This window comes from Tachypleus tridentatus, chromosome 13 (assembly GCF_004210375.1).
Source record: "Tachypleus tridentatus isolate NWPU-2018 chromosome 13, ASM421037v1, whole genome shotgun sequence".
NCBI lineage: Eukaryota > Metazoa > Arthropoda > Merostomata > Xiphosura > Limulidae > Tachypleus > Tachypleus tridentatus.
In genome coordinates, this window is record NC_134837.1 from 16,684,652 (window position 1) to 16,756,740 (window position 72,089).

The 72,089-nt window shown below is 34.9% G+C and overlaps 1 protein-coding gene across 1 annotated transcript; it reads right to left on the reverse strand.

The window, feature by feature from the left end:
- Nucleotides 1–541: 541 nt before the first annotated feature.
- Nucleotides 542–29,141, reverse strand: LOC143238881 (uncharacterized). The gene is made up of 8 exons (XM_076479501.1): nt 28,627–29,141; nt 23,674–23,962; nt 21,798–21,943; nt 21,510–21,633; nt 17,253–17,422; nt 12,462–12,627; nt 2,442–2,525; nt 542–1,516 (listed from the first exon to the last, which is right to left on the reverse strand). The coding sequence occupies exons 1-8, from the start codon at nt 28,831–28,833 to the stop codon at nt 1,281–1,283; spliced, it is 1,422 nt and encodes a 473-aa protein (XP_076335616.1). The 5' UTR covers nt 28,834–29,141; the 3' UTR covers nt 542–1,280.
- Between the last annotated feature and the right edge of the window lie 42,948 nt (nt 29,142–72,089).

Consider the following 72,089-nt stretch of genomic DNA (forward strand, 5'->3'; position numbering starts at 1 on the left):
AAACATATTCGATACCCTCGTAAAATAAAACATTTTCTTTGAGTTTACTTCAAACGTTATCACTGAAACTGGCTTTCTCCGGATTTACTGAATATCTTCTTTTAGTGTAATTATAAGGAAAGACGTAATATTGTTCCTTTCATATAAAAACACGTAATCTAAACAGAGACCGTCATCAGCAGAAATATTACATAACATGAGCAGGAAATATATATTTGATAGATTTCCATTGAACAGTTACTTTGTGAATAACAAAATCTTCAATTTTTCTAGTCTTTAAGGAAAATCATTCAAAGAACTAAACCAATAAGAAAAGTTTAATTCGAACAGTGTTAAATAATGTTTGAATTTTCAAAACCGTTATACATTCCACTTCAGAGAATACGTTCTTTTTTCACAATATACGCTTTCCTTGAACGTGAAATAATGAATAAGAAAAATACATTAAAAAAACAACATCTGATGATTCTAAACATTTATTATTTTACTTTAGACGCAAGAAGTTTTTAATCGGAGATGGAAGAAGTAGAATAGACAAAAGTGTCATAGAAAAATAATATTCACATTCCGTATTGTAGAAGTCCGGCATGGCCAGGTGTTTAAGGCACTTGACTCGTTATCTAAGGGTCGCGGGTTCGAATCCCCGTTACACCAAACATGCTCGCTCTTTCAGCCGTGGGAGCGTTATAATGTGATGGTCAATTCCACTATTCGTTGGCAAGAGAGTAGCCCAAGAGTTGACGGTGGGTTGTGATAACTAGCTACCTTCGCTCTAGTCTTACACTGCTAAATTAGGGACAGCTTGTGTAGCTTTGCGCGAAATTCAAAATAAACCAAACAAACAGTATTGGATAACAAAGACACAGCAGTCATTTAAAACCTTAGAAAACACTATAAAAGCAGGTATCACTAAAACAGTAGTTAAATAAGACACGTTTAAAGTATCGAAGAACAGCTCTTTAAGAAACTCCAACAACGTCAAATAACTCTTCTATAAGAATCATCCAGAGAAAAGAATGACCAAAGATTCCTGACTCTGTTGGAGATCATTATTTAAAAAGCCATCCAATACTAAGGGAAAAATAATACTGCAAGACAACATCACCCAAAATGGAGGTCATAACTACAAGAATACTGGTTATTTTGTTTATTTACAAGAGCTCAGTGAAACAAAGTCATTATTCAAATATTGGTCAGTTACGATTTAACGCTTAGGAAATTGTTCACTTTTAACAGTTTGAAAGGTGAGAGCTAAGCCTTTGCTTCATGGTACTTTAACATCATCTGATCCAAAATCCAATACAGAAGGGGACATTGAGGTTGTTTGACAGTGCATTGTAAGTGGTAAGATCAGTAGGTAGCGAAGGCTTGGTCTCAATATCTTCTTCCACTTGTTTCTTCACCATGGCAATTTCATTGTTTTTCCGATAACAGTTATGACAAAATCCAAGATTAAACACAGTGGTAGAGAGATTAAAGTTTTTGCCACACTGGTAGCAATGTTTCTGGAGACCACCTAGAAACAAAATATAACAATGAAATTTTATAAAAAAACTTGGCAAACAATAAACAGCGTTACAATTGTCATTGTTCCTGGATTTTTATATTAGTGTTTGAATTTCATAAATAAAGCTATTTTGTGAAGAATAATCCAGTAAATGTAGAAATTTATTATACGTAAAGAATATATTTTTATCTTGAGAAACAAATTAATTTCAACTAATTTTTTCTGCCCTTTCCTGAGCTTGTATAAGTCACAAAATAGAGGTTACATATTTAATAATATTGTCGTTTGGGGTAAATAAAATGATAAACTATCAATCAATATGTCGGTTAATAACTACACAATCCATCCAAAAGCTTATTTGTTAACACTTACTTTAGTAGTGACATTACAAGCCTTTGTAACTATTTAACTCTTCTTACCTTAGTATAGATACTACAAACTTTTGTAAGTATAGAGCACACTGTTTAACTCTTACTTTAGTGGAGACAGAACAAACTTTTGTAAGTATAGAGTACACTGTTTAACTCTTACTTTAGTAGAGACAGTACAAACTTTTGTAGGTATAGAGCACACTGTTTAACTCTTACTTTACTAGAGACAGTACAAACTTTTGTAGGTATAGAGCACACTGTTTGACTCTTACTTTAGTGGAGACAGAACAAACTTTTGTAAGTATAGAGTACACTGTTTGACTCTTACTTTAGTAGAGACAGTACAAACTTTTGTAAGTATAGAGCACACTGTTTAACTCTTACTTCAGTAGAGACAGTGCAAACTTTTGTAAGTATAAAGCTCACTGCTTTACTCTTATTTTGATAGAGACAATACAAATTTTCATGGGCACACAGCTCACTATTAAAGTCTATTAGAGACAGAGCAAACTTGTGTTAGGTAACACATTGTCCATTTATGATTTAATGTTTACGTTACATACATTCATGAGTTTTGGTATGAGCTCGAAGATTACAAGCAAGAGCAAACTTCTTGTCACAGAACTCGCAGGCATGAGGCTTGTTACCTGGAAAGATTCAGTATTTCTATATATAATAAGAGTAATAAAAACACAAAACATGATTTTAAAATTCACATGTGCAAGTGGGAAAACGCGTCGAAGAAATAAGCAAAAACATCAGTCTAAAACTAATCAAAGTGTCCACAAATACGAAACATACGGAAGTAAAAAGAAATGTTAGAAAAAAAAACTATAAAATGATGAGTAGATATACATGTGCGTCTGTCTGTGAATGTGGTTTGTTTTAAATTTTGCGCAAAGCTATACAAGAGCTATTATCTCAAGCTGTCCCTGAGTTTGCAGTGTAAGACTGTAGGGAAGGTAACTAGTCATCACCAGCCACTGCCAACTCTTAGCCTACTCTTTTACCAACAAATAGTGGAATTGAGCGTCACATTATAACGCTACCACGGCTGAAAGGGCGAGCATGTTCGGTGTGACGAGAATTCGAACCCGTGACCCTCGGACTTGGAGTCGACTACATTAACCACCTGGCCATGTCGGGCCGTATTATAGAACTAAACGGAATGAATCTCTAAAAATAACTTCGCGTACAATACCGTAAAACATAAATTCACATACAAACGTATACAATATTTTTTTATTCTTCTCCACCAAACAATTAAATAAACATGTCAGAGAAAAATTATTTTTAATCACCGATCTCACACCTAAGTTAAGGTATTGAGTATCATTAGACATCTGGAGCAGTGTTTCTAAACCAGCGGTTCATCCAAACTATATTGACGGTCCACGAGATTTTGTGAACAAAATCAAGTGAATAAAAACTGATTGGATATTCAAATCTAACAAGTATTCGTCTTTCGTTACACTTGTATTTTTTAAAAGTTGAGACAATTTAAATGGCAGATATCAAAAAGGTTAAAAAATACTGATGTAGATTATCTGTTCACCACAGCTAAGTTAGTTATTCTTTAACACTTTAACAGACAAGACTCTTCCACAGTACAGCTTGTTATTAGTTATTCTTTAACACTTTAACAGACAAGATTTCTTTCACAGTACAGCGTGTTATTAGTTATTCTTTAACATTTTAACAGACAAGATTTCTTTCACAGTACAGCGTGTTATTAGTTATTCTTTAACACTTTAACAGACAAGACTCTTCCACAGTACAGCGTGTTATTAGTTATTCTTTAACACTTTAACAGACAAGACTTCTTCCACAGTACAGCTTGTTATTAATTATTCTTTAACACTTTAACAGACAAGACTCTTCCACAGCACAGCGTGTTATTAGTTATTCTTTAACACCTTAACAGATAAGACTTCTTTCACAGTACAGCTTGTTATTAATTATTCTTTAACACTTTAACAGACAAGACTCTTCCACAGCACAGCGTGTTATTAGTTATTCTTTAACACTTTAACAGACAAGACTCTTCCACAGCACAGCGTGTTATTAGTTATTCTTTAACACCTTAACAGATAAGACTTCTTTCACAGTACAGCTTGTTATTAATTATTCTTTAACACTTTAACAGACAAGACTCTTCCACAGCACAGCGTGTTATTAGTTATTCTTTAACACTTTAACAGACAAGATTTCTTTCACAGTACAGCTTGTTATTAATTATTCTTTAACACTTTAACAGACAAGACTCTTCCACAGCACAGCGTGTTATTAGTTATTCTTTAACATTTTAACAGACAAGATTTCTTTCACAGTACAGCGTGTTATTAGTTATTCTTTAACACTTTAACAGACAAGACTTCTTTCACAGTACAGCGTGTTATTAGTTATTCTTTAACACCTTAACAAACAAGACTTCTTCCACAGTACAGCTTGTTATTAGTTATTCTTTAACACCTTAACAGATAAGACTTCTTTCACAGTACAGCGTGTTATTAGTTATTCTTTAACACCTTAACAGATAAGACTTCTTTCACAGTACAGCGTGTTATTAGTTATTCTTTAACACCTTAACAGATAAGACTTCTTCCACACTACAGCTTGTTATTAGTTATTCTTTAACACTTTAACAGACAAGACTTCTTTCACAGTACAGCGTGTTATTAGTTATTCTTTAACACCTTAACAAACAAGACTTCTTTCACAGTACAGCGTGTTATTAGTTATTCTTTAACATTTTAACAGACAAGACTTCTTTCACAGTACAGCGTGTTATTAGTTATTCTTTAACACCTTAACAGATAAGACTTCTTTCATAGTACAGCGTGTTATTAGTTATTCTTTAACACCTTAACAGATAAGACTTCTTCCACACTACAGCTTGTTATTAGTTGTTCTTTAACACCTTAACAGATAAGACTTCTTCCACAGTACAGCTTCTTATTAGTTATTCTTTAACACCTTAACAGATAAGACTTCTTTCACAGTACAGCTTGTTATTAATGTTGTTCTTTAACACCTTAACAAACGAGACTTTTTCCACAGTACAGCTTGTCATTAGTTATTATTTAACACCTTAACAGACAAGACTTCTTTGACAGTGTCGTTTTTTTATTCGTTATAATTCATCATTTTAACAATTTCATTATATAGGGAAACAGTGATACATCACAATCTAGGTAAAATAGCAACATATACTCTTCAAAAAAAGAAACGCAAAAAGCAAAATTTGAGACAAATTGTTAACAAGTTTATTCCGGGTAGTTCTGTATGACATGTGTGAAACTTTGCACATTCACTGCTGAACATCCAAAGTCTGGAAAGGCGAAGTCCACACTCACTAGTTGACGTTTAACGTCACTCAACGTCAATAACGAGTATGCCCCCCGTGAGCATCAATAACTGCCTGGCATCTCCTGCCCATGGAAGCGATGAGATGACGAATCACATCCTGTGGAATGGCTGTCCACTCAGCCTGCAAAGCTGCTACAAGCTGAGGTAGAGTCTGTGGTTGAGGTTGTCGCCGTCGCAGATGTCGTTCCAACTCGTCCCAAAGACGTTCGATGGGGTTTAAATCTGGTGATCTGGAGGGCCAGGGAAGAACGTTGATGATGTGGTGTCTCAAGAAGACAGTGGTGAGTCGGGCTGTGTGAGGACGGGCGTTGTCGTGTTGAAAAACGTCGTTGACGCTCACCATGATGGGTTGCACATGGGGCCTAAGAATCTCGTCGACGTATCGTTGAGCCGTAAGATTCCTTCGAATGTGCAAAAGGTCTCTTCTGGCATTATAGGCGATGGCAGCCCACATCATGACGCTGCCACCACCAAATCTGTCAACATCCTGCACACGAGGTCTGCCAGATCGTGGACGATCACGAGTTGATCCATGTTGTTGGTGACGATTCCATAGCCTTGTGATGGTGCTTGGATGGACATTCACAGCTCTGGCAACATCTGATCGAGATTCGCCTGCTTTCAAACGACCAATGGCGTTGTTGCGTTGTGCTTCAGTCAGTCTTGGCGTAACTGTATTGCATGTCGGTGGCTTAACATTGAGCTATGGAAACCGAGAACCCGTCACTTTTATAGGGATTTTGCACATGTTGCACTTGCAGAACATGCAGACCTCTCAAACAAATTATTTGGACACGAATGCGTTTTGGCGAAAAATCTGATGTTTTCCTCCGTTTTTAAAGTTCACAAATTTTATTGTCATTTTGGTCTGACAATCAGTGCCTTAACACGTGTATCCTCACATACTCTGAGCTTGTAACGTTATTACATATATTTCTCTTTAAAATAACAAAAATATCCCTTTTGCGTTTCTTTTTTTGAAGAGTATATTTTTGTCAAAAAGTAATATAATACATACAGTCTAATTAAAACAATAGTAAGAAGTGAGTTGAGTAAAACAGTGGTACATATCGAGCTGCTGTCCGAAATTTCCCCTAAGTTAATGTAAATGTCACTATGACAGCCGTTGTTCATGTAATTTGATAATATACATAGTATCTCGTCAACTTTGCTATGTGTCCAACATCAACTGATCTGACCAGCGCTGGTGGTTCGACAGGTCTCGTCGGCATTGGAATGAATAGATACAATGTGGTTAACAGGTAACATACATTATTATTAATTAAGTGATAAGTTCTTAGGACTACTGATTTAGTTTTCACTTCTTGATGCTGTTTTTTTTTTTCCGTGACAGTAATTCTATCATATTGATTCGTCAGTTCTTCTGAATAGTAAACAAACTTAACTGAATTAAAATAAATAATATTAATAAACAATTGGTGCTTGAACAGATAAGCACTGTTGTGCTGATAACCCTTACATTTATTATGACTCGTAAACGACGCATATAAAAGTAGTTAAAACTACACCAACTTAGCCAGCTAACGCCGTAATAATTAGTTTTTATGTAGTTTTCAAATATGAATAGAAAGAAATTCAGCTGCTTAATTTTGGGCGAAATAGATCATTCACACTGGATACAGATATAATTAACTATTATCAATTTTTCCTTAGTTTCATTCATTGTAAATTCTCACTTTAATTGTAGGGTCTAAGTTTTTAAGTGCTTTAATAGTTTCCACGGTAAACTTTAGATAAAGCTTAGCCTGAAAATGAATAGTTTTTTGTAACACGTGTTGAGTTTGTTTGTGTAGCAGGAAATGTGATCCCAACAACAGTAAACATTTTGTCATCAGTAACGCTCACGTAAACATTTTACGAGTCACAAAGATCACACTGTCCCAGATTTCAGGTATTTTGTTCTTTTGTCAAGGAAGGGAACAATCACCCTGATCTCGATCTTTGGATCTTTCTAGCTCACTCAGCACACACCAGGCTTGTTTGGAATTGTTTGCCCTTACTTTGTAGTTGAGACAGTTAGCACTTTCCAACTAGTACTCTCTCAGTAACTGTGTTACTACGAAATGAGAACTGTACTTGAAATATGGTTAAAATGTAGACGCCCTCAATGGCACAGCGGCATGTCTGAGGACCAAAAACGCTAGGAATCGGGTTTCGATACTCGTGGTGGGAAGAGCACACACGGCTCATTGCTTAGTTTTTAGCTTAATTACGCCAGAAATGCAGGTATTCTTGTATTTCTTTTGGAACAAAGACGTGGAACATTAGTTTTTGCAACTCAATACAACAAAGGTACCCAGAATACATAGGTATACAAATGATATGGTAAATATTTCGTTGACGAACTCGTAATGAATCGATTGTTGTTATTTTTTATTTCAATGTTCTTTAGATTTACTCTTCAGTACATAACGAAAATATAGAATTTATAGAAATGTTTTTTATTGTTTCAAAACTTCTTATCGTAGACCTAAAGAACTTAAGGTTTAATTTTAAAGTTTCGTGAGTGATACGTTTCTTTCATTAACGTCATAAACATGATTCAAATATATAAGTTTGATAATTCTCTTATTCGATATGCTTGATAAAGTTTGTTCGTTTAGGGTTTTAGCGCAGAGTTACATGAAGGCTATCTGCGTTAGTCGTTCTTACTTTTGAGCTGGTGGACAAGGGTTAAGGCAAATAATCAACATAACCAACTATTGGGCTATTCAATTCAAATAAAGGTATTTGACTGGCACTCTAATAATTTACCCACGAATCTAATGTGCGGAACGGAACTCAGATCATAGGAGGTTGGAGTCACGGCTCGGTACCTTAAGCCAACCCAATGGTCACGCCCATCCCTTAAGAAATACTCTATGTTATGATTTCTCCATTAACCCTATGATTTACATATATTCACATGCCATTCAAGAATAAAATCCCTTATGATCTAAGCCTAACCTGATGGGAAAATAACTTATTACTGTTTTGTCGTCAGCGTTAGTCTAAAAATGATCGAGTCACTTTTCATAGCGCCTTCAGCTACTTGCACAAAAGCCAGGGGATAAAAATGGTCTAACTGTATCACATGGACAGCATTATTTATTCCAATGTTATGTTATCTATTTCACTTGCTAATATTGAGAAGTTCCTAGGTTTGATTTGTTTTAAATTTCGCGCAAAGCTACACGAGGTCGATCTGATCTTGTCCCTAAGTAATATACAAAGCTGATCAATACATAACATCTCATCATTCATACCAACTGTCTGATAGAATTGTAGAGAGAATCTAAAGCCGTGTATTAATTTGCTAGTCTTCACTAACAGCAAATTGAAATCGAAAAATGTTGTCTTTCTTTAGTAATGTTCCAGCCTTTCTGGTCAGTCGTCACAAGGAATTGTAGCAAAGCTACATTGGGCTATCTGCTGAGTCCACGGAGAGGAATCGAATCCCCACAAGGAACTCCACTCTCCAGTTGGATTGTTGTATATCATATTTTATAATGTAAACAATTCAGGAACGTTAACGAAATCGCTAATTGTTTATCAGCAGAGTGTTTACTTTGTCAGTAACAGGTTTTGTAAATGCAGCGGTACAAAATCATGACCAGTTTTTATCAACTACCTTCCTCCAGGATATTGAAAGTCATACTAGGATCAGATTACAGCATCTGTCAAGTTGATCATTTACGTTCAGGCTTTTCTGATTGAAAGTAACAACCCGTGTCGACAGCTAAATCGAAAACACCCCTCTTCAAGTGTCTGATCCCACTTGACTTCATTACTGCACGGAGTAATCTACGTGTCAGCTTACAGCGTTGTCTTGCTAAGGAGAAACGTAGCCTCGAGCAGAATTCACGAAATATTAACGGCGTTTTGAAGTTGTACAGGGTGGCCCGTACGTCTCTACCCATCCATTTGTCTTATGCATCCAGTGTATCTGTGTGCTGTCCCTCATTCTCGCTACATAATATTATACAACGCCATGTTCTTTGAGACATTTTTAAGTGTAAATGGGCTTAAATCGGCTATATTTCTCTGAAAAAAAAAAAAATATATGCGTAATTGAATATAACATAATAACCTATGGATGGGTAGAGACTTACGAGCCACTCTGAAGAAAAATGTTTTTATTTATTAACTATTTCAATGTTAATATTGTTTACCTATCTTTTTTATTTAATACGTTCATATATACTATCTCTTTCTTTTTAGTAATTGACGTAACGCTTAGAATGTATTATGACTGACAACCAGAAGAGGAACCTAAACGTGAATATAGAAGACGAATTCCATACATTTTTGAAAGTACTGATCACTTGCTCTCAGTATTTTTAAGTTCATTAGCGGATAATAAAAAGGTAAAGAGGGTTTTTGTTCATTTGTATTTCATGCAAAGCTACACGAGAGCTATCTGTGCTAGCCGTCCCTAATTTAGCAGTGTAAGACTAGAGGGAAAGCAGCTAGTCATCACCATCCACCACCAACTCTTGGGCTACTATTTTGCCAATGAATAGTGGGATTGACCGTCACATTATAACGCCGCCACGGCTGAAAGGGCGAGCATGTTTGGTGCGACGGGGAATCGAACCCGCATCCCTCGGATTATGACTCGAGCGCCTTAATCACCTAATCATACCGAGTGTTTTGTATAACTTACAATGTCTGCGAGCCATCCAAGCTGTTTGTGTATGAAAGAAAATACAAGCTGCGAAATTAGCCCAAAGGTTGTAAACCCCACGAAGCAAGCTGTTAAATTGCTTTTTAAAGTATGGCCGCTGAAAGTTTAGAAAGGGTAAATGTGGCGGTGATTTTGAGTTCCCTCTGGTCTGTCAGTTTTAAATTAGGAACAGCTAGTGTAAGTGGTCTTTGAGTAGCTTTGCGCGAGAATTATTATACACGTGTACGAACCTTAGAGAAATATATTATAAAATCAAATTTCAACATATTATAAACCCCACGGGCCCGGCATGGCCAAGCGTGTTAAGGCGTCCGACTCGTAATCCTAGGGTCGTAGGTTTGCATCCCTGTCGCGCCAACCATGCTCGCCCTTTCACCCGTCGGGGCGTTGTAATGTGACGGTCAATCCCACTATTCGTTGGTAAAAGAGTAGCCCAAGAGCTGGCGGTGGGTGGTGATAACTAGCTACCTTCCCTCTCGTCTTACACTGCTAAATTGGAGACGGCTAGCATAGATAGCCCTCAAGTAGCTTTGTGTGAAATTAAAACAAACAAACAAACAAACAAACATAAACTCCACAAAGTCGTTACACATTGAAGTACATATTATAATATGACTTTTTCTCAACATTTTCCTTGAAGGAAGAAATTGTTCATAATAATTTTAAAAGTTTGGATGAACTGCTGAATTCACTTTACTGTGTCAACTCAATGTTCTATCACAAATATTGTATTTATCATTAGCACACAGTAAAGGCAAGCGTAACGTTAAGTCAGAAAGAAGAGATAAAGAAACAACAAGATATAAATAAATAAATACAGAACGTGTAACGTCCATTGGAGATCAAAATAAACTATTATGTTATTCTTGGGATTAGAAGGATGAATATTAAGCAAATATATCGCAACAAAAAACTGAGAATCGTTAAAGCTTCAGTTAGCATTAATGAAAATACCTACATTAACCTGCTTTGGGCTTATCTAAAAAGTGAAATCGGTTTCTTAAATTCCACTACCTCAACGAAAGAGCGAAAAAGCTCATAACCAAATGAAGCTTTCTATCGTATACATGTGGAAGATAGAACCTTTCTATCGTATACATGTGGAAGATAGAACCTTTATATCGTATACATGTGGAAGATAGAACCTTTATATCGTATACATGTGGAATAAAGAACCTTTATATCGTATACATGTGGAAGATAGAACCTTTATATCGTATACATGTGGAATAAAGAACCTTTATATCGTATACATGTGGAATAAAGATGTATTCCACATCTTTATATCCTTTAAATATGGTAATAGAAAGCTGAATATCTTTTAAATATAGTAGTAGAAAGCTTTATATCCTTTAAATATGGTAATAGAAAGCTTTATATCTTTTAAATATAGTAGTAGAAAGCTTTATATCCTTTAAATATGGTACTGAAAAGCTTTATATCCTTTAAATATAGTACTGGAAAGCTTTATATCTTTCAAATATGGTAGAAGAAAGCTTTATATTATTAGACGTGAAAGATGGAAGCCTTATAACGTTCACCTGCGGAAGACAGATTTGTCTAATTTTATAAACATAAACGCTCGTCTTTTAGATTTCCCTCGTGCGGAAGGTTCGAGATTGTTTACCTTTTTAAAAGTTAGCAACAGTTTATGAGTTTTATAAAACATATAGCTTTCTGCAACAGGTCATGTAATCAAGTGTTGAATTACGTCCTTTGATTTTTTCTTTCATTTTAATCTAGAAGAAGAGGTCTATTTTTACAAATATGTCATTCAAGGTTTCATAATATCCTTAGATTGTTTTTATAATGTACTGTACTTATACATGTGGCCTGGAGTTTAGGGTGTTCGACTCGTAATCTGCGAACATAATTACCGCACCTACTCGACTTTTCGGTTGTGGGGGACATTATAACGTGGCGGTTTCTCCCACTATTTGTTGATAAAAGTTTAGCTCAATAGTTAGCAGTAGGTTTGCCTTCCCTCTAGTCTATCATTGCTAAATTAGGGACGCCAGATAGCCGATGAGTAACCTGGCGCGAAAGTCAAAACAAACCAACTTCCGGCAAATCTCTTTACAGTAAATTTCACGTTTATTTGTTGGTAACACAAAGCTACAACGTAAGCTATTTGTCGTCTGCGTAAAGCAGGTATCGAAACCCAATTTTAGTGTTACGAACCCCTACCTTTACCGATGACACACCAGAGGATGTTAATAAAATAAAAACACCAGTAATTACTTCACATTTGTTTTGTCTCAATCTTCCAAAACAAAGAATAACAATAATATGCATCCACACAATGTGATGATTTAGTGTTTGCTAATCAGTTTATGGTTTAGTATCATTAAGTATCAACTACGAGTTAACATCAGTTTGAGTGCAAGAACAATAATTAGAAATTGTTTAACGTTTATCATACAGTTTTAGCATATTCGTTTACTGTTCTGACACAAAGATTAGGTTTCTAATCAGTTTACGTTCTGCTTAGCACTGAGATAAAAAGAAAACACAAGTAATCACTGACCGGTATGTAGGAAAAGGTGATTTTTTAGGTTCGTTTGCTTGCTGAACCCTCGGTTACAGATGTGACACTTGAAAGGCCACGAACCGTTGTGGACGTACATGTGGCTCTTAAGGTCCCCTGGTGTTGGAAAGGATTTCGCACACAATGTACACTTGTGGGGCTTCTCCTTGAAGAAAAAAAATACACATAATGATAGATATGTCATTTTTATTGTAAAAAACGTGTAAGCTACTGTACCACAAATTATTAATTGTGTTATTGAAACAGTAGAACTTGTGACTTGTTTCGTAGATTCTTGACTAAATGAAACGTTAGGACTTTCGGTTTTTTTACACAGATACTTGGTTAGATGAAACAGTAGGACCAATGGCTTATTATACAAATAGTTAATTAGACTACACTCAGATATTTGACCAGATGAAAGAGTAGAGTTTACAACTTATTACAAGAAGAGTTGACCAAGCTTTAAAAATAAAAGTCTAACAAAAATTTTCCACGCGTTTTCAGAAGTTATGTGATTGGTTTCCAAAGTAAATAAAATATGAACTGCCAAAAGCAGTCGCTTGAGAGATCCGTAATACGTTAATTAGAATCATTAAACTTCGCTGGTGAGATTCCAATGTTGATAACAAAATATACGTTTCTTTTCGTTATATTGAACTATACAGTAACCAGATAAAACATTACTGTATGTCAGTGAGCGTGTGCTAATAAGTTTAACATTACGAATAAAAATAACGGGTCAAATAGTTAGGTGTAAATATATGTATTGTCACAAATCAATTGATTATCAGTTGTTGTTGTTGTTTTTTGTGACTCAATACCAACGTTCTACCTCTTCCTAAAGGTGATACACATTTATATGTTTTTATTCGGGCATTAATAACGATTTGATGGAATAATAATCACAAACTGCACGAGCACTTTTGTAATTTTTTATTAATTGTACAATTAATGTTATGAAAGTTTATATGGCATTTCTATACAGCAAAAGTTTTAATATTAGGGATACATCTCAATAGATACAGAACTACAAATTTAGTTGTTGGACACCCTTTCTTAACTTCTGTTCACATAGCATTCCATCTATGTTCAAAAAGATTAGAACACCAGTGTGCAAAAAGTATGGTAAGTATCAGTGTGCAAAAGGTATGGTAAGTATCAGTGTGCAAATAATATGGTAAGTATCAGTGTGCAAAAAGTATGGTAAGTATCAGTGTGCAAATAATATGGTAAGTATCAGTGTGCAAATGGTATGGTAAGTATCAGTGTGCAAAAAGTATGGTAAGTATGAGTGTGCAAATAATATGGTAAGTATCAGTGTGCAAAAGTATGGTAAGTATCAGTGTGCAAATGGTATGGTAAGTATCAGTGTGCAAAAGGTATGGTAAGTATCAGAAGCAAGAAACCATTTTGGTAACTCAATGACAAGAACCATTCTACTCGAGTTAGGCTTAAGAGAAACACAGTTGCTAAGAAAGTCTTATATGTTCGGGAGATTAGTTTGTTATCACAGTCGTGAGCTTGATAGCAACATTAACATAATAATAATAAGCAATTGTGGTTTTACCCCCGACAGAATCGTATACATTTAAAAAGATCCTATAAAAAACTTCTAAAGAGTTAATGGACAAATACATTTAAATCAGTGCTTGCACTAAAAGTCTAAGGCTAATAACAAGTGACGTTCAAGAAATGGTTGATGGATTCATCAAACAAAGAAAGAGTTACCAAGAACGATAAGCACTCTCTTATAATATTCATAATTGCACTTCTGAGGTGCTTACTGAGAATAATAAACGAGGAGCAAAGCTTCAAAAACTTTACAATGTCAAAATTAGCAGGAAAATAACCTATTTATTGGATGTAACACCTAATGGAAATTTGTATGAACTATTTTTATTTTTAGAGGCCGACAGCTTACATCCACCAATGGCAACGGAGATAGTCGATATAATAGTGGTATCTGTTACGAGCTCTTGTCTTCTGGACAATTCTAATCTGCCAAAAATAGTTACATCCATTGCTTGCAAATGGTGATGTTATCAGCTTAAAGCATATGGAAAGATATAATAATCAAAAATAAGAGAAAATATAGAGATATTGGATTGTTAAAGTCTTTAGAGAGCAGTAAGAAAAACAGAAGAGTTTATATTAAATGTTTTGTAACAACAGTTTATTTGTTTTTTTTCCATTTTGTTCGATGTATTATAACAATCAAATGAGCAAATGAAATGATTTTAGGTCTTGGGTCTCTAGATCAGTTCAAATTATACATGAAGAACGATTGCATGATTATTTTCAACAGTTACTAATTTCAGGAATAAGAGTGGTACTGACTTCATTGTGCAGTCATCCGTGTTGAAATCTAAATTTACGCACGAGTTAGAGATTTCTAGACCTTAAGAAGTGGTAGAACATTTATATTGAGCCAAAATCAAAGAGTGAAATCAATAATCGATTTTTTATCCAAAAGTACGTATGTTTAGCTGCCGATAATATTCATTGGACATAAAAATGCACAATGCATCTGCCCAATAATATACCTCTAGGGCACGGAGCCTAAGTCACAAATCAGTTTGTTTGTTTGGTTTGTTTAGGAATTTCGCACTAAGCTACTAGAGGGCTATCTGTGCAAGCCGTCCCTAATTTAGCAGTGTAAGACTAGAGGGAAGGCAGCTAGTCATCACCACCCACCGCCAACTCTTGGGCTACTCTTTTACCAACGAATAGTGGGATTTACCGTCACATTATAACGCCCCCACGGCTGAAAGGGCGAGCATGTTTGGCGCGAACGGGATGCGAACCCGCGACTCTCAGATTACGAGTCGCACGCCTTAACACGCTTGGCCATGCCGGGCCGCACACAAGTCAGTTAATACCAAAAATGTTCTTTAATGAACAGTATAGAGTTAAAGTAGAATTACTTTAGGAACTTTTCAGAGTATACGTCTCACTTTAACCCATTGATTTATATATTAGTTCCTTCGAAAATATTTCATCTAGTGTGAATATTTGAATAGCATCTACGAGTTGTACAAAAATTTATGGTATAAATCACAAAGCACGTGCGATGTGTTTACTACACCTCAGACTGTGAAATAATGGTAAAAACAAGATTACCACCAAGACAGTACAGTAACTTTTGTTTCATACAGTTCAAGTAGGTAGTTTTATTACTTGCGCGGTGATTCAACATTTCACAAGTTTCTGTTTTGTAAACCAACTTTGCCCTAAGCACTGATACCGTGTATCAGTGGTCTGTTTCATAGGAGTAATTGAGAAGGAAAACATGACTGAACTTTATACAGCGAGTGTATCTTCCAAATAGAATAGATACCCTATTCCTTTAATAATTCTATCAGAAATTACAATGCTAGTCTTGTTTCTCGGTATAACGCCTTTTTCTTTATTCTATAAAATGTCTTTTTTATATTTTTTGGTAGCCAATTTTTAAGTCCGCGAAATTATGAGATATATAATTTGGTTTGTTTGTTTTGAATTTCGCGCAAAGCTACTCGAGGACTAACTGCGCTGGCCGTCCCTAATTTATCAGTGTAAGACTAGAGGGAAGGTAGCTAGTCATCACCACCCACCGCCAACTCTTGGGCTACTCTTTTACCAACGAATAGTGGGATTAGCCGTTACATTATAATGCCTCCACGGCTGAAAGAGCGAGCATGTTTGGTGTCACCGGGATTCGAACCCGCGACCCTCTGATTACGAGTCGAACGCCTTAACACGCTTGGCCATGCCCTGTGGTCCTAATATACTCTGTTTAAGACTTTAAAAACTGGGAATCTGATAGAAGTTGTATTGGAATACGGTTTAAATTACAAACAATTTTGTACAAATTAATGCAAATATTTGTCGTACTGGTATCCCCGTGTACAATACTGCTGTTAGCCTTAAGACTGGGAAAAACACTGCCAGTATGTGAACAGTTATTTAGCAGTACATAGACCTATAGAGAGTTTGTTGACACATAAATCCTCAAAAGTAACACGTTTACACAAACATGATAATGAAATATTTAGATGGAGGAAACTTTGATCATTCGACAAGAAGGTTTAATTCACAATGTTTAGTTCAGAGTTACTTTGTGCCTGATGAGAAGATATAAGATATTTATCTTTAAAAGACAATTCACAACTAAATATCTGAACAATTTTAGTAAATCTTTATTACTATTTAAATCTTAATCGTAAAATATTGAAAAGTGGTCTTTAAAATGATCAATTCTGCATCTTATAAGCCTACTTGTCATAGGTTTTGCTGACATAAAATGGGATTGAACAATACTGAAAATAAATGAACAAATTTTCTGTGAATCGTGAATCACAATAAAGGCTGGACTGTTTTATAACATAGCAGAAAAATTCCTTACTTTGCTGTGGGTAATGTTGTCGTTATAAACGTTAGAACTTACTGTGAACATAGTACAAAAATCCGTGATGACGAGAAAAAACACTTGTAGAAAAAATATATATGTAAAAACGGCTGGTATGGATAGTGAAAACTCTATGTAGAGGAGCGAACAACGTTTCGACCTTCTTCGTCATGACCGAAGAAGATCGTGTGTGTGTGTTTTCTTATAGCAAAGCCACATCGGGCTATCTGCTGAGCCCCCCGAGGGGAATTGAACCCTTGATTTTAGCGTTGTAACTCCGTAGACTTACCGCTGTACTAGCGGGGGACGAAGAAGGTCGAAACGTTGTTCGCTCCTCTACATAGAATTTTCTCTATCCATACCAGCCGTTTTTACATATATACAGTACAAAAATACCTTACCTTGCTGTGGGTCATCTTGTGGTAGTAAAGGTTGGAGCTGGCTGTAAAGCGTTTTCCACAAATTTGACATTGGTGTGGTTTCTCACCAGAGTGAATTCTTCGATGGGTATTGAGCGAACTGGATGTACTGAAGCCTTTTCCACACACATCACAAATATGCGGCTTTTCCCCTAACAGAAAAAGTGCAACTGAGCATCGGAACGTTAATTGTAAAGTAACAATTGAATTCGGACCCCGTATCACCAGTCTACTACTAATTCGTAAAATGACCATGATTATTGTCGTAACCTCACGAGCTAGAAGCAAAGTAACCTTTCAGTAGATAGAGATATATTCGTAGCATCATTCTTTGGAAGTATAGCTGTAACATTACAAGCTGGAGTACTAATTGTAACATTACCAGCTGGCTGTATAGTGGTAGTAGTGGCATTGCTAGATGACAGTAATACTAGTACCATTACATGATATATATAGTAATAGCGTTACTAGTTGGAGGTATAGTAGTCGTAGTACCATTACATGATAGATAGATATATAGTAATAGTATTACTAGTTGGAAGTATAATAGTAGGATTCATTACCTAGAAGGAAGTATAAAAATAAAATTTCTAGTAAAAGTCTGTAAAATTCTTAGAGTTGAAGAAACCTTTTCAATATAAAGTACAATTTGATTTGTTTCAGTTCTCCAATGTTTTCAAAATGTTCGTTCTTTTTTTTTGTGAACGTTACATGTTACATACGTTTAATGTAGAATACTTCGAAATTTACACATTACTGATGTAGTGAATCAAAAATATCTCCAATTATAAACCTAAATAAGACTTAAACAGTTATTGTTTCTGTATGTTTCATTGTTGTTGTCGTGTTAACCAGAATCTCGGTTAACACTTCGAAACCTGATGCAAAGTGATACCTAAGCTTGAGAACATTCGTTAAGATGGATTTTTAAATAAGTAAAACAAAATAATCCTTTTAATGTTTGATAAATATATTTTTAATTGTGTGAGAAGATGCTGCAATTTATGGTTACACACTGTTCCCCAGTATACAGAAAATCAAGTCAGAGATATGTTTCTTGGGCGCGAACCCGCGACCCTCAGATTACGAGTCGCACGCCTTAACGCGCTTGGCCAAAGGGTTCGCATCCCCGTCGCGCCAAACATGCTCGCCCTTTCAGCCGTGGGGGTGGTTATAATGTGACGGTCAATCCCACTATTCGTTGGTAAAAGAGTAGCCCAAGAGTTGGCGGTGGGTGGTAATGACTAACTGCCTTCCCTCTAGTCTTACACTGCTAAATTCGGGACGGCTAGCACAGATAGCCCTCGAGTAGCTTTGTGCGAAATTTAGAAAAACAAAAACAAGAAACCAGTGCTTGTTTGTTGTTAAACACAAAGTTACACAATGGGCTCTGTGTACTGTGTTCCCCACGAATATCGAAACTCGGTTTAACGTTATAAGTTACTCGACTTCTCATTGAATAGTTACATTAATGCTATAATTTTTTATGCTTATATTGATTTCTAGTTTAGACTAGTATTTCTGTTTGTTTGGTTCTCAGTAGTTTCTGTTTAAAATCAATGCTGTGATTTCGTTACAACTTTATTTTGTCTTAGTGTTATATTGTGGTTTAAAACTTCTATAATTTCTTAGAAACCTAGGATTTTTTATCTTTATTTACATAAAAAATTTAATATTTGAATATGCAAGTAAACAGCTGTTTCTGTTGTGATGTTTTATATTTATGTTGAAGTGCATTTTCTAATGTTGCCTACAGTCATACTTCATGTACTCTGTACTGTAAACTATGCCTAATAATGGTGTGCCTCTTATAAAGACATAAACATGAAAGTAATATTTTGTCGTTTATGTTTTGACCTTGAAGTTTCCACGAATTTGTATTGTTGCTTAGCTACAAGGTGATGGTCGTGGCCTTAACAATTAGAATTTGTTTTGAAAATTTAGGAAATATTTTGACCAATTTGTGAAAAGCGAGTTAGACTAGGGTGGATTGTTAGTCACTTAATTAATAACACTATGTAGTAAAATGTTTACTTTTTCTTGTTCCGGGACAGAAAGTGTTATTTCCCAATTGTTTTTGCCTAAAGTAAATGGAAAAGACCTATTTTTCTCTTAAAACTTTGCTTTTGTGACCTGGATAATGAAATTTTCAAATTTACCTATTTTTCAGAATATTCCAGATAGATTCAGTGCTGATTAGCTGATGGAGAATTTTCTCGAACTTACAGGAATTTTCAAGAACTTTCTAGAATGTTGTAGAATTTACAATAATTTTTAGAATGTTGTAGACCTTACGAGAAGTTTCAAGAACCTTTTAGAATTTTCTAGAACTTTCCATACTGATATATATACAGGGGCTCACCACTCACCACTTCAGTTTAGTTCTAGCTGTCTAAGTGAACGTATAGACCTATCTGATTTTATCACATATGGCATCGAGAAGCTGCAAGCATTCTCCAGACGCATTCTGCTATGTATGTGGTCAATTTATCAAGACAAGAGCGAAAAAGTACTCTGTGACAGCATCTGCTAAAATGTGTCAAGCCTACAAAGCATACTTCGGCATGTCTGTCGGGAATTAAGATAAATCCTGGACACTTCATTTTACCTGCGAGTACTGCAAGAAAAGTCTAGAAGGTAAGACGGACAATTCTTGCTTGTTTGAATAGTAAGATTTTATATTATATAAATTTTAGACCATTTAAATTTAAATATCTTTTTTTAAATTTCCAATAGTATAGAAAAAAATTCACATATAAAATATTTTACATGATCCTCTTACACATCAGTTGTGGATGAAATAAATTTATTCTTCATAATAACAATTTTATTTTGTTCTTTTTAAGGATGGTACAGAGGGGAAAAGAGAGCCATGAAGTTCGTTATTCCAAGAACTTGGCGTGAACCCACTGACCACTCAAGCAATTGCTACTTCTACATGGTGGACCCTTCCAAACGTCGAGCTGACAAGAATATATTTGCTATCATGTATCCGGACCTTTCATCATCCATCGCCCCAGTGCCACACTGTCCTGAGCTCCCTGTATCCACTCTGCCAGAGAGAAAAGCAGCCATCCTCAGAAGAGAGCAGCAAATCAGAAGAGGAGGTAGACTTTAAGATCCAGATTAAATTTCAGAGGTGCAGCTGGTGAGAGAAACCCATACTGTCCCAACCAAAAAGACCTCAATTACTTTATCAGAGATCTTGCTCTAACAATGTCGAATGCTGAGACTGTATTTGGGAGCTGATACGTGAAAGCGATTTACATTACTGTCGCAAATCTCAAAAAAACTATTCACTTCTAAACAGTTTTGTATGACTTTAGTATAAATACATGTAATCTTGATTCATATATTGTTTTATTCAGACCTTATGTAAATGAAAATGTGCAAATTTGTCCGTTTGTACATAGAAAATAGGTTAATTTCTAAATTTCGTTATCCAGGTCACAAAAGCAAAGTTTGAAGGGAATAATGGCCATTTTTTGTATATTTACAACATAAGCAATTAAGAAATAACACATACTATACAAGAACATAATTTGTGTTACAAAGTGTAGTCATTTAGATTATTTTGGTCAGTTTGTCTGTTACAATCGCTTGGTTTGTCACTATTTTGCTCTAAATATTGAGAAATAAAGGTGCATAATTAGAAGGCAACTAAAATTTCTGTTTTCAATAGCAAAACTAGGCTTATCGGTGAAGGTTGTTTACGTTAAAAGTGATCTGTGTGATATTAAACATAAACTTTCACTACGCGATGTTTGTGCTATATCCACTACAGGTGTCGAAATCTCTGGGTTTATAGCATCATAAGCCCATACTTAGTGCTGAAGGGGCAGTAAAATATTAACTGTTACCCCTAATGACGTGTATTTTCCATTATTGTATTAACTGAACAATTCTGAAGAAACTAACCAACAGTAAAAACCCATTACAACACTGTTATGTTGTTCAATTGCCCGTGGCCAGGTGGTTAGGGCACTCGGCTCGTAATCTGAGGGTTGCGGGTTTGAATCTCTGTCGCAACACATGTGCTCGTTCTTTCAGCCGTAAGGATGTTATAATGTGACGATCAATCACACTATTCGTTGGTAAAAGAGTAGCCCAAGAGTTGGCGGTGGGTGGTGATGACTAGCTGCTTTCCCTCTAGTCTTACACTGCTAAATTAGGGACGGCTAGTGTAGATAGCCTTCGTGTAGCTTTGCGCGAAATTACAAAAACAAACAATCCATTTACCTGTATGTGTACGCATGTGTCTTCTGAGCAAGGACGGACGGTCGAAGACTTTGCCACACACTTCACAAGGTAACTCACGAGCTTTCTTTGCCGGCTCCGGACGGGCCTCAATACTTGTAAGCTTCTAAGTTAAGAGAAAACAAATGATCAACTTAAATAACACGTGAGGTTCTTAATTTCAAGCTATATAATAATATAAGTATAAATCTCTGTGAACTAAGCCTAAACTGATTCATCTCTTAACCACGATTGTTACATTCTCACTTCTGATTAGATGTACGTATTTACCTCATCTCTCGAAGAAAGAGGGTTACTGGATAAAGAACACCGTTCGTTTAGTGGTCTTTTATTTAAAATCTGTTGATTTCCACTTCTAAAACAACTTATTGGAACACTGGAAGATAGTAGAGACTTCGATAGGTCAATGGGAGACTCTGAAAAAAGAACCAACAGTTCGTAGATAAATGGACATATATAGACACTCTAAGAGATCGATGAATGAGCTAATATTGTCAGTACGTACACGGAGTTCGACAAACGTCACGTTTAGACTATTATTAATTCATATGAGTTAATAATCTCTCTCACTATCATCTTATTCATTAATGTTTAAATGTACTCAGTATAGAAATATATAGAAAACAATAATATTAAATCTTCTCTCCAACACCGAACTTTTTTAATCTTATCGAGGGTTCACGACGAGCGAATGAATTCCGAATTAACGTTGTTACAATTCACTTAACAGATAGCTAACTAGCTACGTATCCTTTTCTGGTCTCACTTCGCTAACAAGTTAAAGTTATGTAATGATTTTTTTAAAAGATATTAATGTTCGATGTGAATTCACTGACGTTCAAATTTATAAACGCTCCAGGTCAAACACCCATGGTTTTCAATTAATAAACGACTATCAGTTATAGCTTCCGAGGTTTATAGTATACAACCTTTACCAAACCAACAATACACTATATTTTGGTGCGGTTGATAAACGTTAAGACAAGGTTTTAGAAATTTCGATTGGCCCAACAATACGCTAGTACTTTCGTGAAATATATATTGTTGATTCTTACACTCGAGAATCTTCTATAAATTTAAAGAATAAGCTGGAATTTTGCAATACACATTTAACTGTATAAGTTAAATACATTTTTAAATTTGTGTTTAACTAAAAAAAACATCTATATTAAAATAAGCATATAATAGTAAATCCGTTACAGTTTTTATTAATACTTTTGCTAAAGAGGGAAAAATAGAGTTTAGAACAAAAAATAATAATTGATTAAATTATATTATTGGTAGATAAAATATTTTTGAGAAAGATGAACTTTCTAGACCTTATAATATTTATAATGAAACTTTAAAATGATTTAAAGAAATGTTTACAGATATAGTTCAAAAAGGTTTTAATATTAACTTACCATCAGAACAAGCTATCTACTTAGATCAAACTGAAGATCAACCTGGTTATGAACCCATTGTTTCATCAGTTGGGTTTCATCTTGCTTAATGAGACATAGTAAACAATCTATAGAGATGAGTTGTGGAGAGCTGAATGAACTGTTTAAGTTGGTATATTTGTGGATATTTAAATTGCCTAAATAAATTGAATATATGGATATATTTATGGGGGCTTAAATTGCCTACGGGGCTACCATTTGTTAGTGTTCTGTATAGAATACGTTTGTAAGGATTTAAATAATCTACCATTAAAGATGTGTTTGTAAGGTCGTAAGTATGCTATGTTATTTAATGTCAGTGAATGTGTGCAAATAGCAGTTAAGATGAAAATTCTAAATTTGACCAGTGTAAGACCTGTATATCAGACCTGGACTAGTAGTTAATAAATATATGGATATGTTTATGGAGATTTAAATTGTCTATCGGGAAAGTAAACCTACTTCCTTTTTCAGAGTTATAAACTCACGTGGAAAGTTTAGTTTACTTTAAATTTATTCAAATATTTGTTGAGTAAATATTATCATGGATTTTCTTCAGTTTATGGATTATTAAATTTTAGCTTTAAAGTTGCTGTAATTGATGTATAAAAGAGGCGACTTTAGAAAGTTGAAGTGACTGTTATAATCCAGTAACTACTTCCAACATCTACGCCCGATAACAGTATGAAGTTAGAACAGTTTAACAGATTTTTGTATAAACTTACCTTCCAAAACTAAACATACTGTTTGACGACAGTGGGCTGCAGTTAGGTGTCGGGTAGCAAGAAGAGAGAATGGGCTTTCCGGGTCTTCCTCCAGCGTTTCGTAATAAACTACCAGCTCCGTGTTAGGTGCGACATCTTGGACAACTTCGTAGACGGGTTCGCCTTTGACTAGGAAGCCAACAAGATTGACTTCGGGGCAAAAGGTCGGAGAAACCCGTAGAAACCGTACCCAATTACAATGGCGTCCGATGTCTTGCACTTCATCGTAGCAACCAAACTGATAGCGTACCTGAAAAGGAGGAGAACACGTGTGATATATGTGCTTTCTTTTTCAAGAGTTAATTGGAACAAGGCTATCATTAGCTACAAATTCTGCTCTACTTGTCTCAGAGAGTCCAATGAAACTCTAGGGTTCCCGTTCTAGCATTATTTTTAACGGTATCACCCCCAGAGTTTGGCATTAAATCAACAGGTGCCAGAGGGTCATTGTTCTTGGAAGAGATGGATCACATGACCAACCGCTTGACTGACCAGTCCAGCGACCGTGAGTTATGACCACTCTCTTCAACAATGTAGGGTCATCAATTTTTAGACAGTTAGGGCAATTTCTGTAATTACCACTGACAAAGAAGATAACTGAAATGTTCATGTTTTAGTGAAAGGTGGACTTAAAAAACACTACGAAGTGCCCTGCTGACACTTTTACGACTAGCAGTGATGTTTTAGCATCAACTCATTCTTCGGTTTTCAAGGACTGAGCTTTAACCTCTCTCAAAGTTCAACAAAATACCTCAACAATTTGTTTCTAAGAGGTAACTTTACGTTGTTGTTGTTTTTTTCCACACAGCAACAAAGTTACCAAAAAAATCCAGTGATAATATTCGCTTCAAACAGGTGGCTTTACAAAGACATTAATATCTTTTATTGTTCCCATGACAACTAACTTCAACAAAATACGTAATAATGAGGTATTATTTTTAATATTTGACCTTATTAACTACCAAACAGGTATTTGTTTATTCTTAACCTCACACTGTACTTATACATATTTTGTATCTCAAAACTCTACTATGCCAGTAGCGCCAATAAAGGCACAGAAACATTAACGCCACCTGATAATTGCTTTTGAACTACATAAGAGTTCTTTTCAAAACTTGTCAAGAAAACTACACAAGAGCAGTTTAAGCGGGAAAATATATCAGTAAATGTTTAATATATATGTGTATATATATAAATATTATTACAGATATGTATAATGATGTTACAGAATATGGTCGTTCGGACTAGTGGAGTTCTGTGACAGCTTGTATTGGAACACCTGAAATAATAAAATACAAGATATTCTTTGATTGGTTTGTAAAATAATTACTTAAACTATGCTAACTATGCTAAATGAGAAAATTTATGTATTCTATTTCTGGCTGTTTTTAAACTTGTTCTTCACCACAACTTCTGAAAGTCTCCAGATTTTCAAATTTCAAATAATGTTTGAGCTTTCTGCTTCACTTATAGTTGAAATATTTTTACAGTTTTTATTTTCCTCGACGTTAGGTGGACGTAAAGTTTTGAAAAGGCATGCTGCAAGAACAGAGTATTTACTGTCACAGATGTTAACAAAATGTGGCTGATCCTAGATGTTTCTATTTTTCAATGAAACATTACATGAATCAGTTTACATTGAACAATACATATCTTTATTAACCATTTTGCTTTTAACTTTCATTCGTTTAATTAATTCATTAAGCATAGAATAGATATTTCCTTTAATTAATTAGGCTGTATTAGTTTGTTTGTTTTTGTGAATTTTGCGCAAAGCTACTCGAGGGCTATATGCGCTAGCCGTCCCTAATTTTGCAGTGTTAGACTAGAGAGAAGGCAGCTAGTCATCACCACCCACCGCCAACTCTTAGGATACTCTTTAACTAACGAATAGTGGGATTGATCGTCACATTATAACGCCCCACGGCTGAAAGGGCGAGCATGTTTGGTGAGAAGGGGATTCGAACCCGCGACCCTCAGATTACAGTCGAACGCCTTAACCACCTGGCCATGCCGGGGCACGACTGTATCAGAATCAAAGGATAAAAAAATTAAAAACTCTAATACGATAAGATCTTTGTTCATCAGCGACAAGGTATACCTTACAATGTAAATTTACACAGGTCTGATTTTTCTTGTGTTTCGTGTTTTAATCTTTGAATGTTTTTGTGCAATTAAGCACAACGCTACACAATGAGTGTTTTTTTGTGTGTGCTAACTACCACAGCTATTGAAACCCTTTTTCTAGTGTTGTAAGTACTCAAACAGACCGTTGGGCCACTGGTGGGCACTTCTGGATGATCTTTGTTTTTGTAATGTACACAGAAAACTTTCTTATTTATGTTTCATAATTTAGTCTTTGAACGTCTTTCGTTTCTGGATCAAGTATTTTTTTCTATGCGAACACCTGAATAAACCTTTGATTTAAAAGAAACTCAAATTGTTTGAAGTTATACAACAGTTCAAAACACTGGTAGTTTCTTGCTATACCTCGTTAATTTTGTTTGTTTCTTATTAAGCACAAATTTACACAATAGGCTAGCTGATTTGTATCCACCATATATATGAAAACCCGATTTTTAGCCTCATAAGCTTCAACATTTAACACTGAGAGAAGAGTATGGCATTACTATAGTTGAAATACAAAATATTTCGTTGTATAATCATCTTAATTTGGTCGTGTTTAATTAAACAGCATAACTTCTACCCAAAACAAGTTTACCAGACCGGAACGTTAATCTAAATGTCTTTCTTCCATGTGTAGTGTTTGTTTGTTTGTTTTTGAATTTCGCGCAAAGCTACACGAGGGCTATCTGCGCTAGCCGTCTCTAATTTAGCAGGTAAGACTAGAGGGAAGGCAGCTAGTTATCACCACCCACCGCCAGCTCTTGGGCTACTCTTTTGCCAACGAATAGTGGTATTGACCGTCAAATTATAACGCTCCCACGATTGAAAGGGCAACCGTGTTTGGTGTGACAGGGATTCGATCCCATGAACCTTAGATTTCGAGTCAAGAGCCTTAATTACCTGGCCATGCCGGGTCTCATCGGTTACAGCGTATTTATCCTAACGTGTTCAAACCCAGTGTCATCAAAATGTTAGTTTTTGTTTTCCTTTTTCTTTCCATTATGACCTCATTCCAACTAATTTGGGGTCGCCGGTACTTTTGTAAACCAAACATTTTACACTCAGGCGTCTAGACCAGTTGGCAGCCGTGTTGGACGAGCGTGTTGGAGGAGAAGGATTCGAACTCGAGACCTTCAGATTGCGAGTTGAGCCTTCTAACTACCAGGTTATACAAGACTCGTTTTATTATGTATAGTGCATAATTCGGAAACTTAACACTAGTGAACTATAATATTTGACATATGAGGTGGCGAGATGACTGGGAAAATGACTACAGTATTAAAAATGCTTCTCGTCAGAAGAACGCTTTGGTGTAGCTTGTAATCTGATGACTGTACAAAATAACATCAAACATGCCAGGATTTATCTTAAAATTAGAAATTTCTCTTGCTAATTTATCGCTGAAATGTTCTTATAAAGTATTACTACTGTGATTGATGGTACCAAACATGCTCGCCCTTTCAGCTGTGTGGGGTGTTATAATGTTACGAGCAATCCCACTATTCGTTGGTAAAAGAGTACCCCAAAATTTGGCGGTGGGGGGCGGTGACTAGCTGCTTTCCTTCCAGTTTTACACTGCTAAATTAGAGACGACTAGCGCAGATTGCTCTGGTGTAGCTTTGCGCAAAATTAAAAAAAAGCAAACCCCTTCTTATTTTAGGCATTCAACTCTGATACTGTTATAATGACCAATCTACAGTGATAAAAAATTAAACAATAACAGTAAAATATTTGTAATAGATTTGAATACTTAATGATAGTTATATTTATTTGTTGTTTCTTTCTTTCTGCAACTTATAGCTTCACTCGGAAATTCTGGTTTACAGCAGCTGTAGTTCATATAATTCGATAATATATATATATATAACCACTACCATATCTGTCGTATTACAAACGACCATTATAGTGTTTTAGGTTAAGATAAACCAAGGTTTCCAGTGCTTGGTGTTAAAAAAATTAAGCCTTCTAAATATTGTTAGGGACCTGTTAGGGCTAAGAAAGACCAAAGACTTCGATAACATGTTACGTCAACACTTCAAATTCCCAAAACGAATATGTGACAAATAGTTAGCTGACTTCAATCTTTCGTCATGGTAATCAAGCCGTAAAGACAATGTATTTAGTCTTTCTTTGTTTGTTTTGGAATTTCGCACAAAGCTACTCGAGGGCTATCAGTGCTAGCCGTCCCTAATTTAGCAGTGTAAGGCTAGAGGGAAGGCAGTTAGTCATCACCACACACCGCCAACTCTTGGGCTACTCTTTTACCAACGAATAGTGGGATTGACCGTAACATTATATACCCCCACGGCTGAGAGGGCGAGCATATTTAGCGCGACGCGGGCGCTTGGCCATGCCAGGCCGTGTATTTAGTCATCGCTAACGCAAGATTACATTTGTATCACTTAAACGAGAACAGACTGCCTATAATTATTGGTAAGTTTCACACTATAAATAGGTCGACGATTTATTAAATAATTAAGCACAATATCTACTTTAATAAAATAAATCGTTACAACTGAGACGGCACCAGATATATTTATATCTCACTAGCAATTTTAGGTTTCCATTAGTGCTGTTTTATATTAATTCAGACAAGCATTATTAATTGCCCATAAACAAAAGTATTATAAATATTTTTAAACTTACGCAATTCTATCTTCTGCTGTAACCACATGACAGTAAACGTTTGTCATCAGTGAAGACCGAACCATCTCATAAAAATATTGTACGGATATATCAATAGCTGACTAATTAGTTTTGAGAGTGTATCAGAGTAAAGAAACTCACGTTCGTGTCTTCCAAACAGCTGGAAGCTTCTAGTTTATCTCGTCTGAGAGTTCCTTCAAAAGGTAAGAACCTTCTTCCCTGATTAATCTTCTGGTTGCTACAGACACGAACTTCCATCTCGTTAACATGACTGTTGACGGATGAGATTAGTACTAAACTAAGCTCAGCTGGAATCAAAACACATGTTTCCATAGCGACGGGTTTCATAAAAAAGTAAGAAAGAAAAAAGATTCGTTTGAATAAAACACGAACAGATGAGAGTATTTTCTATCGCAGAAACAGTACGTGTTATTAAGTGGACCGGTCGCCACACTAACCAAAAGTTACAATTAGTCTGTATAAAAGAAAAAAAAGGAACGACCACATGAGTCTCCTGTCTTCTTTTCATACAATCTCTCAGTATTCCACGGATCAACTAAATACGCAACAGGTGCAAATACCTGACCGGCAGATGGCGCGCATTTCCAAGTTTGGGAGAATCTCCTCCAATCTTCCCAAGTGGGTGTGACCATGACCCTGTTAGATGTAGTGACAGTAGAACTCAGAAAAACACAAGTTTCTTTGCTTGACTTTCCAAACTGCTTTGACTAACTGGGCCAGTCTTGTTGGCCGAGCCTATCTTTAGGTCCGTTACGTTATCTTACGATCTCGTACAACACATTAGAACTGATAAAAATAAATTAATTAACGTGTTTTACACGAGGTGTAAGGTTTCTGGAACCATTCGATATTTTCTATTTTCAAACAAGAGATCAAGCGTCAAGATGATTTCCACAGATAGAAGCAACTGCACATAGTAAACAGTTTGGGGCAAAACGCAGTAGTGAAAAAGACACTGGAAAATGCTGTTATATTTAGCGCAACAGCGAAACAACTCCAGGAAACGCTCTAATGTTGCAACAAAATAGCTTTAGAAAATTCTATTGTACAGAACGTAACGTCTTAACACTTATTTTTTTCTTTTTTTGTATGTAGTAACTAATAAGTTGAATAGGATGAGTGAAAATTTAACAAGGGAGTTATATTAGATGTTAAGCCTATGAGATCATATTTTCCATGGGAAAAAATTAAGGAGGCTAATACGTTACAAATACTAAAATTAATCTAAATGTTCATTAAAACAAACCTAATTTGATAGTGTTAATAGAATTTTTCATTAAATGATATAAAACGAGTTTATTATATATAAAAGCTGAAAAATAATACGTGATCGATATGTCTAAATGTTTCAGGGGGTCGGGTCTCTGTGGTCCCCGATTTCACTTTTTCTTCCATGTCTTTAGAGATCACGACTTTCATCATGCTATCGATATAATTAAGGTTTGCAGTTGATTTTATATTAGTACTCATTGTACTTTTAACACGTCTTTATTCAGAGATAATATTGGGTTGAGGAATAATTCGTGAGCGTTTTTTCAAGTTAAACAAATATATTCATAAATGAAACGCTTTCGCAAAATATTTCATGTCATTTGGTAGATAATTTTTTGCTTTAATAGATGGTGTGTTTGATTTTCATATGTCTTTAATTTTTGCTTTCATTTTCAGCTCATTAAATGGAATGTCAAGTGGACAAAATCGAGCATTTTCGACACCATCTGCTTTTCGCATTTAATTTCTTGCAATTTCGTTTAAAACAATGCATACTATATACCTAGGTATTACATGATATAACGTATCATAATAAATGTTTTGGGTGTAATGTGTTCATGCATTGAAGTATTGTATAGTCTTGCATGTAATGCTTGAATGAAATTATTTAAAAACGCTCACGAATTATTATTCCTCAACCTAATAGAATAGCACTTGAAAAAGACGAACCTTACGTCTTGGAAGAACAATTAATGATTCTATTAAAGACGTTAAAAAAAACAAGGAAATTATAAATGTCTCCAATGAAACACTAGTTAAACTGGTAGTATAATTCTGACGTATAGATACTGTCTGCTATATTCATCATTAAACGGGTAATAATAACTTGATACATAAACGTTGTTAATGGTATTCTCCAATGAAGCTCAAGCTATAAGGTTAATATTTCACACATGAAAAACATCTATGAAATTTATGAACAAAATTTTAGCTAACTGAGAGCTAATAACTTTTTATATCACATCAGTCTGAGGTATTTACAATAAAGCTTCAAACATATATGAAGTAATTTGTTGTTTGTTTTTTTTACAGTAGAAATAAAGCAAAAAGTTTATTAATTGTTACAAGAACTGTTTAGTTTTATATATACTGCTGTAATCTTCACTTGTATTTAACTGTTGTTCTGGATTAGCAGTACAGTGCTAAAACGTCTTTTATTCTACTATAAAGTCAAATGTGTGTCACATTTTTCATATTATTCTTCAGAAAACCTTGACTTTTGTGAATCATTCAAAGTCGCGTAAATTTTAAGTGTGTTATCTTTCCTATGATCGAAACTTTTCAGAAAAAAAATGGTAGAATAATAAAGCCAGACGAAAATGATTATCACTTCTTTAATTTTGTCAGGAAATGGTTTATATTACTTGTTTCTATTATTCCTTCTAATATCAATCAATAGCTCAAAATTAAGTTTAATGTGAATTTGTATCTTAAATACAATGTTACGTTTTACACACAATCCATTTTGAAGGAACTCTTCAACAACAAGTTTGAGAACCAAAAAAACAACTCTTAAACTTCGTTTAATTTTTCTTTAAGACTTTCCCGGCGAGAAGAGAATGTATAAACATTTATCTTAGTGGTTCTCATCCTTCATTTGGCACTGATGTCTAGAAACTCTTATACTGACATTTTCATTTCTCATTTTTATATGATATGTAGAAACTATTATCTTGACATTTTTCATATCTCATGTACTGATGGCCCGGCATGGCCAGGTGGTTAAGGCACGCGACTCGTAATATCAGGGTCGCGGGTTCAAATCTCCGTCACACCAAATATGCTCGCCGTGGGGCGTAATAATGTTACGGTCAATCCCATTATTCGTTAGCAAAAGAGCACCCCAAGAGTTGGCGGTGGGTGGTGATGACTAGCTGTCTTCCCCCTGATCTTACACTGCTAAATTAGGAACCGCTAGCGCAGATAGCCCTCTTGTAGCTTTGCGGGAAATTAAAACTAAACCATATACTGATATGGTATGTATAAACTATTATACTTACATTTTAGTTTCTCATACTGATACGGTATGTAGAAACTATAATACTGACATTTTCATCATTTGTTAGGTACGGTATGTAGATACCCTTATCTTCAAAATTTTGATTCTTCATTCGGTATTGATATATTATATCGGTTCTTTAACTTACTGATTAGGCCAAGCGATTATTGTGCTCGACACGTATTCTCAGAGTCGCGGGTTTGAATCCCTGCCCTACCAAACATGTTCACCTTTTCGTCCCTGGGGACATTACAACGTATCGTTCAATCCCACTCTTCGTTGGCAAAAGAGTAGCCCAATAGTTGGTCTTCCCTGTGGTCTTACACTGCTAAATTAGGGGCGGCTAGCGCAGAGAGTCTCAGTTTAGCTTTACGTGAAATTCAAAAGCATATAAACCAACAAAATCTCAACAGTTTTGATCTCTAATTTGGCACTGATATGGTATGTAGGAAGACTTACTGATATGGTATATGGTATGGGAAGACTTATCTTGACGTTTATTATATCTCATTTCGTACTGATACTGTACGTAATAAAGGTGTGAGGGTACAGCGATACGTTACGCATATTGTATCGTAAGCCATGATATGACTGTATCGATAAATTGTCCGATATGGTACGTTTTATGCGTCTTTATGAAATTTAGCAGGTCTGGCATGGCCAGGTGGTTAAGGTGCTCGACTCGTAATCTCAGGGTCACAGGTTTGAATTCCCGTCACACTAAACATCCTTTCCCTACCAACTGTGGGGGCGTTAAATGTGTCTGTCAGTCCCACTATTCGTTGGTAAAAAGAGTAGCCCTAGAGTCGGTGGTGGGTGGTGATCACTAGCTGCCTTCTCTCTAGTCTTACACTGTCAAATTAGGGACAGCTAGCGCAGATAGCCCTGGAGTAGCTTTCAATGAATTCAAACCAAACTAAAATGACTTCTTGGTGTTGATCTAGGTGTTTTAAAAACCGAACTATGTATGATGTTAGGAAAATATATCTCTCAAAATGTTTTTACTTTAAATATTTATATCATTAGTTCTTTCTACAACTTTGAAAATAATATTTATTGTCAAAATCACATAAAGTGAACATGCACCAACGCATGACATGTTGACATCAGCACGGCCCGTTCTTTCTGTAGTTGTGTTATGACAGCTCATAAAAAATGCAAAGAATAACAATTTCTCAAGGGCATGAGCACTTGATCGTGTTATCTTTTAAAATAAATAATATCCATTTCTTATTCAAGAACATTATTTTTGTTATGATTTATTTTTCAATGTTAATACTTTACACATATTATTTTAAAAGGATTTATGTTTTAACAATATTTAACGAAACGACTAAATTATGTAAATTTCAGTTCCATGTTTGATATTTCAACATTTTTAATAGTTAATGCCATTTACATCCATGATCTAACTTTGTATTGTATAACTAGCTTGCAAATCATCAATATAGTATCCTTAAATATAAATGTATTATATATTAATCACTTTAAATTAGTGTGATCATAAGTTACAATTATGTTGGAAACCAAACGTAAAAGCGCTCGACAAAGTTTCAGGTTATTGACAGGAAATACTCCAACGATGTTCCGACCGTTCAACACCGGCTGTCGTCAACATGTCTGTTGTAAGCTTTCCTGTTCTTGTCCTGATATTGGACAGCTAGCTGTTCCTGTTGTTGTCAGCAGCTATTTGCAGAAATTTATGAGTGGTGTTATACTTCTGATAACAGTAACAATGGAAGCTTGATAAACCGTACGGTTTGTTTGATGGTGGTACTAGAGCCAAAGTTTCCGCTTCAGAAAAACGCAAGGAATTCTAAATTCCTTACATATTTACTGACATTGAAAGTCCAAAGCTTCATATATTTTGTTGTTTGCGTACATCACAGTCATGACCAGGGCATGGAATTTTTATTATTAATATTACAATTAGATATGTGACCAGTTTTAATGGTAATGATAAATAACTTGGTATTCAGATCAGAAATATATGTGTATTTGTATTTTTTTGAAATAGGAGCACCCGATGATCGTTGTTTTCTTGACTAACCAGAACTTTGTTATGTTCTATTTATAGGCCTAAATAATTACAGTCCCTTTATATTAAAACTTTTTCATAATCGTTGATTTTGAAGTTACATTTCATATGTAATGTTACTGGCATATGAGTCAAGATTCTTTTTGAGTTGTTACACACAGTTAAATGTTGTTACTTGTACCAAACAGTTCAATATTTAATTATATGCTATTGGTAGTTGTGTAAATTTTGATTTCAAACAACGTCATTTGATTCGTAGCTTTACGATTATTAACACTTAATAAGGAAACAAAAGTGTATTTGTGTAGTTATTGTTGTTGAGGTAGCTATAACTGTACAGGTGGTCGGATATGTTTTATATTTGTGGCAGAGAATACCATCGAAATACCATATCATTGACTGTAGTACTATTATAAAAACATACCAATTTTATGAAAAATGTAAAATTCGTATATATAATTCTAAACACATACTGGAGTTCTTAAACAGGTGGGTAAAAGTGAAAAGATTTTACAATAATAAAACAAAAAAATTACAATAGGTGCTTTTCTAAGTTGGCAGGAAAAGTGATTGACAGTATTAAAAACAAACGTTGTCAACTATTAGTGCTAGGGAACTATTACCACTGTACCAGCTAATGATGTGAAAAGGTACTCAACACAAAAGAGGACTGTTTGTAAGTGCTACAAAGATAAGTTGTTTTTTTTTCTTAAGTATAATAAAAACTAGAAGACGTTGCTAGGGATGAACCCTACTTTACCCCTAAGCCCAACCACTTTAAAATTTAATTTTCCTTTATGTCCATGTGTTATTCACTACTATATTTTTATGTAAAGTGGCTCAGTATGGCTTTTTGTGGTATTGGGCAAAGTTTAGTACCATGGTGTTATATTATATAAGAGTAGTGTTATGTTTTACAGAAAACAATGAGAGAAGACTTCACACTAGAAATTATGGAAGTGTTGTAGTAACCCTGGAATGAGGTTAAGAGTTCTTCTTGCAAGAGATGTCAGAAGATAAGAGATGGTTGCCATTGTATTATATATTCAGAAGACCAGTTCCAACTTTTTCACACTTGTATATTAGCCTTTCTGATCCAGTGGCATTTTCATTGTTTTTTCTTGTATGTTTGTGCTTTATAATAGACTGTTTTCGTGTTTGTTCAGTACTTTTATGACTTAGAACTGGAAACTACTATAAATACATCTACAAAACTTGTTTCTTTAATAAACTGTAACCTGAAATTGTCTCTTAAGCTCAAAGGACATTGTCACAGTCCCAAAGGTCAAAATTTCTTGTGATACTTAAGTAAAGAAAAACTACCTATGTCCTTTAAACTTTGAGTTGATAAATAATAATAAGAGTTGTTGTGTCTTTTGGTCCAATATGTAAAATAATGTTAATCAAGGAATTGAAATACAAATTCATATTAACACTGCTGTGTGTGTGTGTGTGGGGAGAGGTCACATTCTACAGGTAAAATTCATATTACCACTACTGTGTGTGTGTGTGGGGGAGTGGTCACATTCTACAGGTAAAATTCATATCACCACTACTGTGTGTGTGTGTGGGGGGGGGAGAGGTCAGATTCTATAGGTAAAATTCATATTACCACTACTGTGTGTGTGTGTGGGGGGAGAGGTCACATTCTACAGGTAAAATTCATATTACCACTACTGTGTGTGTGTGTGGGGAGAGGTCACATTCTACAGGTAAAATTCATATCACCACCACTGTGTGTGTGTGGGGGAGAGGTCACATTCTACAGGTAAAATTCATATTACCACTACTGTGTGTGTGTGGGGGGAGAGGTCACATTCTACAGGTAAAATTCATATCACCACTACTGTGTGTGTGTGGGGGGAGAGGTCAGATTCTATAGGTAAAATTCATATTACCACTACTGTGTGTGTGTGGGGGGGAGAGGTCACATTCTACAGGTAAAATTCATATTACCACTACTGTGTGTGTGGGGGGAGAGGTCACATTCTACAGGTAAAATTCATATCACCACTACTGTGTGTGTAGGGGGTGAGGTAACATTCTACAGGTAAAATTCATATTACCACTACTGTGTGTGTGTGTGTGTGGGGGGAAGAGGTCACATTCTACAGGTAAAATTCATATTACCACTACTGTGTGTGTGTGGGGGAGAGGTTACATTCTGCAGGTAAAATTCATATTACCACTACTGTGTGTGTGTGTGGGGGGGGAGGTCACATTCTGCAGGTAAAATTCATATTACCATTACTGTGTGTGTGTGTGGGGAGAGGTCACATTATACAGGTAAAATTCATATTAACACTACTGTGTGGGGGAGAGGTCACATTCTACAGGTAAAATTCATATTACCACTACTGTGTGTGTGGGGGGGAGAGGTCACATTCTACAGGTAAAATTCATATTACCACTACTGTGTGTGTGGGGGGGGAGAGGTCACATTCTACAGGTAAAATTCATATTACGACTACTGTGTGTGTTGGGGGAGAGGTCACATTCTGCAGGTAAAATTCATATTAACACTACTGTGTGTGTGGGGGGGAAGAGGTCACATTCTACAGGTAAAATACATATTACCACTACTGTGTGTGTGGCGGGAGAGGTCACATTCTACAGGTAAATTTCACAGTCAGAGTCAAAATTTGTAACAGCTACAATTCTAAATCTATTGATACAGTTGTTAATACTATTAAATAGTGCCTTTTGGCATACATCTACAAGTCATGGTGCTTTTAAGAAACACAATGTAATGTTTTTTTGGAGGAAGAGAGGTGGAGGTTCTGGCCTCTAAACATCAAGGGTGAGTAATCATTCTGAATTCATTTGTAATTTCTTCATCTGTGATTGCATTTTATTGTACTAGGACAGTGTTGCCTATCAAACTCCATTCTGACTTATAAGAAAGTTCTAATGAAAATTAAAGTTAAAGCATATTAACAGATCAGAGGGGAGATTTAGCAAAGCTGTTGTTCATTTCATGTTTCATGTGCATAAAAGATGGTGGAACTCGGCAGTGTTGTGCCACAAATTCGAAATGGCATTAGCACTATACGTCTTTCTCCACATTTCTTCAACAGTTAAATCTAGTGTTAGGGCTAAGTTTAGTATTCCAAAACTGCATGTCTTGGATGTAAGTTTGTGCTAAACTATGTTGCAGTGACACAGCAAATATGATAACACATGAAGATGGACTGCCTGCAGTTCTTCCACTGTTCTGATGTAGCTCTTACACTTTGCATTTTATAGCTTGTGAATTAAGGGCTACTCATAACATTCTGTTAGTCTAAACTAAGCATTATGAGCAGTATAACTTAATTCTAGTTAATTACAATAAGGCATTTATGTTTTTCACATTCAGATATATAGTATAGTTTAAGTATATGTTTATCTATTTAGGTCTGAAGAACTAAACAGACAAAAGCAAAGAATTTTACATTGCTCAGAATGAGACCTTTGGTCAGTGGACCAAATGAATATTCATATTATTTTGGCAATGTGAAAAGAAGTTAATCATTTGCGCCTTTGTCATGAACATTTGCTACATAAATTACACTCAACTGGACAAATAACTTAAAGTTGTTAAACATTTTCTGTCTGTTCTAGTGTTTTACATGGTTCATTTCATTTCACTGGTAATTTTTGTAACCTAACAAAGTTTTTTTATGAATGTACGTGTATTAAATATTTTTGAGTTATAAGAAAAGGTATTCATAAGAAGTCAATGTCTATATGAATATAGACACCCACGAACAGCCAAGCACAACTGGTGTTCTGTTAGGTTGTCCAGAAAGAAATGTCATTTTTGAACTGTGAATTTTGGAAAAAGTATAAACCAGTGTTGTAAAACATGCTTTAATTAAAGTAAGCATCATATGCTTCAATACACTTTTGCCAACATGTAACGCTGTTTATGTCCCTGCTGTAGAAATCGGAGTTTCTATGGTTAATGAACTCTCTGAAAGCTTCTTCTGCAGCTGCTTGAGTTTGAAAGCATTTATTGTTCAAAAAATTGTTAAAGTGTTTGAAGAAATGAAAAATCTGTAGGGGAAATGTCTGTGGAATGAGGCAGAACATTGATTTCCAATTCGTTCAGTCTTTGGAGCATCATCCTTCACAGGTCTTATAACGTTGTTTTAAATCTTCAGTCAGCTCATGCAGAACCCACTTATCTAACCTTTTCATCTTTCCAATCACACTCAGGTGGTTAGCAATGATTGATTTACTTGTGCCTAACTTTTCTGCAAGCTCACGTAGTGTTATGTGAGGGTTTGTCTCAACTTCTTACCTTAATGTGTTTTCATCTAAGGATGGCTTCCTTGCATGACCTTCATGGTTTTCAAGACTTTCATCACCATGTTGAAATCTTTGGAATCAGCACTGAACTGTATGTTCAGTAACAGATTCATGGCTGAATACCTGGTTGATAGTCCATGTAGTTTTGGTAGCTTTTCGTCCAAATTTGAAGTCGTAGAGAGAAATCGGACAAAGTTCCTTCTTGTCCATGCTGCCTTGGGGTTTGTAAAACTTACTGTGAGTAGAGTTGAAACTCCAGACATTTAAGACAACTTGTAAGTGCCAAACGTTGGATTAAACCAACAATAAGTTACTCAATATTCAGTCTCTTAATGTCATTGTAAGAAATTGGACATTTGTTTTTGGATAACCATATATCATTTGGTCCATTTGTTTATTTTGCCAATCAGTCAATAATTTTGAGTGTGTAGTGTTATGTGAGGGTTTGTCTCAACTTCTTACCTTAATGTGTTTTCATCTAAGGATGGCTTCCTTGCATGACCTTCATGGTTTTCAAGACTTTCATCACCATGTTGAAATCTTTGGAATCAGCACTGAACTGTATGTTCAGTAACAGATTCATGGCTGAATACCTGGTTGATAGTCCATGTAGTTTTGGTAGCTTTTCGTCCAAATTTGAAGTCGTAGAGAGAAATCGGACAAAGTTCCTTCTTGTCAATGCTGCCTTGTGGTTTGTAAAACTTACTGTGAGTAGAGTTGAAACTCCAGACATTTAAGACAACTTGTAAGTGCCAAACGTTGGATTAAACCAACAATAAGTTACTCAATATTCAGTCTCTTAATGTCATTGTAAGAAATTGGACATTTGTTTTTGGATAACCATATATCATTTGGTCCATTTGTTTATTTTGCCAATCAGTCAATAATTTTGAGTGTGATATCAGATTTAATCATTAATTACCATTTATAGTAGGAACTTCCAAAACTGTTGACATTGTGAAGGTTCCTACAGTACTCGGGGGTTATACGTATTGTAAAAATTAATCGAATTTTGTTGAATTTTTTTGTGGTCTTTCCACTACTGTTTTATTTCTCGCATAATACAAAATTATAAGTTCTGAACACACTCTGCTGAAATTGTAGAGATTTGGGAGGCGTGTAAAAATTTAACATATCATTAAAAAAAGAAGTTTATGTTTTATTAAACACATTAAATATAAATTTTTTTTCCTGGTGTTTTGGGTATTTCATTTTAGGTAAAACCAAAAATTCAACTACCTGCAAAATGCTTCTCTGCTTTAGAAAGAACTTTCTCTTAAATAAGGGGAAAAGTATAAGCAGAAGGCATCAGAGCTGTGTATAGACCCAAAAGAAGGACAAACTTGCAGCTGGGTTGCTGATCAACAGCTTAATGTTGTAAGTAATACTTTACGTTTTAAGCACTGAAATGTACGAAAATCACACTTCACCAAATGTTCATGCCTGTACAGTGTAATATCAATTTTCATATTCCTGTGAATTCTGATTGGTTATAATACACTTCAAATCATATTCCTGTGAATTCTGATTGGTTATAATACACTTCAAAACATGAGCTTTGCAATGCTTCTCATTCATCTAAGTATACACATGTTCATAGGACATTTCATAAATGTTGTATTTCTTTCTAAGTCTGGTTATCCTGTTCACATGATTTGATTAATTCACCAGTAATATATTTCTGTCTAAATGAACTAAACTTTCTTCTTTGTCTAGTGTCTTTTGTTATTTATTTTGATGTGATGTGTTTTTGTTTATTGCCTTTCCTGTGGCTGGAATTGTGGTAGATCCAGATAGAGAAATTTGCACCAGCTGGTTTGGTTCACCAGGTGGTGTTTCATGGATCTCATCCTGGAGGGATGAATTTGAAAGGATATTTGAAGGTAGTATTTTTAAAAGAAGGACAGTGAAAAGCTGTATCATTCACCACGATGATATTTAGCATTAGGAAATGTGTTTCTTTCAATAATGGCTGTAGGCCATTATGTGTTCCACCATGAAAGTCATTCTAAAAGCAGGGAGAAGAAGGATCTAGGGTTATGCATTTCAGATCCTGCAGCTGCAAGGGCAGATAGTTGTATATAGTTGTATTACTCAAAATAGGTTCAGCATAAGAAGTATCCAAAGTTGTCTCTGATGTCATTTTCCATAATCTCTTTCCACTTAAAGTGGGATCCTTGATGCCTGGCTACACTAGATTATGGTTTCTTTTCTGGAAATTCTTGACTTGCTAGTTCTAATGACACATAGGTAAACCATATTAAAATATCTTTCACTCATGATGTTGCATCCAGTATTTTTGTTTTCCTATATTTTCTTCAGTGTTTTGTGAAATTTTGTATTCTTTCATTTTCCAACATTTTCTGGAAATTCTCACAACATATTCCTGTACTTTCAAGAAAGTTTGTTTATCAGTTCAGTGATAGTAATGGAATTTTTTCAATTTATTTTTTATTATTTGTATACAATACCCATTATATTGTGTAGTGTAATAAAGACAGCATGCCCAACACTTCCTGAGGTTAATAAAATGGTTGTAACAAATGGTTATAAGTCGTGATGTAGGAAGATGACCTGCAAACTGTTTTTTGTTTTACTGATAAAAATCATATATATTATCAGTATTAAAAATGAAAGTACTTAAGTTCATCATAAAGTTTCTACATTTTCTAATTCTTATAATCTAAGTATATTCTGAAGACATTGTAACACGTAAGTGAGGTAGATCATGTTCATAAATGTCTTGTATTTTGACCCACTGTTAATGGAAATTTCAAAATCATGCAAAATTAAGCTACTTTTGTACTCTTTGCTCAAGCTTATTCATATTGAACATAGGTTACACTATAACACATGGGATTTATTATACACTATTTTATGAATTTCAGGAATGATTTATTATCCACTTAAGTTATGGAAATTATACTCTCCTTCTATAACTTCAAGCCTCTAATATACTTATCTTTTCTTGTCAATGTACATTTTTAACACTTAGGTAAGTCAGCAATGCAGTTACTTCCTGTTAGACCACTGAAAACAGGGAACACCTTCATAAAAGAAGCTAGAAAGAAGTTCAAGTCTTGCTGAGGTGTTATTTTATATTTCTCTCAAGTTTTTCTTTCAGGGTTTAAAACAAGTACTTGTTATAAATTTATTCAGATTAGTAAATTGTGTCACTTACAAAGCCATGGATATAAGATATAAATGAGAAATGTACTTGCTTTGTGAAAGTAGTTTATTTTCCTAAATTTTCATGGCATTCAGTTGTAGTTTATGAAGGAAGATTTTATTGTAGTTTTTTGATATGTTTATCTTCATCTGCTAAAGGAGGACCAATAATTTCTAGTATATTTAATATATTTAATCTGATCTTATTATGTGACCACAGTGCACCAAGACAAACTGTACACAAACAGTTCTTTGTTTAATCCAGGAATACAGATGTGAACGAAGTCAGGGTGGGTATTACATGTTCCTAGATACATAATTGATATAAAACAGTATCAGTATGCTTGAAATATTTGTTTTATACAAGTACAGTCATGTTACTTCAACCTGTTGAAAGATTTAATGGTTATTTTACAAGAACTGGAAAATGATTTTGTACAACTTTATAGTGCATTTAAGAAGTATTCACCCCATGCATAGTGTACATATTTTGTTTCTGCCTGATTCTAAAAACGTGAAACTTTCAAATCGGAATTTATACACTTTACTACAAACTACAAAAGCTAATGAAATACTGATGTTAATGTAAGTTCGAATTTTCAAAGAAAATTAGAATATTCTCAGTTCCATGAGTATTGAACCCTTTTCTACAGCAACTGTAAATCAGTTTACGTACAGAAGATTAGTTTGAAAGGTCAGAATTAATGATCTCTGTCTGTGTGTAATCACAGTGATTTAACTTGACTTCAAGCCACTACTTGCACAGCGATAAGACAAACCAACCATGAAGACCAAGAGCTTTCCAAACAATTCAGAGATAAAGTGGTAGAGAAGTATGGAACAGGAGAAGTTTACAATAAAAAAGTTCAAAGTAGCTGATAATAACTTTGAGTGTGGTGTATTTCATACCACCCAGTTGCTATCCAGATGAGACAGCACTTCCAAAGTGTACAGATGAGTAAGAAGTAAGCTGGTCAGGGATGCCATTATGAAACTAATGGTAACTTTGAAAGACTTGAGAAGTTCCATGTCTGAGATTCGAGTAAGTTCTCCTACATCAACAATATATCTGTTCCTTCACAAAACTGGTCTGTATGGGTGGGTGGCAAGTCTTTGTGTAGGGTGAAATCGGTCATAAAAAAGTTGGATGTACTTCATAACATCCAGTTACTACAAAGATCAGACCACCCTTTTAAACTAAACAGCCAGGCAAACAGGAAACTTGTATAGCCAACAGTGACTTTGAAAGATTTGCAACGTTTCATATCTGAGATGGGAGTCATTGTTCATACCTTGACAATATCCTGGTCCCTACACAGTGTTGGCCTATATGTGCAAATGACAAGAAAGAAGCCATTACTGAAAAAGAATCATCTTAAGTCTCGTATGGAGTTTGCAACAAAGAGTGTAAATGGTACTACAGACATGTGGCAGAAGGTTTTGTGGTAGATTAGACACAAAAATAACTTTCTCATCTAAACATAAGTATTACTTCTGGCACAAGCCCAACACAGCATATCACCCTGTCAGGATTGAGGGAAAGATGAATGGTGCAAAATAAGGAAATTCTATTTGTGTCAGTCAAGAATGTAAAACTGGGTCAGAAATTTACATTCCAGTAAAACAATGATCCAAAGCACAAGGCCAAAGTCACACTGGTTTCAAAAGGAAAAAGAAATGAATGTCTGGAGTGACCCAGTCAAAGCCCTGACTTGAACGCAGTATCAGAATTGCAACAATTTTGTCCGGAAGAATGGCCAAAAATTGTACCATCTTGATATGTAAAGCTTTACCTATCTGGAAGGACTCATGGCAATAATTGATGCTGAAGGTGCTTTCATTAAGTACTGACTTGGGGAACTGAATGCTTACGCTCTCAGCAAATTTCAATTTGTATCAATTCTTTGCCGACATTAAGTTTGATCATTAGAGTTTAGAATGTTTTTAATTAACTTGTTTTTAAAGGGTTATATTATTCGTATTTCATCAAAGTATGACATCATTGGTGGAGGATGAATGCTTTTGCAAGGTACTCTATTTATTTTAATTGTTATTATTATACCAGTACTTCACCCTTATCGATGGATCTTTAACAAATTTGTCATAAATGTTTGTTGGGCCTATGAGGAGATAGTTTCAAATTTACGGTTTCACATTTTGTATTCTGCTATTTTTACGGGTGTTTTGGATATTTTAAAGAAATTATATATAAAGGAAGCAACTTTTCATGTCATAAGATAACCTTTCATTAATCATAAATTTACATCAACTTCTATCCAGGGTATGGGTACCCCAGCTAGTGTACGTTATGCACTAAATTAATAGAGAGAAATAATGTCATAACATTCTGATTGTCATGCATCTTGCATTTCATTTATTATTGATATGAAATACCTTAGTGATTACGAACAAGTTAGGTTTTGGTTCTTAAACCGCTGAATAATTTTAGTCTTGGTTAAATCTTTAGCACAAAAAGATCTGAGCAGTGCCACGGTGCAGAGGAAGTTGGAAAATCACAGAACTGTCACCATCAATGATAGTTAATTCTGTAATTAACGGAAGGGATTTGTACAATTTTATATTCACAGTAGGTGTTAAATCTAAGCATTTGCTTGTTTTGTAGAGAACTGAATCTCATGTTCGTTAAGTGCATTTAACAGAAAGTATTCTTAATGAGTTATGATACTGTATTACTTTGTATTTTTCACACTATGGTGTCTGTCAACATCGGGTCCTGTGATTCAAGCACAGGAAAATGTATCAACTTGAGTTTACAATTAAGTGTCTTTAGATACATAACTTGATTTTAAAAATGTTTATGTAATAAGTGCAACATCTTTATTTTTGAATTAACTGAGAAGAAATAAAGCTTTTAAATATTTAATATATTTAAAAGAATTATGAAATAATGTTTACAAAAAAAGCTGCTTAAAATTCTGTAATAATAATAATAATAATAATTACAATTGATGATAACCACTTTAAAAACAATCTGGTCAGTCTTTCATTACTTCCACCTTTCAATTCTTTTTGTCACCTTTAGGCATCATGATAAACGTTTTTTCTTCTCACTGTAGTAATAATAATAATAATAATAATAATAATAATAAAATGTTTTAGGCCATCAGGACTTTAAAGTCACACACATGGTAACTTCGTCCAGGCTTAGCTTTCTTTCTTCTTTTTTAAATAATGGTATAAATACTTTATTATTATGGCATGACAATAGAAAGATTTAAAGTGACTTCTTCTATTTGAACAGAAATCTACTATTTTTCAAAATTTAAAGTCCTACAAATGTAATACAATGAGTTTTCAAACTTCCTTAATTTTAATTCAGTCTGAGGTATTTAGTTTTACATATAATTTGTGAATAAAATTTTAACAATGCATTATATATGTAAAAATGGCTGGTATGGGTTTCTCAGAAAGTTCTACATAAAGGCACGAACAATGTTTCAACCTTCTTCGCTCATTGTCAGGTTCGCAAAGAAAGAAAGAGGTAACTGACCGATAGCTGACCATGACCGAAGAAGGTGAAAATGTTGTTCACTCCTGTACATAGAATTTTCTCAACCCATATCGGCCGTTTTTATATATATATTTTCTCTACAAGTGGATTTTCTCGTCATCACAGACTTAACAATACATTAGTTTGTTAGGAATTGTAGGAACAAACTTGACCAGTGCTTTGTACTTGTATTAATTATTTTTTTTCTTTGTTAAGTAAGTTTTTTATTTTTCTTTCTAATGTTGAAATCTTCGCTGACTTGTTATATAATAGCATCTGTGAGATGTTTAACCAGATATCTTAAGGTCATAAATATATGCTAATCTTATTACATAGGTAAAAGATACATATCACACACTATATGAGCATTACAGAAATCTGTACACCTAACTGGTTAAAATTGCTCTTGGTTTTGGCTTTTCTCTTGTCATTGACCCCAGTAGTCAGAGAATACAGAAATAATAATCTGGATGGTTTTGTTAACACCAATAGTTTGTAAAAAAAAATTTAGTGTTTAAAAAATATACTTGTTCTTGTTTTCTTCTGTTGATATTAAATTTATTGTTCTATTAAAAAATCCTGAACCTCCACTTGATGGAAACTTCTGGGTTTTATGTTGGATGTCAGTATAACTGAGTACCACAGTTGGGGCACAGGTGGTACTTAAACTACCACATAATGTACCTGAAAGTGCAGAAAACTGATTTTTTTGCTATCACAGGTTATCAAACATGTGCTAAAAAACATACATTCTAATTAGTTAAAATTATTATTTTCCATGCATGATAAAAGATGAGACAAAAAAGTAGAGTTATAACCACATCATTCAAATTAGTATGAGCAATTTGCTGAGAATGTTTTATTGTGTTTGCTGCTGAAATTCTTATTAGCATGGCCAGGTGGTTAAGACATTCTACTCGTAATTCTAGGAGCACGGGTTCGAATCCTTGTCACACCAAACATGCTTGCCCTTTCAGCTGTGGGAGCTTTATAATGTGATGGTCAATCCCTTTACTCTTTGGTAAAAGAGTAGCGCAAGAGTTGGCAGTGAGTGGTGATGACTAGTTGTCTTCCCTCTCATCTTACGCTGCTAAATTAGGGACAGCTAGTGCAGATAACCCTTGTGTAGCTTGGAACAAAATTCAAAAACAAACCAAACACTGTGCAGCTGTAACTGATAGAAGTGAGTGAGGTGTGAAATTGTTTGTGAACATTTCAATGACTTACCATTGATGACTTTCTAACTTAGAGGTTTTCAATTATGACATATACAAGTTAAATGTGGTTTATCTTTGATTTGAAAAATGAATACTAGAGAGATGTCTTATGCATTTAACCTAATCACTACATCCTGGGTCTTCTGAACTTGAACAACATTCCTGGTTGCATATCCTTTTACATAATCATTACAAATTTATATCCATTCATGTAATTGTCAAGTAGAAAACCTGGATCAACATTTAGTAGCTATAATCTGATATTTTCTGCGGTCCATCTGGACCCATACTATCAATAACCATCACTATACACAGATTTTTAAACTTTTTTTTTTCACTTCATAGGCTGTTATAGAGAATAATCCATCACTATAGCACAGTATCATCTGGTCTGCTTGCTTATAACATCAGTGTAGCAAGTGTGTATGTGTATGTCATTCCCCATCAAATATTTTTTATGATGCTGGCTTATAATGACCTATTTTATACAAACTTTGTTTGATAATTGTTGTAAATAACCTGTCTATTGAATTTTCATTCTATATCCTACTGTAAGGATACATTTGTGTTGGGCAGATCCAGGATGACCTACAATGTTCACTTTCAGTTTTATTTGAGTATTACAGTATTGTGATAATATTATCATTTATTCACCAATGCAAGAGAATAATACATCTGGTATTTGTTGTTACACTATTGATATAAGGAATTGTTTGATACTGCTAATGTGCATACTGAAAAACAGTGCAATGTTTTTATTTATCAACATATTTCCTGTAGATTACATGGTTTCTTTTGTTGTTGTTCACATTGGATGCTAACCATAATGAAAGTTGTAATGCAGTTGGATTCTGAATTCCAATCCATTGCTTAAACTAATGGTAATTTTGTACTGGAGTCCAACCAAGTTGCAGGTGCTTCATAACATAATTTTGCAAAAGCATACTGATGATGGGAAAATTGAAATACTGGCCACTTTTATTCTTATATGATGTACACCAGTGGTTCCCAACCTTTTTTATGCTCTGCACCCCTAAAAAATTTTAATATGTTCTAGCACCCCTCACAGTAATTATTTATTTAAAAATAAAGGTGCAGGTGGCCAAAACAAATGTTATTTCGCACCCCTGGTTGAAAACCACTGATGTACACTGATTTTTAATTTCAGAGTTATAAGGGATTGGTTAGTTGTTTTGAAAATGTGTAAGCCATCTTTAATCACATTACAATAGAAAATACAGAAGCAATATTTCATTCAATGTTATATTTCAAAGATTAAACACTGTTATAGGTATGTAAGTTTGGTTACAATTTCTTATTTAAGTATGTTATTAAATTACCTTTTAGAACCCAAAATAGTTTAGGATTGTTCAGCAATCCAAAATGAACAATTAGTAATGGTCAGTAAGCAGGCCTTTAAAGGTTATGAACTCTCATTTTTATCTCCTCTAACTTCTTAGATTTCAGGGTGAAAAAAAAGTCCAAAATAGAAAAAGTTCTCAGAATGTACCATTATGAAGGTGTAGTCTGAAAGTTATAACATGAATAAATCAGTGCAAATCAAACTTAAAGATTTGCAAAAATAACTTCACCAGTTACAGAACATTGTGTTATTTTCACGTGAGATTTAGATGTTCCTGTCTTTGATTTTTTAGGTCAAGATACTAAAGATAACTGTGAATATATTCTTGTAATAAAAATACTTTATGTGTTACATATCCTGTGAAAATATTAAAGAAGGCTACATGTTCCAGTAACTCAAGAAACAATTATTCAAGATTTACCAATGATTTCTTAAGAATGTATTGTTACATTGAAAATGATAAACCTCTTCTAAACATTTGTCATGGAGTTTGTGTGGTGAAACTACTGTTTTCTCAATCTATGATAATAATAGTTTATGTATAAAGCACAGTTTGCATCACATATTTAAAAATAAAAAAAAAATGGATCCTACGAACAATAACACATTTCCTGTGTTTTTTTGTTTTTTTAATAGATCGAAGGATGTTCTTGAAAGAGCTCAGTGAGCTTCGACATTTTAAACATGGTTCCATTAAACTGAAGTGTTTAATTTCAAAAAATATGAAAATGTAATTCTAACCTTCATTGTTATAATTTGTCAGTGTTATTAAATTTTTGTAAGCATCATTATGCTGTCAGTATTTCATTCTTCTGAATAATAATGCATTATAGTTTTAAAAACAACTACTAATAGTGACAATGTACATTTGCAAATATAGTTTCTTTGAATATTGATAGTCTGTAAATAGTTTTACTTGACGATTCGTAAGGTAGACATGCTTGAACTTGCAACAGTTATATTCTAGTTTTCATTCTCAGTTTTCTAGTGAAAATCTTAAATTAATGTAATTTTAAGTCTTCTGAAATAAATCTTAAAATGAAAAACAATAGGACTAAGAAAGGAGAAAGGAAGACTTAATTGAACCCTTTCACTGTGCAATATGTCGGTTGTTTCAAGGATGCAAAAATGTTCTTGCTTGATGCAATATTTTTTTAAACACCCAGATCTTGATGCTGACGCGTGAAAGTAACAGTAGAGGGATGTGGTTTTTAGGTCGCTACAGAATAAAATCGAATTTCACAGTCACCACTTACAAATATTTGTTTGGATATGTCCGAAAACGGCAGCAAAATAGGTTATGGGAGAGTAAGTCGTGATGGCGAGAAACCCACTTGAAATAAAAATGTATCTTAGAATGGGTGGTTTTAGTATTAACACTTCCTCTATTAAAGCAGAGAACAATGTTTCGACCTTCCTACGGCATCTTCAGGTTATTCTCTGCTTTAATAGTAAAAGTGTTAATACCCGTAGCAGCTGTTCTGAGATACAAGTTAAGAGAAAGGTTTTAAAGGAGAAATTTGGGAACTAGCTGCCTTCCCTCTAGTGTTACACTGCAAAAACCAGCTGCCTTCCCTGGAGTGTTACACTGCAAAATTAGGGACGGCTAGCTCAGATGGCTCTCATTGTAACCTTGCGCGAAATTCAAAAACAAACACACTCGAATTTGTAATTTAAGGCTGTACTGTTTTTTTAATTCAAAAGGGTTCGCTACTAAAAATTAAATGGAAGGCTAAAATCTTTTTGGATTTTTTTTATTATGCTATATCCATGTTTGTTTATACTGTGAAAGAGGAATCAAAATGTTTCATCGTAAATACAGTAAATATTTCACTCATATGAATATGGCATGTGAAGAATAACTTACAATGAGTAAAAGTGTTACAATCTATACGTGTATAATGTTGGTGTCTTCTAACTTTCAAAACAAACCAAGTACTAAGAAACTGGAGTATAGAAGACGTGTGTGAATATGAAGAGAATACAGCAAAGTGCTGGACATTCTGGTCAGTACAGAAGACGTGTGTGAATATGAAGAGAATACAGCAAAGTGCTGGACATTCTGGTAAGTACAGAAGACGTGTGTGAATATGAAGAGAATACAGCAAAGTGCTGGACATTCTGGTAAGTACAGAAGACGTGTGTGAATATGAAGAGAATACAGCAGAGTGCTGGACATTTTAGTCAGTATAGAAGACGTGTGTGAATATGAAGAGAATGCAAATCAATTTAGAAATCAGGGTAGTCTTTTGTAGTGATCAGAATGTTCAAGATTCAGATAATCAGAAAAATAACTTTCGAAGGTACAGTAACCGATTCTTTATAATAGAATAAAATTTTAAATAAAAATACACGTTTCACAACGAGAACATGGCATTTACTTGGACTACAAAGGAGGGCTTGATTATAATCTTTATTGATGTAATTTTTAAATGTGATACTGAAAAAGGCCGGGCATGGCCAGGTGGTTAAGACACTCGACTTTTAATCCGAGGGTCGCGGGTTCAAATTCTCGTCACACCAAACATGCTTGCCTTTTCAGCCGTAGGGGCGTTATAAAGTTATAGACAATCCCACCATTCATTGGTAAGAGTTGGCGGTAGGTGGTGATGACTAGCTGCCTTCCCTCTAATCTTACACTTGTTAAATTAGGGACGACTAGCGCAGACAGCCATCGTGTAGCTTTGTGCGAAATTCAAAACAAACCAAATACTAAGAAACTGGAGTTATTAAAAACTTATTTTTCAATAAACGTTACTAAATCTAATACATAAAAACATTATAGTTTATATCGCAGAGCTCTGTATATTGAACCATTTTGATGTCGTGAGTCGCACATAACTACAGAGCACTATCCGAACACTTTTCCCGTGCAGTACTACGAATACTAAGATTAAGAAAAAACATTCGCCCGTAGGGCGGCACCTATGTTAATTTAAATAATATTTAAAAATACTTTCTCATATCCACTGTCCTCGTAACTTCTGTCCATATTATCCCACCTCAGGTCAATATATTTTGTCATCATCATTAGCTTGTTAATAGAATTATCGTTTTCACATTACAGTAACGTAGGTGGTTTCTCCTTGATATCTACCAGTGAACTGTGTGAATTAGTTAAAAAGTTCAAAATCAGAAAGTGCGCCGTAATTCGAAATGGTTGAAAAGTAACTTACTTCCATTTCCAACACTCTTCTGCCGGAGCACTCTCCTTATCACTAAAGTAGGGACTTCTGAGCAGAATTATCTACTGAAATTGCAAGATTTACTATCTGATGCTGTCTTTTGTACCAATTCACAATACTGTCAACTTTTATCCTTCGTGGCTTTTGTTGCTTTTCGGAACGATCAATCAAAGCTGCTACTTGAAGACCTTGTTACATTAGAATCAAACTTTGGATCAAGTTTGTACCACACTGAACATTAACTTATTTGACATCGGCAAAGTCGAGAATGTAAGATCAGACAAAGGTCCTTGTGCACTATTGTAGTCTTTTAAATATATGCAACTGAAGGCATTTCATTTGCTCGAGGAAACAAACAAGAGTGGCTTGACTCCAAAAAAAAAATAAAAAATAGTTACATGATACCGGTTGAAAGTGTTTATTATGATATAATTTAGAACTTCTGATTTATTTACACATTAATATTGTTAACATAGTTGAAAGTAAACCAAGGACATTCTACTGATACCATGTCTTCTCGTGTAATCTTGTCTACCCTTGAACTTTATACCATTTTCTCCCAATATTAGTCTCTGTCACCTGAATTCAATATATGACTTGTATTATTAGTTCAAAGGGAAACACACAGAATAAAATATTAAGGATGAAAGGAAATTATGTAATGATTTTACATGCAAATAAAAAAACATCACGTTTGAGATTATTCAAATGCAAATTATATTAAGATACATGCTACAGGTATCGTAGCAATCTAATAAATTAACAGCGACATTAAGATTTTATAAACATTGCTACATGACTATCCGCTCAGTGAAATCCGACACCAAATTGAAGAGTAATATGACCTATGAAACAAGTTTGTCTTATTTCTGTCTCTTGACATTTACAATATACACATTAAGATACTTTAATTGTAGTCTAATTGGTCTTACAGGATATTAACGCAGTAAACAAGATATAAGACAGTATTAATGGCTTTATTTTTCTGTGTAACTATTACGTACAAAATGTGAACTAATTTCCATATTTCTTTAGAAGTACCAACTCGGGTATATCTCTACGCATTTTATATAACCAGTAATCTTTGAATAAGAGAAACTATTTTCCATCGCTTTACAGTTTCAATATTAATATACTACAATACTAATATAATCGAAATTAAATTTCAATTTATAATTAACTCAAGAGCTTTAGTATAATTAATCTAAAGATATCGATAACACAATGTAACACAAATTTTGTTCCTGGATAGTATGTGTTATTTCTTAATGGCTTATATTGTAAAAGCACAGAAAATGGCCATTATTCCCTTTAAACTTTGCTTTTGTAACCCGGATAATGAAATTTAGAAATTAACCTATTTTCTATGTAAAAACGGGCAGATTTGCACATTTCCATTTACATAAGGTCTGAATAAACAACATATGAATTAAGATTTACGTGTATTTTTACTAAAGTTATACAAAAATATTTAGAAGTGAGTAGTTTTTCGAGATTTGTGACTAAAATCATTTTCATGAATCAGCCCGCAAATATAGTCTCCCATCATGTTTTCGTTATGTGTTCCTAAAGCGAAGTTTAAAGAGAAAAATAAGTCTTTTCTATTTACTTTAGGCATAAGTAATGGGGAAATAACACTTTCTGTCCAGGAATAAGAAAAAGTATTTTTTTTCATAGTATAATTAATTTTATTTCATTAAAAAATACACTATATAATAACTTTTAGTAAAATATGCCTGTTATAAACTGTTTCATGTTATCAATAAATGGTGTTACACTTTAGCTCGCCAGCGGCTTATCTGCGGAATCACACCGCTAAAAACCGGGTTTCATACCTGTGGTGAACAGATCACAGCCAGCCCATTGTGTCGCATTGTACGTAATTCTAAACAAACAAAAAAGTTGTTTTATAATTCATTAATTTACTTTATTATACTTGGATAAGTTCTTCCCTCTATTATGGTCGCTCGCTGGTACAGCGGAAAGTCTACGGATTTACAACACTAAAATTGAGAGGTTCGATTTCCCGCGGTGGACTAAGTAGATAATCTAATGTGACTTTGCTATAAGAAAAACACATCCTATATTAAAAGTGCTTAATTATTCAAAAGGGCGTCAAATAATTCTTAGCATCTAGACGCTTAACATTTTTTTCCAAACAAATAGATTTAGATGAACAAGTGTCAATGTCTTTTGCTAAATTCTTAAGATGTAATTTTTACCTTACATTTTTATTTTTTGAAATCCTAAATATTGTACTCTACTCTGCCATTTTGCAACCATTTACCTAATATTAAGAATGTGTCATTTAAAATCGTTTTTATTCGCACTACTTTTACTTTTTTAAAATCAAATAAGCATTTTTAGTTATAATAAAGATATGTTTTTTGAAATTAAAAAAAAAAATCTTTATTATAAATTTTACTTCTTAATCAGTAAGGCTCTGCTATGGCCAGGTGGTTAAGGCACTTGATTTGTAATCTGAGGGTCGCGGGTTTGAATCTCCGTCATACGAAATATGTTCGTCCTTTCAGCCGTGGGGGCTTTATAATATGACGGTCAATCCCACTATTCGCTGGTAAAAGAGTAGCTCAAGAGTTCGTGGATGGTGATGACTAGCTGTCTTCCCTCTAGTCTTAAATTGCTAAATTAGGGACGGCTAGCGCAGATAACCCTCGTGTAGCTAACCTTGCGCGGAATTCAAAAGAAACAAACAAAATCTAAGGATACGTAAATATTTTGTATGAAACTTTGAATATTTTTCCAGCATTAATGAGATGGAACAGCAATAGATCTTCGGATTTAAAATGTTAAAATCAAGGGTTTGATTCTCCTCAGTGAACAGAGCAGAAACCCTATGTGGTTTTGCTATAAGAAAACACACACACTTTAAATTAGCATTGATTTCAAAGACAAATACTGAGTTGACCTGAAAGTCTAGTCACTCTGTGTTTTTTAACTATTATTTCTCACATTTTAAGAAATCATAATAAAACTTTGTCGTTATAGGAAGAAAGCTCACTCCTCTAAGGTTAAGATATGCTATAGTGTGATCTCAAAGATGTAGCTGCGCAAAGTCAGGACTATCTTTCTAACGCTTTCTCTGGCCGACCTGAAAATTGAGAAACATTGGACCCAAGTCGGTTGTAATCATATTAAAACTGACACCCAGAATTACTTCCTTAATCCTTTGGCTGAGGAAACGATCTTTTCTCTCCAAAATATATGTATGTATGTATGTACTCCTTAACACTTTAGACGTTTTCCTTTTGTTTTCCTCCAAATCACCCCCAAAATGCCAAAACGTAAGAAATCCAGCCTCTCCAAAACCAAGATATGAACAAAAATCGTGACACTGTAGCAACTAGAGCAAATTAAGTACCATAACCAGAGACAAGACCAACATATTGCTGTTGCAAGGACAAGAAAAATTAACCATGTCTGGAAAAAGGTGTTTCAAGTCACCAACTCGAGATACATTACTAGTCCAGGGTGCCAAAAGGCACTATGTCAGTTACTTGCCAACAAAGGGAAGAAAAATCTAAGAGAATATGCTGTAGAAAAGTAAATGTCAAGTTTAGGTCAAACCCCCCTCGAGCTACTAAAATCATGTGGTCGAACCCCTGAGACAAAGCACTTTCTGGCTAACATCAGGAAGTACAATTCTTACTTTAAAACGATTTATTTTGGTGCATCACAGGAGATAGTTGAGCCAGGTGTCCATCTTCGAATTTAAACGTCATGTATGTCATCGAATCAGATTTATTCAGCCATTGCCTGGCAAAGAGCGCAAGTTCATTGAATATGAAGGTCAACAAGTCAACCAGTGACGCAACAATGTTTCTCTAGTCCAACTAGATATACCAACACTGTTAATTGATCAGAAATGTCAAATATTTAGCTCAACAAGACACTTCAAATGATTACCAGGTGTTAGTCAATGCAAACAAGGTCGCTAGGGGGTGAGTATTCATTTGCCCAATCTGTGATGAATTCGCTTTTGTTATGGTAGATGAAGAGCATAGCAGAAGCGACAGTGTTCTTTGATACCAAGATAACACCATCAAACAAATTTTCTGAGGCAAAATAGAGCCGGTGCCTAACATAATCTCATGATCATGTGGCACAGTCAAAATGTGTACCACTTCCACATTTTAAAAATTATCAAAGCAGCAGGTCAAGCTCATCTCCTCAAAGGACTTGGTTCCTTCATGATCTCAGACAGACAGAGAAAGTGGAAACTACATTTTAAGTTGCACCAACCTTTCTCACTAGCATGTTGTGGATGAATACACCAAAACTGAGAGTGGGTGCCTTTGTTTCTTTCAATTCAAATAAAACCGCCTGCGTGTAGAACAGTAATTTCTTCTTGGGGATGTTGTCAATGTCGATATAATTACCAAATGTTCAAAATAAGGAGATATTCGTTAGTTTGGCTTCATCCTTCACAGGTGGACCAAGATACATGAAAGGACTCAAGATGCGATGTTCTATATTAGAAAATATAGCAGGCCCGATTTTTTCATCAACTTCACTTGAAATTCAAAATGAAAGGAGTTTTAAGTTGAACTTAATCAAAACCAAATGCCAACAGAAAGTCATGACGTCATTGCCAGAGTGTTTAAATTTAAAATTAATAAACTGATGAGGATGATCACTACAAAGGATTGTGGTGTCCTTAAAAAGACAAGATACAATTTGTATTCCACTGAGTGGCTAAAACGTGGCCTTCCTCATGCTCACATTTTGGTATGGTTGAGGGAAAAGATACATGGAAGTGAGATTGACACATATCTTCAGTGCTGAGCTATTTGATCTTGAGAAAGACCCTGGCCTGTCTGATTTGGTCTACAAGCAAATGGTTCACAACCCATGTGATGAACTAAATCAAATTCAACCCGTATGCAAGACTATAAATGCATCAAGAAGTATCATAGAAACTTATTGCAAAACATGCAGACAAGAATGATGGCTATCCTCTCTATCATCACAAAAATCGTGAAGATAGTGCTTTAAAAACAACGCTCAGACTTGGAACAACTTTTAAAATGCAAATTGACAACTGATGGATTGAGGCTCACTTCAATTTGAAATTCTATGCAATCTTTTAAAATACATCAACAAAAGATCTGACATGGCTGTTTTTACCTTGCAAAAAGAGGGGGAAGTATGGATGAATTTCGATTTTTTCATGTGAAGATGCATCATGTCTAAAATCATCGTTGTACTTCAGGAGATGAACTGGAGCAAAGGGTGTTCCCAAATATGTAATAACATTTCCAAGACATTATCTAACCACGGGAGAGGGCTATTCTGGATCCAAAAAATTATGCTGTTGACAGGATAATTTCCAAGTTGTTGCAGAAATTAACTGGAGAAACAAGTAGTACAAATCCATAGCCTCATTGTTGGATACTGATAATACTGTTCACTATGTAGTTGAATGCTTCAATTACCTGTAACTCTCAGGGTCGTCAGTATCTTCTTCTTCAACCTTACCTGTGCAAAAATCCTTCCCTTCTGACAATTATTTCCCTGGATGTTTATTTTATTTTAGTAGGCGAAGCTTAATCAACAGGGGGCGATGTAGTGGTAAAAATGCCCATTAAAACCGCAAAAATGAAAATTTGTATTTCGTTATGACGAATAACCCACTTGAAGTAAAAATGTATCTCAAGACGGCCGGTATGGGTATTAAAACTTTTATTAACTAAAGTACAGAACAACGTTTCGACCTTCTCAGGTTTGCCAAACTCTCTCCTTGTTAGCCTGAAGATGACCTAAGAAGTTCGAAATGTCGTTCTGTACTTTATTTTAATAAAAGTTTCAATACCAATACCGGCCGTTTTGAGATAAAAATTTGTATTTGTCTTTCCATGGACCACCCAATGAACCTCGATATCGAGTTTGGTAAAGATACATCTAGAGATGGACAAATAGTGATAACAAATGCCCATAAGATTAGCAAAACGTAAAACTAAAATGTTTTATGTACCCTCGCATGGGTCAAATGAAGCTCCATATCATTTTTACACAGTTTCTGAAACTTATCTTAAAGCACAAAATAATAGGTTTCAGTTCTTAAGTTAGTATAAACGATTGAAACTGTCGCCAGTATTTGTTATAGTTAAGACTTATAACAAAAAATAAGGAATAGTAAATTTTCATAAGATAAACATAAACTTCTGAAAAATTAAATGTAATATTAAAAATGAAAGAATAAATATTTAGAGAAAAACTTTGGTTTACCTAAAGAGAATTAGACACTTTGTGATCTTGGCTGGATTCTTTCATTGCAACAAAAAATAATAAGAAAATGTGTAAAAATCAACTTATGTCATTTAAAACAATTATATGATATGAAAAGCAAGAGTTAAAACTTTTATTGATGTATTACGGTACTGAGCAAAAGAGTTAGAACAAAAATAAATTTAGATTTCAAGTTACTTTCAAAGAACAATGGAAAATAAATCCTGGGTGAAACATCTTCATATTTAGTACAAGAGAAACTCAACGGAAGTGCTTGAGTTCAGCAAACAGTTCATATTTTGTGTCTCCCTTTTGCTTTAATAACTGCAAAAATTCTTTCAGGCATTATTGTAACATATTTAATCAAAGTTTCTGTTGGAAATTTACTCCAAATACTGTATCTCTAATACACTCCCTTACAATTTCTTTGGAAGTAGCTTCTGCTGATTTTTTTGATTTATCAAATCCCAGATATACTCAACTGCATATGCATCATTTGAAAGACTCAAAAAGTAATTTCTGCATTGGTTGGATGAGTGTTTTGGGTCTTTATCGTTTTGGTAGTAGAATTCTTTATCAATAATACAGAAACCACTGGTATATTATGATGTATCAGTATCTGATGACACTTCTACTGGTTCACTTTTCATTTATTATGCTAATATCTCCTGTCGCATCAACCATAACACTACCATCCTTATGCTTCATGGCGGATGCTATGCACTGAAATAAGAATCTTTTACCATTTTTCTTCCTAATGTAAAACTTATAATTTGAACCCAGTATTTTAAACTTGAAATCATCTATCCAAAACTTCCTTTTCTAATCACCAGCAGTACAGTTCTTGTACGTTAGAAAAATTTCAGCTTTTGATAATGTTTGGAGACCAAACTAAACGTTTTAAATGCTACACAACCAAACATTCCATTTTTGCTGAGTCTTCTTGAAACTGCAGATATGGACACTTTTCTGTCATTTGGTACAGTTTTCATTCTGTCCCGAAGGTGCATAGACGAAGATACTTAACATCAGTATCATTGAGGTTAGGTGTTAGGTGTCTTCCTATCCTATTTTAAAACGATCCATGGATTGTTTTTGGAATTTTGCGCAAAGCTACACGAGAGCTATCTTCGATAGCCGTCCCTAATTTAGTAGTGTAAGACTAGAGAAAATACAGATAGTCATCAACAACCACGCCAACTCTTGGGCTTCTCTTTTATCAATGAATAGTGAACTAACCGTAACATTATAATGCCCCCGTGGCTGAAGGGGCGAGCATGTTTGGTGCGACGGGGATTCGAACCTGCGACCCTCAAATTACGAGTTGAGCGCCCTAATCACCTGGTCATACCGGGACCTATCTATGGTTTAATTGATCGTGTATATGGAGTTATTTTGAGTTTGTAGCAATGTATTGGTAACTTCAACCAGCATCACGTAAAGTTTTCTCGCGAACTTTCTGCTCTACTGACAATTATCTACGATTTTGGGGTTGTAGGAAGACAACAAAAATTTAATATATATCGCTAAACACGTTTCTGAGATTTATTTGTGGAGTACTATGAAACTGATTTATTCTAGCGTAGACCTTACCATTTGCAAGCTTCTTTCCATATATTTAATACATTGCATGGAGTACCATAACAATTATTTCAGACCCGAAATTTGATCAGTATATTCATTTAAGCCGAACCATAATGACATGCCCTTGATACGAGTATACGAAATTTTAAAGAATAATAAGTATTCTCACCCTGACTCATTCAGTTTTCAACAGGGATCAGTGAAGCATTACCATAGTGTGGAAATTTATATTTTATAATAGAATGGAAGAATCAGCCATATAGAATGACAAAATAAGGCAAACATTCTCATGTCCTCACACTTTTACACAGTACTGTATACATAACTTATCTCAGTACAAACTTATCGAACTAGAAAAGAGAGTAGTAGAGGTTTTCAATAACAGCAGAAGAGTTTGATTACTATAATTATTTTTATGTTTTCAAAAAGTAACAAAAGGCTTAAGTGTGACCTTAATTAATTTCACTCATATAAAATAAAATAAAATCTGATTAAAAAAGAAACTTCGGTACTTAAACATTAAGTGAAAGCAAAAAAAAAACAGTTGTAGTTAAATCAAACATATTAAATAATACAGTTGTTTTAAATACGATTATTCGTGTATATAAAGTAATTTCAGTGATATCTGTAAATACTGTACATTTTGACTTTTTAAGTATCCATAGTGTTATTTTTATGAACTTTCTTAATATATCGCCTCTTACGTATTTCAATTTTTGATAGCCTGAAACTGAGTCAAATTGTAACTTAAATTTAGTAGTTAATTAACTGTAGAGAGTAGCGAATTTATGATATTTGCTTACAAATCTAAAACACTCATTTTTTTTCTTAACAGAAATATATTTTAATACAGAAACAATAATAAATTTATAATAACAGTTATTACAAACAATAAGTTATATACAAAAATATTGAGTTTTATGTCTGATTCGGAACTTTTTTGATATCCCATTAAGAGTTCACGATGGATAATTTAATTGCGAGTTGATACTGGCACAATTTAATTAACGGGTAGGTAGCTAGTTCTTCGTTGATCACACGTGAGTTTTACACAGTTGAAGTTGTAAACATTCCCGGTCAATATCTAAAATACCAGCTTTAATAAGCATCAATCACAGTTATAGCTTTCGATGTTTATAGTATACCAATTATAGCAAACTAATAATATACGAGGTCTGTTAAAAAAATACGCGGACTGACGTCATAAAACAAAATGTACTTTATTTAGAAGTTACAGGTCTGGGACCCCTTCAAAGTACTCTCCTCCCCAACGCACACACTTATCCCAACGGTGTATCCACTTGTTGAAACAGTCCTGGTACGCTTCTTTTGTAATGTCCTCCAGCTCCTTCGTTTCATTTGCCTTAATCTCGAGAATCGTCTCAAATCTTCTTCCTTTCAAGGGTCTTTTGAGTTTGGGGAACAAGAAAAAATCGCAAGAAGCAAGGTCAGGTGAGTAGGGGGGTGGGGAAGAACAGTGATCGAGTGTTTGGTCAAAAACCCACGAGTTCTGAGGGCTGAATTTCGCAGCAACGCGGTGCATCTTCAATTTTTCGGTCAAAATTTCGTAACAAGATCCAACTGATATCCCACACTTTTCAGCAAGCTCCCTGACAGTCAGACGTCGATTTGCTCGCACGAGGGTGTTGATTTTGTCGACGTGTGGGTCGTCAGTTGACGTGGAAGGACGTCCAGGACGCTCATCATCTTCAATGGACTGTCGACCATCCTTAAAAAGTTCATGCCACTTGAAACATGCCGTACGCTTCATAGCAACATCACCGTAAGCCGTGTTAAGCATAGCAAAAGTTTCAGTCGCAGATTGTCCAAGTTTAGCACAAAATTTCACAGCAAGTCGTTGCTCCTTCAGGTCATTCATTCTGAAATCCGCCAAACGAAAAATCGCACTTCACTTAAAACCGCGTAGCTAATACACAAATGAAGATATCTGCAATCGGGAAATGGCGTCGTAATCAGCTGATCTGTGCAAACCTAGCGACACTAAGCGGATTCCCCTGGAACCAACTGGAGCCGCGCAATTCAAACAGTCCGCGTATTTTTTGAACAGCCCTCGTATACTGTATTATGGCGCGTCGAGTTGGTTACTGTTTTATAGCTGTGAACAGAACTTCTAGAAATTTCAGCTTGCACAAAAATACTGACGACACACTAGCATTTACATACACACATACATTGCTGCTACTTACTCTCTATAATCTTTTACGACTACATTGCAAATTTTCGTAACAGTATAAGTTACATGCAGTTCTAAATAAATCTTTAACTGATACTCTTACTAGAAACATTGAATGTGGCGAGTAAATCGTTCATTCTTAATACAGTCATCAAGTAGCTGTTACTGGCAGGATCAGATAGTCTAGTGTGGTTTGTACTTGACGAAAAGCTGAATCCAGGTAAGAATGACAACTTTGTCAGGTTATCTGCTACTAGATATATTGTTATCATTATGTTTTAAAGCTTATTTAATGAATTAAGTAAAAAATGCACTAGACGATTCGAGACTCACTGACTTTTTCAAGTCCAATTACTGTTCTCAAATCGTTGTTTTATGTATTCTTCGTTCTAACTTTGAATTCCGGTTACTAGAGTCTTCCCAAATGTAACATTTATTACAGGTTCTAATAACTATAACTAAGATGTGTTGTACCCTTCATCATAGGCTTTAATGAATGTTGCTGAAAAAAAGCAGTTTTGCTATTTAATATAAGTTATAATGTTGATGCAAGAATGTAGCTGCATCCTTTAATATAATTATAATAACTGTTCCTAAGACAAAGATTTGCACCTTCACTACAGCTTATGTCTGTTGGCAGAAGATAGTTGTACTGATTAATATAATTATAATAACTTTTGTTAAACATAGCTGTCCCTTCAGTATAGGCACTAATGACTGTTGTCAGAAGTACCTGTACCGTTTACTATAATTCTTATAACTGTTGGCAGAAGGTAACTTTACTGTTTACATTAGGTTGTCCAGAAATAAATGTCGTTTTTGAACTGCGAAATTTGGAAAAGTATAAACCAGTGTTGTAAAACATGCTTTAACCAAAGTAAGCACCATTTGCTTCAGCACACTTTTGCCAACGTGAAACGATGCTGTTTTTATCCTTGCTGTAGAAATCAGAGTTTCTGTGGTCAATGAGCTCCTTGAAAGCCTTTTCTGCAGTTGCCTAGCTTTGAAAGCGTTTATTGTTCAAAAAAGTTGTTAAAGTACTTGAAAAAACGAAAATCTGTAGAAGAAATGTTTGTGGAATAAGGTGGATGAGACAGAACCTCGATTCCTAATTCGTTCGATTTTTGGAACGTCATCCTTGACAGGTCTAATAATGTTAATTTTGTTGGCCTTTAGTCAGCTCGTGTGGAACCCACTTATCCAAATTTTTCGTCTTTGTAATCACACTCAGATAGTTGGCAATGCTTAATTTTTTGTGCCTAGCTTTTCGGCAAGATCACGTATAGTAATGCAAGGGTCTGTTTCAACTGCTTCCCTTAACGTGTTTTAATCTAAGGATGGTTTCCTGCCATGACCTTCGTGGCCTTCAAGACTTTCAGCTCCATATCGAAACCTTTGAAACCAACGCTGAATTATACGTTCAGTAACAGATCCATGGCCGAATGCCTGGTTGATGTTTCGTGTAATTTCGGTAGCTTTTCGTCCAAGTTTCAAGTAAAGAGAAAAAAAGAAAAAATCGGACAAAATTCCTTCTTGTCCACGCTGCCTTGGGGGTTGTAAAACTTACTGTGAATAGAGTTGAAACTGCAAACATTTAAGACCCTTTGTAAGTGCCAAACGTTGGATTAAACCAACGATAAGTTACTCAATATTCAGCTTCTAAATGTCATTGTAAGAATTCCGACATTTATTTGTGGATAACCAAATATAATCACTGTGGCCAAATTATCACTATGCCGTTTACTACAAGTTTTAAACACTGTTGTCATAAAATTGGTATTTTAATATTCGAAAGATGTTGTTTGTTCCAAAGGAATGGGTAATTACATTTAAAAACCTCAGATAAACTTTGCACAAAGAATAACTTAAAGGAAAAATTTAAAGTTGTTGTAAATCTATAAAAGATTTTGAAAACTTAATCCTTTTGTACTAGAACTATTCAAGGTTGGTCAAAAAGTAACAATATGTTACTCTAGAGGTTGAGTAAATATATTAAAATATTTCGACCCTTGACATGGTTAGGTGGTTATTACGTTCCATGTTGCCAAATCTGATCATGATTTAGTTGACAACTGTGCTTTATACAACAACCTTATAGCGTATTTTTGTCGTAAAGAAGAACAAACTTCGTTGTGTAGCTGTCATATACAAACCATTCCCTTCCGCCTTGCATGCTTTCCATACTTCATCTTGCGTTTACCTATGCCCGTTTCTATAGTTTGATCAAACAGAACTCTTTAAGTGTTGCGCCTTGAGACTAGCCCTATGTCTTCACATAAAATAATTTGAATAACCGTTTTATTATCCAGCTGCTTGAGGTATGTGACAATTGAACGTATATGTTATTGAAATAATTTATGTACAGATGACTTGTGTCCTTTATGCCTGTGTTGTTTACTGCAATCTGAGGCGAGTGGACGATTTTTACCACTGGCCTTTGTATACGTAGATCCTTAAAACTTTCAAGTAGCCGAATTTTGGTTACGATGGCTCGATACAACTTGTTGCAGGTCTACTTTTTATGATCTCGTACCCCAAGATGATACATATTTCTTTGTTTTCTAGTACCGTTAACTGCAGTGGGATATCCTTTTATTAAAAATCCAGTTTTCTGATTTGAACATATTTTATGTCCTAAGTGTATGAAAATTTCGGTGACGTCACACGTGCCTATCTCATGCCTTGTTACATTACACATTAAGAATCGTTTCTATGTCGTATATTCAATTCCTCTGTCTATTTGAAGGGGTTGGATGTGGTATGTTTTTTGACGTGGTAATCTGAAGATCACAGATACTGAGTATGTTAAAAGACTCGTGCCAATTAGACTGTTCTTTACAAGTCTACGGTAAGCACGAGACCATACACTCCTGACTTTATTGAAACATTATATGAACATCAACTAAACTGTTTACAATTCTAGGCTTAACTTAAAGCCAGGACCGGCATAGTCAGGTGGTTAGGGCGCTCGACTCGTAATCTAAAGGTCGCGAGTTCGACTCGCCCTTTAAGCTGTAGGAACCTTATAATGTAGCAATAAAACCTACTATTTATTAGTAAAAGAGTAGCTCAGGCGTTGTCGGTGGGTGGTAATAACTAGCTGTCTTCCCTCTGGTCTCGCACTACTGATTTAGGGAAGGCTAATCCAGATACCGAGATTCAAGAAATGAAGAACAAAAGACCCCACAGTTTCTCCACACATTTATAAAACTAATATTCTTCACTACTGCTTTCTTTCCATGTCATCATGAGTTTTCATATTATTCTACGAAGGTTCGTGTATAATTATACATCACTATGGTTGTTAATCGAAAAGAAAGCGTACGTGTCTTTTTCTTATAGCAAAGCCACATCAAGGTATCTTTTGAGTCCACTGAACGAAAACAATACGACAAACTATAAAATCTTGTATTCTACTCACGTATGACTAATAATACACATACGATACACAAAGAATAGAATAATTTACATCTTGTGTAAAAATCCTGATAAAGTACTTTTTTCTGTAATATATCCAGCAAGTTAATAAATCTAGTTTTTTTATGGTGTAAACGACTTTTTCAAGCTGTCGAAGCATTATTATAATTAATTATATTTGCTATCAGTCACTTGTATTAGGCATATCATATTTTAACATTGTATTATTTGCCAATTCCCTTAGAAAATTATGAATTAGAAGAGATAATATTACACCAACAATATTAATTTTGTCATATCCATTTCCAACAATAGATTTCGCTCAATCCAAAGCTCAGTAATATTTGTGTAGTGTGGGTGCAGTGCTGTGAGCATTCACACTTCAGGGCCCGGCATGGCCAAGCGTGCTTAGGCGTTCGATTCGTAATTCGAGGGTCGCGGGTTCGAATCTCGGTCGCACCAAACATGCTTGCCCTCCCAACCGTGGGGGCGTTATAATGTGTCGATCAATCCAATATTCGTTGGTAAAAGAGTAGCCCAAGAGTTGGCGGTGGGTAGTGATAACTAGCTGCCTTCCCTCTAAATTAGGGACGGCTAGCGCAGATAGCCCTCGAGTAGCTTTGCGTAAAATTCAAAACAAACAAACAATTCAGACTTCATTCCACAAAATATCTGAGGAACCAGACAAAGAATGTGGTTACTTTAAAAAGCAAGTTTTGAAAACGTAAGTATAAAAGATTTTGAGAAAAGGATAGGTGAAGAAACCAAAATCAAAATGGTTATTATAAAATTGTAGCTGAGATTGTAGAAAAGAACACACACTAATACCTATCACTATCCTTATCTTCTTTAACCTACGTTAATTGTGTCTCCACAAAATTAAACATTCTTTTACCTTGAGAAGTTGTTGAATAAACTGTTTGTGTCATTTATAAAACTGTTTGAAGCTCAAAGACGAGCATAGTAATTAAACCCGAACTATTTTGTTTCTGCTTCACTTCATTATATAAATTAATTCTGTTTCAGTCTAGTGAGCTTGAAATAAAGGGTATATGTTTAGAAAATTTTCCTTGCACTGTATACCACTCTCTTTATTTAACACATTTAGAAACACGTACAGCCTTTTTAATTTTTATTTTCAGGCTTTCCTGCCTCACAAGCCTATCGACCGTTAACTGATGAAGTGGAAGTGTTCATCAGTTGAGGATTTAATGAATTTTCTCGATTGAGTTTAAGTATCATCATAATGAGATCTTCATCAGGATAGAATGAGGTTTCTCATTCAGTGACACACATCGCAGAAAAGTCTGGAAGGAAGGGATTTCAAGGAAAGCAATAATAAGTTATTACACATAGAGGACCATTAGATATGAATCGCAGAAACCTCGTGACTGTTCAACAGCCTATCGACTGCACACACACTGGCAGAAAGGGATTCATGGGAAGCATTTAAAAGTTCATACATTGGATCATTAGATGTGGATCACAGAAACATGGTGACTGTTCAATAGCCTATCGACTGTACACACACTGGCAGAAAGGGATTCATGGGAAGCATTTAAAAGTTCATACATTGGATCATTAGATGTGGATCACAGAAACATGGTGACTGTTCAATAGCCTATCGACTGTACACACACTGGCAGAAAGGGATTTCATGGGAAGTATTTAAAAGTTCATACATTGGATCATTAGATGTGGATCACAGAAACATCGTGACTGTTCAACAGCCCATCGACTGTACACACACTGGCAGAAAGGGATTCATGGGAAGTATTTAAAAGTTCATACATTGGATCATTAGATGTGGATCACAGAAACATCGTGACTGTTCAACAGCCCATCGACTGTACACACACTGGCAGAAAGGGATTCATGGGAAGTATTTAAAAGTTTATACATTGGATCATTAGATGTGGATCACAGAAACATCGTGACTGTTCAACAGCCTATCGACTGTACACACACTGGCAGAAAGGGATTTCATGGGAAGCATTTAAAAGTTTATACATTGGATCATTAGATGTGGATCACAGAAACATCGTGACTGTTCAACAGCCTATCGACTGTACACACACTGGCAGAAAGGGATTCATGGGAAGCATTTAAAAGTTTATACATTGGATCATTAGATGTGGATCACAGAAACATCGTGACTGTTCAACAGCCTATCGACTGTACACACACTGGCAGAAAGGGATTCATGGGAAGCATTTAAAAGTTTATACATTGGATCATTAGATGTGGATCACAGAAACCTTAATTTTATACTTAACAACGTACAGGCCGTGCGTATTAAAAGGATTTTAATGATTTCATTATGTATTACTAGGGCCATCAGATAAGGACCTCTCACTTTTCATGACCCTTTCAAATGCACTTTCTATATAAAGACTGCGCAATTCTACGACTCGTTTGCCACGCACCATCCAGCAACACACACAAGTTTGTTTTGTTTTGAATTTCGCACAAAGCTACTGAGGGCTATCTGTGCTAGCTGTCCCTAATTTAGCAGTGTAAGACTAGAGGGAAGGCAGCTAGTCATCACCACCCACCGCCAACTCTTGGGCTACTCTTTTACCAACGAATAGTGGGATTGACCGTCACATTATAACCACCCCCACGGCTGAAATGGCGAGCATGTTTGGTGCGACCGGGGTTCAAACCCGCGATGCTCTGATTACGAGTCGCACGCCTCAACACGCTTGGCCATGCCAGGCCCCACACACAAGAAAAACAAATATATACCATATTATTTAGTATTAAAAAAAAACATTTCTGCCGTAATCGAAGTTCAGAGTAAGAAGCAGAATTTTTTGTAGAGATTTCTTGACCTAAAATATACAACAGAAAATGAACTGTCATTGTTTGATGTTTTTCCATACATGAGGAGAGGAAAAATCATCGTATCGAATAAATACCACGTTTGCAAAAAATAATATTATGATAGAATAATTTCAAGTGTTTGATATATATCAAAGAACATTTGTAAAGTTTAAGCATATACGTCTCTCTCTCATTTTGTTTTCTGAATTATGGTAGTCTTGTTTGCAAATAAAAGAAGATGGATAAGTCGGAAAAGTATGTGAAAAAATAGAAAGGAGAAGGATAAATGGCAAAACATCAATGTGCTGGCACATTGATCTAATATGTACATCTATATAAACCTCATGTGTATAAACAACATATAAAATAAACGTTTTGGAAGACATTAGTGGACAAAACATACATCAACAACACAAAGAAAACATTGGTCGATATTTTTCCTACGCGGGTCGTTTGAAATGTTTTACTGTAGTAACTATTGCAAAAATCAAACAGACATTGTCAAATGCAAATATAAAACTTATATAAAACTGAGGTCTTTCGACTTTCCTAATACAATCCCTTTATAAAACTGAGGTCTCTCGACTTTCCTAATACAATCCTTTTATTAAACTGAGGTCTTTCGACTTTCCTAATACAATCCTTTTGTAGAACTCAGGTTTTTCGAATTTCCTAATACAATCCCGTTTTTGGGAATCAAATAACAAGGAAATCACACACAAGGAATGAATTACTTTGAATCTTCTTTTCGAAGATTGTCTTTTTAGGTATAACAACTATCAAATAAGGGTTTCACCTTCTCTCCTATCTTTAAATTTAGCTTGCGTTTCTTTGTTTCTTTTGCTATTGACCAATAAATTAAGTTATCATATCCTATTTAATCAGTCTTTTCTTTGGATGCTTTATCTTTGGTTAACGGTGATTGAGTAAACCTATCTTTATCCAATTTCCTCTTAACTGTTTATTCACGTGCTAATTATTGAGAAATATTTCCAAATTTGGTTCGGAATTGTTATTTGGTTTTTAAGACAAAGCGACATCTTGTGTGCACGTAGATTAAATGACAAGGCACTAACTCGTAAGGCTTAAGTGTAACAGTCCCTAATTTTAAAATTATTGATCAGAGGGATAGTATCCAGCTTACAACATCTGCAATTACAAGGAATCGTTTGGTTCTTTAAACCATAAACGTGCAGAGAGTGTACAGTGATATTACGTTTCAAGCCTTGGACCTCTTGATCTGCAGTCTGGACGCTATCTATGCTAGGACTCCCTTTTTTGGTTATTCGCTATCCAGTAAAATGTTCTCCAGTTGTTTTGTCATTTTCTTTGAGTGTATTTGTTTTTTTTTATACCAAAGTCACAACAGCCTATCTGCCACGCTACAAACAATAGCTCTTATTTACAGAGCCACGCTACAACCAATAGCTCTTATTTACAGAACCACGCTACAACCAATAGCTCTTATTTACAGAGCTACACTACAACCAATATCTCTTATTTACGGAGCCACACTACAACCAATAGGTCTTATTTACGGAACCACACTCCAACCAATAGCTCTTATTTACAGAGCCACACTACAACCAATATCTCTTATTTACAGAGCCACACTACAACCAATATCTCCTATTTATAGAGACACACTAAAATCGATAACTTATTTACAGAGCCACACTACAACCAATAGCTCTTATTTACAGAGCCACACTACATCCAATAGCTCTTATTTACGGAACCACACAACAACCAATAACTCTTATTTACAGAACCACACTACAACCAATAGCTCTTATTTACAGAGCCACACTAAAACCAATAGGTCTTATTTACGGAACCACACTCCAACCAATAGCTCTTATTTACAGACCTACACTACAACCAATATCTCTTATTTACAAAGCCACACTACAACCAATATCTCCTATTTATAGAGACACACTAAAATCGATAACTTATTTACAGAGCTACACTACAACCAATAGCTCTTATTTACAGTGCTACACTACAACTAATAGCTCTTATTTACAGAGCTACACTACAACCAATATCTCTTATTTACAGAGCCACACTACAACCAATATCTCTTATTTACGGAGCCACACTACAACCAATATCTCTTTTTTCGGAGCCACACACAACAAATATCTCTTATTTACAGAACCACGCTACAACCAATATCTCTTATTTACAGACCTACACTACAACCAATATCTCTTATTTACAGAGGTACACTGCAACCAATAGCTCTTATTGACAGAGCCACACTACAACCAATAGTTCTTATTTACAGAGCCACGCTACAACCAATAGCTCTTATTTACAGAGCTAAACTATAACCAATAGCTATTATTTACAGAGCTACACTACAACCAATAACTCTTATTTACAGAACCACACTACAACCAATAGCTCTTATTTACAGAGCCACACTAAAACCAATAGGTCTTATTTACGGAACCACACTCCAACCAATAGCTCTTATTTACAGACCTACACTACAACCAATATCTCTTATTTACAAAGCCACACTACAACCAATATCTCTTATTTACAGAGCCACACTACAACCAATATCTCCTATTTATAGAGCCACACTAAAATCAATAACTTATTTACAGAGCTACACTACAACCAATATCTCTTATTTACAGAGCCACACTGCAACCAATATCTCTTATTTACGGAGCCACACTACAACCAATAGCTCTTATTTACAGAGCCACACATCAACCAATAGTTCTTATTTACAGAGCCACGCTACAACCAATAGCTCTTATTTACAGAGCTACACTACAACTAATAGCTCTTATTTACAGACCTACGCTACAACCAATAGCTCTTATTTACAGAGCTCCACTACAACCAATAGCTTTTGTTTACAGAGCTACACTACAAACAATATCTCTTATTTTCGGAGCCACACTACAACCAATAGCTCTTATTTACAGAGCTACACTACAACCAATAGCTCTTATTTACAGAGCCGCACTACAACCAATAGCTCTTATTTACAGAGCTACACTATAACCAATAGCTCTTATTTACAGAGCTACACTACAACCAATAGCTCTTATTTACAGAGCCGCACTTCAACCAATAGCTCTTATTTACAGAGCTACACTATAACCAATAGCTCTTGTTTACAGAGCTACACTACAATCAATAGCTTTTATTTTCAGAGCTACACTACAACCAATAGCTCTTATTTACAGAGCCACACTACAACCAATAGCTCTTATTTTTAGAGCCACATTAAAATCAATAGCTCTTATTTACAGAGCTACACTACAACCAATAGGTCTTATTTACAGAGCCACACTAAAATCAATAATTCTTATTTACAGAGCCACACTAAAGTCAATAATTCTTATTTACAGAACCACACCTCAACCAATAGTTCTTATTTACAGAGCCACACTGTGACATATTTCAATTATTGGAACAAAGTATTACAACACCTACTAGTTACAGAATTGCATCAAAACCAATAACTTGTTTACAAAACAGCACTAACGTTAACGTTTCTATTAAAAAAGATCCATATTATTAGCAAAATGTCTTACGTACAGAAACATTAAACTCAATATTTCTATTTAAAATATCCATATTATTAAAAACACTTCTTACATACAGAAACCCATTAAATTATATTTATATTAATAAGATCCATATTATCAGCAACACATTAGCTTACATTGCAAATGGTTACATCGTTTTTTCGTTGTGATCAAAACATATCTTTCCCACGTGCAGGATTTTTTAATCGAAGACGTCGATTCCTAACATCCACTTTGACAGTCCGATCGTTCAGACACAAACTTTGACGTCATTTCTTCATACATAATAGCATAAATAACCGTTATAATCTCTAATTGTTTGGAGTAAGCAATGGTTGAACCAATGGTATGGCTTTATGCCTTATTTAATAGGGCCATAGCCCGTTTGTCTAGTTTTTGCAAGAAGACCTATTTTGATTATATTGGATTTTTTGCCATGGTGCCATGGACGGCTTCTACTATTGATCTTTATGTTAAGATTACCTTTGCTTATCATAGCCGAAGTCCGACTTTCTGCATGTTTCTTCAGGGATGGCTCTAGTACCCAAAGTTGATCCATATTCCTATACTTTCAAATGCCATTAAGTACAAGAGACACACTCGTTTTAGAAATTCTAAATCCCCAATCTTAACAACCCTTTTTGACCTGAGAAATATACTGCGATTAAAATGGATGTTAACATATTTTTCACAAAAAAATTATAAATGCTTAGTGACACGACACTATTGAGTGCTGATTTACCACGGTTTTATGTAAGCTTTGACTCTCACACGAATTGCTAATTTGGATATTTAATATCTTTTTAATATAACGTCCTCAACCCTATATATTGGTACATGGACATTACTCATGGCTCTTTGAAATTTACAGTCATGTGAAAAAGTTAGAACACCCTATGAAAGCCTGTGTATTTGAGTAATAATTTTGCATATATAGATATTTAATCTCAATTTTAACAATACTGAGAGATTATAGGAATATAACTAAACAATTAAAACTGAAGGAAAAACTTTTCAAGATCTTCTGTAAATGTAATTGTACAAAAATGCATATTCTAACTGAGGAAAAAGTTAGGACACCCTACCCCCTAATAGCTAGTGTTACCTCCTTAGGGTGAAATAACTGCAGTGAGACGCTTCTTGTAGCCATCTACCAGTCTCTGACATCGGTCTGAAAAAAGTTTGCCTCACTTCTCAATGCAGAATTCTGTCAGCTGTGAGATGTTTGAGGGGTTTCCTGCATGTACAGCCCGTTTAAAGTCACCCACAGCATCTCAATTGGATTAAGATCTGGGCTTTGACTCGGCCATTCCAGAACTCTCCATTTCTTAGTTTTCAGCAAGTCCTTGGTGGATTTACTGGTATGTTTTGGGTCATTGTTGTGTTGCAGGGTCCAGTTCCGCTTCAGCTTTAATTTTTGTATAGATGGTCTCACATGATCCTCAAGCACCCTCTGATACCCAGTAGAATTCATGGTGGATTCTATGATTTATGAGCTGTCCAGGTCCTGCTGCAGCAAAGCAGTCCCAAACCATGACACTTCCACCTCCATGCTTTACAGTTGATATGAGGTTTTCTTCCTGGAATGCTGTATTTGGTTTACGCCAAACATGTTCTCTGTTTTGGTGTCCAAATAATTCAATTTTGAATTCATCTGTCCAAAGAACAATATTCCAGAAGTCCTGGTCTTTGTCAACATTCTTTCTG

What these genes read in the sequence shown, in the direction of transcription:
- LOC143238881 (XM_076479501.1), bottom strand. Translation starts at nt 28,833, where the DNA reads ATGAAACCCGTCGCTATGGAAACATGTGTTTTGATTCCAGCTGAGCTT. An exon ending in GCTGTTTGGAAGACACGAAC is followed by an intron (nt 23,963 to 28,626) that starts GTGAGTTTCTTT and finishes CCTCCTTTTCAG; the next exon opens with GTACGCTATCAGTTTGGTTG. An exon ending in TCATACCAAAACTCATGAAT is followed by an intron (nt 1,517 to 2,441) that starts GTATGTAACGTA and finishes TTTTGTTTCTAG; the next exon opens with GTGGTCTCCAGAAACATTGC.